The sequence below is a fragment of the Capra hircus genome, chromosome 11 (assembly GCF_001704415.2).
Source record: "Capra hircus breed San Clemente chromosome 11, ASM170441v1, whole genome shotgun sequence".
Classification (NCBI taxonomy): domain Eukaryota; kingdom Metazoa; phylum Chordata; class Mammalia; order Artiodactyla; family Bovidae; genus Capra; species Capra hircus.
Window position 1 is genome coordinate 98,154,171 of NC_030818.1, and position 70,650 is coordinate 98,224,820.

The 70,650-nt window shown below is 53.0% G+C and overlaps 1 protein-coding gene across 2 annotated transcripts; it reads right to left on the reverse strand.

Moving 5' to 3' along the window:
* FAM102A (family with sequence similarity 102 member A) lies at positions 2,571 to 37,825 on the reverse strand. 2 transcript variants are annotated; one of them, XM_018055840.1, is made up of 11 exons: positions 37,658 to 37,825; positions 14,624 to 14,744; positions 14,402 to 14,431; positions 11,867 to 11,983; positions 10,138 to 10,184; positions 9,829 to 9,980; positions 7,704 to 7,808; positions 7,420 to 7,615; positions 6,857 to 6,978; positions 6,652 to 6,721; positions 2,571 to 5,286 (listed from the first exon to the last, which is right to left on the reverse strand). In XM_018055840.1, the coding sequence occupies exons 1-11, from the start codon at positions 37,801 to 37,803 to the stop codon at positions 5,241 to 5,243; spliced, it is 1,152 nt and encodes a 383-aa protein (XP_017911329.1). In that variant the 5' UTR covers positions 37,804 to 37,825; the 3' UTR covers positions 2,571 to 5,240. The 2 variants fall into 2 exon arrangements, with proteins under 2 accessions (XP_017911329.1, XP_017911328.1); XM_018055839.1 differs by having other exon boundaries at positions 7,420 to 7,618.

Consider the following 70,650-nt stretch of genomic DNA (forward strand, 5'->3'; position numbering starts at 1 on the left):
ACTTGTTGACCTGGCCCACTTGACTGTGAGCCCCCTGAGGAAAGGGTCTGTATCCCCAGTGTCCAGAATGAAGCCTGACACAACTGGGAGCTTTGAATCAGTCAACCAGCTTTAAGATTTTGGTGACTTCTGCAGTGCTACAGACCCCACTCCAGTACTCTTGCCCAGAAAATATGGACAGAGGAGCCTGGTAGGCTACAGTCCATGGGGTCTCGAAGAGTCGGGCACGACTGAGCAACTTCACTTTCACTTTTCACTTTCATGCATTGGAGAAGGAAATGGCAACCCACTTCAGTGTTCTTGCCTGGAGATTCCCAGGGACGGGGGAGCCTGGTCGGCTGCCATCTGTGGGGTCGCACAGAGTCGGACACGACTGAAGCGACTTAGCAGCGGCAGCAGCAGCAGTGCTACGGAGAATAGCCTCTGGCGATGCCAGGCCCTCCCTGTGCTGTCTTCACCTGGAGGGGAGGGGGGCAGGGGCATGCAAAGACGGAGTCTGAACCAGGCATGGCTTGCTCCTGCTGGCAGCATCTGTTTCCTTGGGTTGTCTGAGCCCATCGCAAAGCTGAGAGGAACATTTTCCCCCATCATTTATTTTATATACTGATTTTTCACTTCGCATGGAAAAAAAAAAGTAAAAGTTGTGCTTAGTCGTGTCTGACTCTGCAACCTCATGGACTGGTTCCAGATAGTGAAAGGAGTAGGTCAAGGCTGTATATTGTCATCCTGCTTATTTAACTTATATGCAGAGTACATCATGAGAAAGGCTGGGCTGGATGAAGCACAAGCTGGAATCAAGATTCCTGGGAGAAACATCAATAACCTCAGATATGCAGATGACACCACCCTTACGGCAGAAAGCAAAGAACTAAGGAGCCTCTTGATGAAAGTGAAAGAGGAGAGTGAAAAAGTTGGCTTAAAGCTCAACATTCAGAAAACGAAGATTATGGCATCTAGTCCCATCACTTCATGGCAAATAGATGGGGAAACAGTGTCAGACTTAATATTTTTGGGCTCCAAAATCACTGCAGATGGTGACTTCAGCCATGAAATTAAAAGACGCTTACTCCTTGAAAGTTATGACCAACCTAGACAGCATATTAAAAAGCAGAGACATTACTTTGCCAACAAAGGTCCGTCTGGTCAAAGCTACAGTTTTTCCAGCAGTCATGTATGGATGTGAGAGTTGGACTATGAAGAAAGCTGAGCGCCAAAGAATTGATGCTTTTGAAGTGTGGTGTTGGAAAAAGAGTCTTGAGAGTCCCTTGGACTGCAAGGAGATCCAACCAGTCCATCCTAAAGGAATTCAGTCCTGAATATTCAGTGAAAGGACTGATGCTGAAGCTGAAACTCCAATACTTTGGCCACCTGATGCGAAGAACTGACTCATTAGAAAAGACCTTGATGCTGGGAATGATTGAAGGCAGAAGGGGACGACAGGATGAGACGGTTGGATGGCATCACCGATTCAATGGACATGAGTTTGAGTAACTCCGGGAGTTGGCAATGGACAGGGAGGTGTCTGGTGTGCTGCAGTCCGTGGGGTCGCAGAGTCGGACATGACTGAGCGACTGAACTAAACTGAACTGGACTGTAGCCCACCAGGCTCCTCTGTCAATGGAATTCTCCAGGCAAGAATACTGGAGTGGCTAGCCATTCGCTTCTCCAGAGGATTTTCCTGACCCAAGGATTGAACAGCTTCGTACCGTCTGAGCCACCAGGAAAGCCCACTGAGCATTACTGTGCTCCAAAGGAGCAAACTGTTTTGGACCTTACAGCCCAGTTCCTTCCCTGTCTCAGAATTGGGGCTCAGCCAGGAGCTAAGTCATCCCTCCCCACGTGTGCAAAGAACCAAGGGGCTGAGAATCAGCCTCCAGGGTTTTCTGGGGTGTGAGCAGGCATCAGCACTGAAAATGGGCAAGGATAATGCAGTGCTGGGGCCAGGATGAGGCCTGGTAGTCTGGTCCCTTCTGGCTTATTCCAGAGCCTTGAGGATTCCTGCCATTTCTGAGCTCATGAAAGGCCCAGGGTGACTTGCCTTTCCCAAGAGCTTGGTGGCCATGACAACTCTTCAGGAACTTGAGTCAAGGGCAGGGAGTGAGGTGGTCCAAGCCTGGAGACAGTGCTGGCCTGTGGCTTTGGGGAGGCTGGGAAAACTCTTAGCATCTTTCAGGGGAGGGGTCAGGCTCCCTAGGGAGGGCTGTATACCCACCTCCTAATTTGACCCACAACCCCATTTGCAGCTGAGAAAGCTGAGGCACACGCAGTCATCGATCCTCAGGCGTACTTGTTAGAGGCCACCCGACTCTGGGGAGGTTAGAACTTGGGCTCTGAGGTCAGAGCTGCCACCTTGTAAGTGTGAGGTTGGCGAGAAACTGTCCTTTCTGGGCCTATGTTTCCTCCCAATGAATGTGTCGTAGTAACAGTGATAATAATTGTAATGACTGCAGCCAGGACAACCAAGAACACTGGCCACCGACGTATCTCCCACCCCCCGAGTGTCATCTCTCTCCCTTCTGGTGCCATCTGTGACCTGGGATTCAACTCAGTAAAACAAGCAAGAACCAACATGCCATAACAAAATCTGCAACATTTAATCCCCACCCCCCCAACCGAGACACTGACACTAGGCTGATTTCCCCTTACAATGTTATTTTCTACAATAGAAGCTGGGACGGAGATACAAACACAGCCCACTGAATCAGGGGGTGGTGGTGGTAACATTCTGTTCAAAAGGAGGGGTGTTAAAAAAAAAAGGCCTCCCCTCCCCCCATCTCCCTGCTCACCTCCCGAAAGAGAGGAGACCACGGCATTCTGCATCTTGGCGGATCATGCCATGCGGTCGGTTTGTGGGGTGACCAGAAAAAAAAAAAAAAACCTAAAAATATTGTAGACCTTTCTTTAAATCTCCTAGTAAAAACGTTAAACTTTCAAGAAGATTCCAAACTGGCATTGCATAGACCACTTCCTTTCCAAAAATATCTCTAATATATTCTGTCTCTTTCTAAATATAGGATTTTTAGTTCAGAGCTGTGGGCACCTAATGGGAATTCACTGAGCTTGAGGGGACCAGAGGGTCAAAGAAAGGGCTCCCATGTGGGAATGAGGCTGGGGCTCCGGGGCTCCAGGCCTCCAGCTCCAGCCAGCATTGATTTGGTTGTGGCTGAATTCTGTTAGTCCAGTTACCCTGGCCCAGGGCCTGGCATGGGAAGGTATGGCAGGCTCTGTCTCCTTCTGGGGTGACTGTCAAATTCAGACCTCGCCTAGGGTGGGGCTGGGTTCCTGGTATGGGGAATTCTCCCCAACAGCACCAAAACCAGCTATCTTATGCCTGAAGCCCCCATACAGAAGGGAAGGATAGCGTTCCCCATCTTCTAGGGGTCACTTCAACTGTAGACAGTGCGACCAGCTCCCTTTTAAAGTGCCAGGTGTCTGTGGGGCAGGAAGGGACCTGCAGAGCTGACCAGAGCCTTCCCCAGCCAGAGCAAACGCTCCATCCTGCCTCAGCAGGCACCTTCTCACATTCATTTTCTAAAAGGGTTAGGGCATTAAAAACAACAACAGAAATCCTAGAAATGCTCTGGTCCCAATGCCAGGAGGTTCCAAGACCAAGTCCAATTCTTGCCAATGGGGCAGAAGGCAAGGACCCCTCCCAGCCTGGGGAGGGCACCCCCACCCCCCACCCCAGATCCCCAGCCCTGCTGGGACCCAGCCAGCGGGTACAGGGAGAACAGAAGCACCTCCCCTCGCCTGGGGGAGGAGAAAATACCAAACTGTGAACTCTTAAAAAAAGAAAATGAAAGGGAGGAAGGAAAGAAAAAAGAAAAAGAAAAAAACCAATCAGGAAAGAAAAGGAAAAAGGTATGGGGCTACATAAACACCAGCCTGCTGGGTTTATACAAAATGAGTGGAAGTTAGAGTGTCGGGGAGTCTGTCCAGGGACCGGTGGGCAGCCAGAACCCACCTTCAAGCAAGTAACAGGACAAGGCCAGGGGAAAGTGCTGAGAGCAGAGGGTATAGCAAGGGGTAGGGGCAGGGGCAGGGCCAGACTGCTCCCCACTGGGAAACCCCCTTAATGGACGCCCCCCCAACCCCCGCCACCCTCTCCTTTGCCCAGAGAGGGCATGTTTTCAGAGGTTGGCTGAGGCTTTTCTGGCCAGGAAGCCAGCTCCGGGCCAGTCCAGCTACAGCCCATCTGCCTCTCCAGCATCGGCCCCGGCCTGGGCCAGCTGAGCCTGAGGGGAGAGAAAGGGCGCTTGGCTTGGCAAACCCAGCCCAGCCAGGCTGCTGACCTCCAGGGCCTTGGGAGGCACCTTTCCTGGCTTCCTTAACGGACGCCAGCTGCCCAGGACCCAGCCCCGGGCAGAGGGGAACCGAAGCTCAGGCTCAGACCTTTCTCAGCAGGGGGCTCAGGCCTGAGCTGGAGCCAACCAGAGAAAGCAGGGAGGGGCAGGGGCGGTGCCACGTTCCAGCCGGGCTGCGAGGGCAGGGCTGCTGACTGCACAGCAGGCAGGGCCCAGGGATCCTTGGGAAGGGCTCAGTGGACGGGCAGGCGAGGGCCAGCGTGCTGTGCTGGAGACAAGCGTGTGCAAAGTGCAGGCTGCCGGGGCAGCAGGAGAACATTCGCTGCGGGGGAGGGGGGTCTCAATCCAGAGTGCGGGTGGGGTTTGAGGTCTTGGTTTCCCGGAGGAGGCCGCCAGCAGGTCCCCCGGGACGCAGAGGAGTGACAGCTGAAGCACTAAGCAGTCAGAGGGCCATGGTGGCAGGATTCCGGGGGGTGAACTGCCCCGCCAAGGACAAGGGGGCAATGGAGCGAGGCCCTGCCAGGGCTGAGCCAGCGCTCCTGGAGTGAACGGGGACACAGGACAAGAGGCCCCTCGGCCACCAGCCTCCCTGCATGTGCAGGAACTACTGAATGTCCTCACCGAGGGCCCAGGTGGGTCTCAGAGGGGCAGTGCCCGCCATGGGTCTCTGCCCACCTGTTTCACGGGCCCATGTGTCCTGCTCCCTAGTGGTTCAGAGGAGAATATTCACAGTGGTGCCCGGGGCCCTTGTGGGCCATGAGCGTCCCAGCATAGATGGGAGGTCAGTGGAATGATGCTTTGGGGCTGGAGTGCATGGAGGAGGCACAGATGAGAGGCAGCACGGATGGTGATCCGAAGGGGAAGGTCCCTTGTGGAATGACGCGGGTCTGGACGCCCGTGAAGGCAGGGCCCTTCTCCAGCCGGGGCACCTGCTCCTCAATGGCTTTCAATCACAACTGGCTCATAGACCCCAGAGGAGACCCTGTGGGGAGAAACAGGTCAGCTTGTCCTCCCTGATGGTCCTCTGGGCCAGCCCTGGGAGGTACTTCGCAAGCACTGTTAACTGGCCCCATTTTGCAGAGAGAAACTGAGTCTCAGAGAAGTTGAGTCACCTGCCCAGGGTAACACAGATTTTACGTACCTGAGCCTGTGGGATCACAGAGCTTGCACAGACCATGCCCAAGCCCCCCTGGGTACCAGCAGCTCACATGCTGGGGTGTGCTGTGCCCATCCTCACAGCAATTCAGGCAGAGAGGATCTGCAGCCAGCCCCACTTGACAGATAAAGAAACTGAAGTTCAGAGAGATTACAGGGCTTGCTGAAAGTGCAGCAGAAGGTCGGGAAGCTTGATCAGCTCTTCTCCCAGCCAAGGCCAGGCCCACCGGAAGGGCTATAGTCATTCGGGGCGCAGTATACAGCTCTGCAGTAACCTTGCCCAATCTCAGTTTCCTCATCCTCAGAGGGGGCTGGAGAGGGATGTCACAAAGCCCCAAGAAGTGCCCTCTGTTTTCTTTTTGCCCACCCCACTAAGGGCAGCCTAGGCCACACAAAGATGGCAGTTGCAATTTTGAGCCTCCGCCAGCAGAGGTCAGCAGAGCAACACCAGAGGGCAGGTCTGAGGCCCCAGTGTGGCCCAGCTAAGCCTCCTACTGCTCTGGCCCTAGATGTTAAATGGGCACTTTCCCATCTGGCCCACAAGAACCAGGAGTAAAGGCTTCAGCACAGCCCTGCAGGTGGTAAGCTCCTCCACTCATTCATTCAATGAGCCAGGCACACACAGACCAGCATGGTATAAATGAATGATTTAGAGGATACTCTATATACTGGCAGAGTTCAAGCCACAAGTTTGATCCTCACATCTGCTTGCCTCTGAACATCATGAAGCAAAAATCTATGTTGCCCACTGCCGTATCCCCAGCACCTAGCTCAGAACCATGGAACGTAGCTGGTGCACAGTAACTATTCATTTAATAGATACATGAGTCATCATCATCATTTTTTAGGAGCTCCCAGGCCCAGGAGGAAGGGAAAGAAAAGTGGAATCCAAAATAAAGATGTATGAAGCCCCTGCTGTGTGGCAAGCCCTGTGTCAGGCATTTTCCAAGGTTCCTCGGAACCCTCCCAAACCAAACCTGGGGCGTTTGTCCCAGGTTTCTGGGTGAGGTGGTGTGATCCACAGCATTTGACAGATGGAGAAACTGCGGCTCAGACAGACATGACTGGCCTGAAGTCACATAGACAAGAGCTGGCATTCAAAGCTAGGTCAATGGGCTGCAGAAGCCACACGTTCTCACCACAGGGGCCCAGAGCCACACTCGTCACCTGCCCAGAACCTTCCCCCACCTACCTGTTGGCCAGCTGGATACCACTCAGGGTGGTGGTGCCATCACGGCTCACGAACAGCCGGAGGTTGCTGTCTGTGGGGACACAGGGGAAGATAGAAGCTGAATGGGGCAGCGAAGCCAGAGAGCCCCCAGGCACTGTCCCCCTGTCAGTGCTGGCTGCTCACCCTGGGCACCAACCCCCGCACCCCGCCTGCGCTGGCGGCTCACCCTCGGTATTGCTCCCTTCCGTGAAGTCCTGGCTCTGCATGATCTTCTCTACGATGTCATCAGCATCAATGCGCGTGTCATCCACCCAGGTCGGGTGGCTCTCCACCGAGTCCTTCTTCCTCCTGGGGTGGGGCGAGAGTCAGAACAGTCACACGACGATAGGACCCAGCCCCGTCTACCGCACTCAGGACCCTCCAAGTGCACGTGGAAGATGGTCTAGAGTGTGTTCACTGAACCGTCACATCAACCCTACAGTACGGATGCTGCTGCAACCTGATTTTAGAGAGGAGGCCGCGGAGGCCCTGGGGAGTTAAGTGCCAGCCTCCAAGAGGCCACAGAGCATGGAAGCAGGCTGGCCCCAGGGTATGCTAGACCACCCAAAGCATCCGCCCACTGAGCACGCGCGCCAGGCCAGGTGCAGCCAGTGTGGAGCATCAGCTGGTTTGACAGCCACGCACCCCAGGACGACAGGGCCCAGTTGTCCCTGTTACAAGTGGAGGAGCAGAGGTTCCGGGAGCCACTGGAGGGCTCTGCTCTCTAGCAGCACTTGCGGTGAGACCTACCGGAATGAGCGGTCTGACAGATGCGGAGGCCGGGGCGGCCGCGGTGGTTTCTCGGGGGGCCGGTGCTCGCGCTCGCTGCCTTCAGGCCCCTCCACGGCCATGCTGAGGCCGCCTGAGGTGCTGCTGCTGGTGGACGTGTTCCGGCGGTGTGTCAGGTCTGAGAGGCTCGAGGAGCGCGATTGCTCTGTGCTGTAGCCTGCTGGGTGGTGGGGGTGCAGGTCATGATGGGGGCGGCTGGGGAGGCTGGGAGGCCAAGGGCATGGGGAGGGCGGGCAGGCGCTCACCCGAGATCTTGGACTGCTGGCTGGCATAGCTGGAGTTGCGGGAGTGGCCAGAGTGGAACACCTCCTCGGGGCTGGACAGGTTCTGGTCTGGCTCCTCCGGCACCCCTGGAAGCAGGGAGGGGCAGGGGTGACCAGTATGCTCGCTTCTCACTAGTCCTCTCACTGAATGTGGCGGGGTGGGGGGCACACTATGTATTTCCACTTGAGAGATGGAAAAACTCTTAAGAGATGATTCAGGGGGCAGCAACCTGTCCTGAGCTACAGGCCAGCACTCGAGCCTAGGGTCATTCCTTCACTCCACAAATATCTGGGGGGTGCTCTACTGGGTTGCTAGGAGACAGGGTATCACAGACACCCAGTGGTGGGAAGGAAGAACACAGGACAAAAAGGACCCACAATTAACCGTAACTGGCAAATGGCCCACAGCAGGGAGCGTATGGGGGGAGGTTGGGTCTGAAATCCAACCTGAAATCAGGGAAGGCTTCTCTGAGGAGGTGGCCTTAATGAGAGACCATCAGGATGTTTGGCAGGGAGCAGGCTAGGTAAGGCATCAGAGAAAAGGCCTTCTAGACCCAGGGACCAGCATCAGCAAAGGCCCTGAGGCTTCAGTGAGCTGGGGTCTGTGTAGCTGGAGTGGAATAAATAAGGGTGGGGAACACACTTTTAGGCACTGGCAGCAGGGAACCAAGCAGGGTCTGCCTAGGGCTCAGAGAGCACCCACCCACCCACCAGTCCTTCTGGTCCATGTAGGAAGCAATGACTCTCCATCCTCTTCAGATGTGAGCACACCCACCCAGGTCATAGTCTGGACCCTAGGCCTGCCTGTGTCCCCACCCAAAGCCACAAGGCTTTTCAAGTCCTGACAGGTTCTTTGCCTCTGAGGGGCTGCAGGAAGAGAGAGGCTTGTGGGGCTCAAATTCCCACCCCAAGCAGAAGAAGCATCTCTTTTCTTACACAAAAGGCACCACATGTGCTGGGGTGCCCTGGTTCCCAGATCGCTCCTCTGGGGATCCCTACCCTGAAGCTGGAGAGCAGGAGAGCTGGGGAGCCCCCATTCCTGCATGCAGCCCCCAGGCTGAGGCAGGGGAGAAGCCCAGCTTTCTGCTCTGGGTCCCACCTGGCTGGTGTGCAGGAGAAACAGGAAGGCAGGAAAGCTGGCCCTCAGGGTCAGAGGGTCCCTCTCGGCTCCCAGCCCCAGGGGCAGAATCACCCAGAAAACAGGGTCTGAGGCCCCGTGCCCTCACTGCTCTCGTGGCACAGGTTAGGGCCACCATGTGCCACCCTGCTTACTGATCAGCTTGGGGGTTGTCCACCTCCCAGCTCTGAGCTCACCCCCAGGGACGGGGTGCAGGGGCCAAGGCTCATGCTTCGTTGGGGGAGGGCCTACTTCATCCCTTACCGCACTGGGCTCCTTTCCCTCTTAATTGCCACACCTACTCCTCCGGGGATTCAGGATCATTTGCATTTTTCGTAACATTGGTAATAATGATAATTTAATGGAAACATGCTGGGAAATAGAGAGGACGACCCAGGTGCCAGGAAAGGCACACACATTTTCTCAGTTCATCCCCAGAGCAACCAGGATGTGGTTACTACTGCTGATTCCACTTTGCAGAGGACGATGCTAAGGCCTGAGAGGTAAAACAGCCAGTCAGGGTCACACAGCAAGGAGCAGAACAAGAGCTCCTAGCAGGTCCCTCTGCCAGGAACACGGCACAATACACCCAGATTCAGCTCAAATGACATCCCTTCGGGGAGCTCTCCCTGGTTGTCCCCAGGCAGACACCTTCTATATCTCTCTCCCAGCTCACGTCACAGTTCTAGGCGGACAAGCGTTTGATGTATTTTTTGTTCACTGACCCCTGTCTCTCCCGCTCGACCCGGAGAGCCAGGAGGCCAGCCACCAGATCCGTCTTGGTCCAGGGTGCTGCTGTGATTCTGGGGACAGGCAGAGCCTGGATCATGGGAGGGGCGCAGATGCCTACCCGACGGAAGCAAGGGTGGGTGACCACCCCCCCACTGGCTTTCTCTTCTCAGCCAAGTGTCCCCCCTTGGGACCTAGGGACTGGGGGAGGTGAAAGCCTTCGTCTCAGGAGGAGTGCAGAGGGCAGGTGGGGAACAGTACCTGAGCCGAGGATGGTGGGCCGGGCCTTGGGGGGCCGGGACCCCGTCAGGGAGTTGCTGCTGCCACCGCGGCTGGTTCCGCCACCCTTGCACGTCAGCTGCAGGGAGGAGTCCTGGCCTGGAATGGAGATGGACTTGGCAGTGGACGGCGGCCTTGGGAAAACAGAGAGGGGTGTGACTGGGGTGCCCCAGCTTGGGGTCAGAAGAAGACGGCACCCCATGAGCCTGGACGAGGGAAGAGTCCCTGGCCCTCCCCCTACAATGTTCAGGACAGAGCCCCCACCCCCAGGTGGCCTGCACCAGCACTCACGTCTTGAAGCAGGGGTCTCCCGAGAGCAGGAACATTCCAATGGTGACCTGTGCAAAAGCCGGGGAGATCAGCCACACCCCGTTCAACCCTCCCAGATCCCCCACAGGTGCCTGGACCCCCTGTTCTGGCTTCAGATGAGCTTGGACTCTGATCCCATCTCTGTCCCTTGCTGGCCCTGGTGACACCACCAGACTTCACTGAAGCCCAGTTTTCTCGTGCAGAGGACAAAACTGATCCTAACAGCTGCCTCGTGGGATGGCAGAGGATGCCTGGGGCACCTGGCATGGAATGAGTGAGGAGTGAGTCGGCTACTGTCATTTCAGAACGGTGACTAGACTGTGGGACCCTCAACGGTGAGGCCACAGACATTCTCTATCCTCACAGCCCCCAGAGCGGGCAAGGCAGGTGGGAGGGGGGCTCTTAAAGCCTACCTGGTGGGGAGGGGCCCACCCAGCCTGACACAGCATAGGAGTTCACAGAGTCCAACACAGATGGCAGGGGTGTGTGAAAGTTTGTTGAATAAAGCAAAGCAAGAAGTCATTAGAAACGTTTAACATCCACTTGGGCAAAGAGTTCGGCAATGGTTCAAACAAGGCAAGATTTGGGCCCCTGAATTGGGGCTAGAATGAAGTGACAGGTGATCGGCTGAGAAAGAATCCCCGGGACACCTCCGACAAAAACGGTGCCCGCTGGGCTGAGGCTGAGATTTTTAATGGGTTATTTCATTTGGCTGTGATAGCAACCTGCCATGCACGTGGTGGCCTCAGGCTATAGACACAGGAACTGAGACTCAGACTCAGGGGAAATAAATGACTATCCAAGGTCCGGCAGACAGGACATGGGGGAGCTGGCCTTGGACCCGAGGCCCCCTTAATCTGGTCTGAGGATGCACTGAGGCCCTGGCTCTCACAAGGGCTAGCCTGGACCTTTCCAGTGGCCTTTGGCTTCTTCTGCAAAAGGTCCAGGAGGCCCTAGCGCCCTTGCCTACCACCTCCTACTCAGCTCTGCCAGACACAGCACTCTCCCACTGGGTCAGCTCACTGGGCTGTGGTTAACACAAGACTGTTTTCTCAGCCAGGTGGAAGGGTGTGGAGATGAGGAAGAAAGGTGAGCTGGCAGCGGATGCCCCAATCTCTCTGTCCATAGGGGTTCAGGAGGCAGCTGCCCAGGGGGAGGGTGCTGCCCCGGTCCCGGAAACCTTCACGTGGCTGGGCCCTTGGGATGGCTGCCCGGGTCTGCTGGGTGCAGGGACGGCAGGTCTGTCCACACCCCGGTGCCCTGGAGCTCAGGTGGCCTTGCGTCATGTGCGGCTATGGTTAGGAGCTGGGCTGCAGGGTCAGGTGCCAGCTTTGCTGTGCCTTTGGGTGGATGACCACCCAAAGGTGGAGCCCCTCCTGTGCAAAACTGGGGCCAGGAAGAGACACCATTCCCTGCCAGACTGTGGTTGGGCACCACGAGATAAGGGCTGCTGGTCTCACCACAAGAGACTGTTGGGGTCCACTCCCTGAGCCCCGATTATGGAGGGCAAAACTGAGGCCAGTGGCTAAGTCAGGCCTCCAAGGGGAGTTTCCTGACCCCAGGGCCCACGTCTTCCCAGCGTCTCTCGCTGTCCGTCTGGGGTGAGAACCTGTGTTCTTTGCAACTCCCCACGGGACTCTGACAGGGAGGCGGCCAGCCCTTGCCCCTGCCCCTGGTGGGAGGGGCAGATGAGGCCCGGAGCCCCTGGTACCTTGAGGATGGAGTTGTCCTGTCGAGTGTTCTTCGTGTCGTAGCCCTCCAGCAGGCAGCAGCGCACCGTGGAGCCCGAGCCCGCAAACTCTGCCAGGTTCAAGTCGGCGAAGCCCAGCTGAGCGGGGGACAGCGGAGAGGGCGGGAGGCTGAGGGGAGTGTGGGCGCAGCGCTGGTGGCCCAAGGGTGAGCTGGGCCGGGGGCAGGGGGGCCGGAGCCTGGGCCCGCCCCGCAGCCCCGACGGACTGTTGCATAACCGGCACCCAAGGACACGGGCCCCGGCTGGTGGCTCCGCGTGGCAAAGCCAGGAGCTCACATCCCCGGGCTGCACAAAGCACCCTTTGTGCCGCATCCTGGCGTGCACCAGGGCAGCGCCCGAGATGAAAGGACATTGTTGTCTGCGACACAGACGCACTGTTCCCGGGGAAACAAGGCCGTGCTGTGGGAGCCGTCGAGCCAGCGGGCAGGAGGGGAGGCCAGGCCCGTGGGAACTTGGCGCTGGGGTGGGTGGATGGATGGGTGGGGGGCATTCTGCTGGGCGGGCGGGAGACCCTGGTGGGGGTGGGAGCCAGGGGCTGGTGGGAACCCCGAGCTGTCACGGGATGCAGAGGGGAGCCCAGGGTGGGGAGGGAAGTGAGAAAGTGGAAGAACAGGGTGGATGAGCTGAGAAGGCCTCCTGGGCGGAAGCCACATCTGCCAGATCTGGAGGTTGGGGTGTGGGGGGTGGGTGCTGGGCTTAGGGACCTGGAGGACAAATCAAGCTAAGCAGGGACATTCATTTGAGCACCTGCTGCACACAAGTCTCCACTGTAGAGTGCAGAGCACATGCTTCAGACCCAGAAACTAAGGCTCAGAGCAGGCAAGTGACCTGCTCAGGGGCTCACACACCTTATCCAGCAGAGCCAGGACTGAAACGAGGCCTGATCAGTGTCAGATCTCACCACCTTTCTGGGCCTCAGTTTCTTCCTCTGATTTAACGGGACCTGAGCCTGTGGTGGGACTTCCCAGGTGGTCCAGTGGTAAAGAACCTGCCTTTCAATGCAGGAGACCTAAGAGACACAAGTTCAGTCCCTGGGTGGGGAGAATCCCCTGGAGGAGGGCATGGCAATCCACTCCAGTATTCTTGCCTGGAGAAACCCATGGCCAGAGGACCCTGGTGGGCTACAGTCCGTGGGGCTGCAAAGAGTCGGACACGACTGAAATGACTTAGCATGCACACACGAGCCTGTGACGGAAGGGAAAGGCCTGGGAGGCCTGACAGGTGACACAGCAGGTTTGTGGGGGTGAGGGGGGAAGGTGGGTGCTCCCGCTGTTAGCTGGCCTTTTCTTCCCTGGCTGTCCTTCACCCATGTGCGTCACCAGGAGGAGAAATCTCCACTCTAAGAGCACCTTCCGCAGCCCGGTTCTAGCCACCCTGCCCTCTGCTACTGGGCAGGGTGTTGGCACCTGGAACAGGGCGCAGGGCACAGCCGTGTCCACTGAACTTCCTGAGCTCTGGTCGGTGGGAAGGGACTCACTCCGCTTATTGCCTGCCTCAGGCTCTCCACACAGGGTGAGGCGAGACAAAGGCATGTCCCCTCTGGACTGACTGAGCCCACCTCCCTGCTACTGGGTACCTCCCTGGGCCCCAGAGGGTGGGCGAGAGGCCCCACAAGAAGAGGGGCTCATGGCAGAGCAGGCTGACTCAAAGCCAGAGGTAACCCTTTCAGACCCGTCTTCCCCCACTTTCCCCAGTGGAAAAGGCTTTAAACGGGAAGGCCTGACGTATCTGTGGGCGAGGGGAACCCTGCCCACCACACAGATGTGCAGCCGCGGGGGTGAATGAGCCCCCCTCACCCAGCCAGACGAGGGACCCTCCACTGTTAGAAAGCAAAAGGAAACCTGTGATGACACAAAAACATGCCCGCGCTGTACTAGGTAGCTAAAAAAAAGGTTTCAGAATCTGTAGGACGAGTCCCTCTTGTGAATTTAAAAATCCTATCACCTGCGTGTGCTTAGGTACACCCATGGGGGCTCCTCGTATGATCCTCTAAACCACATGCACGTGTTTTATTCACTGCTCTGTATGAGACAGTTCCTGCATTTTTCTTCTGTTGCTTGTTTTTTACAGTATTTATTGATTGATTTGGCTTTACTGGGCCTTAGCTGAGGCATGCGGGATCTAGTTCCCTGACCAGGGATCGAACCTGGGCCCCTTGCACTGGGAGTGTGGAATCTTAGCCACTGGACCACCAGGGAAGTCCCCCGCTTCAGGCATTTTTGTTTCCTTAAGAGGTCTGGAAGGCTGTGAGGAGGAGGCCGAGGGAAGCACGTGGTGGGAAGCCCTCTACCATCTGCGCTGCAATGAGCGTCCGCTGCCTTTACGTTAAACGCAGAGGCTGTCAATAAAGATATCTCCAAAAACTAATACATCTCATAGAGGGCAGGGCGTCTTCTGTTTGGGGCAAGAGAGGTGGCTGGAGGTGGTTCTTAGAGCTTCTCTCATGCCTGTCCCATCCTGTCCCACCCCACTGCCCCTTCACCTGGCCCTGCTTACCTTAGAATAAGCCTTCCCACCTTTCAGCTCCTGCAAGGGAAACAGACACGGAGATTAGGATGGCTAGGGAATCCCAGCGACCTCACGGGTCTTCCCAATCTTCTCTGCCCCCCTCCCCACCTGACCCCCAGGGGAGGAGGACAGGAAATGAGGTAGCCTGACTCAGGGGATGGGCCCAGAGGCACCAGCCCGGTGGTCCTGGCAGCCCCCGACCGGCCTCACCTTGCGCACAGACACACGGAAGATGCAGGGGTCGAGCAGGCCGGTGGCCGGGTTGGCGCTCATCTTACACACGAAGGTGAACCTCTTCCGCCACCGCACGCAGTTCTCCTGCACCTCCTCCCTGCGGGCACAAGGGGTGGGGGCCCACGTTCAGGGAGGCGAGGGCCCTGCCCCCTGTGGGGATGGGCGGGGAGCTCTCACTTTTCACTTTGTATCACAAAGTGACTGCATTTTCGTAACAAGAATCTGCTTGTGGAAGTGTGATGAAAACAACAACAAAAACAAGATAAAAAGGGAAAAAACCACAAGGCAAGCGAGGGTGAGAGCAGGCTGGGCCGTTGGTGGGGGGGAGGGGGAAGCTGTGTGTTTCCAGCACTGCCTGCCCCCCAGCCCTCACCTTGTTCTGGGGCCTCAGACAGCTCCTTTGGCTGCCACGTCCCCCCTCCTGCTGGACTACCGCTGGCTATCTAGAGTGAGCCTCACAAAGGTGTTCCTGGGATGGACTGCCAGCCCTTTTCACAGATGAAGAAACTGAGGCTAGATAAACTGCCCATATCACCCAGCCAGGAAACAGGTGTGCCCTCAGTCCAGTGCTGCCTGGCTCCAGAGCCCCCTTCTTCACCAGTAGTAACAGCGATGATAAGAGTAATAACAGCAACAACAGCTAACACTCACAGCACACTTCCTATGGGCCAGGCACCATCCAAAGCCACTGGAGCCTGCTCCAAGCGCTGGCGAGCCACGGTCACGCTAACCCTCCCAGCAACTGTCTGCAGCAGCTACCGTCAGTAGTCCAAGCCCACATTCAAAGAAAACGGGACCTCTGGGGCTAAGACTTCAGCCCAAGGCCCACCACGAGCAGAGCAGAACAGGGACTCGAACCTAAGCCGCCTGGCTCTGTGCCACAGGTGTGTCCTCCCCACTGGGTCGGGGGTAGGGGGTGACAAGCTGGCCTTCCAGCTCCTGGAGCTCCTCCTGGGCCTGGGGAGCATGACCAAGCACCCCCCGAGTTCAGCACCCCCTGCCACTGGGGAGGTGCCTTGTGCCAGGGGGGTGAGTGGGGGTTGGCAGGAGCGGTTCCCCCAGCCTCTCCAGCTGCGGTGGCCCTGGAGGTTCAAGTCGGGGGGCGCAAGTAGTTGTGACTTCTCACATGAAGGAGATGAGGTACCACCTCCCACCCCCACAGGGCAGGATGTGCTCAGGAAGGGAGGGGCCCACATGAGAGACATTATCTCCAGCCTCATCCCATCTAACAGGAACGGCCGAGCGGACAGCTAAGGAAGTGACCGCTCCACCCCCTGGAGACTGGAGGGGCTCGGGTTAGTGGCCAGATTGGGGCCTGAGGGCAGAGGGTCAGCACAGGTTGAGCATCTCCTGAACACCTGCTTCCCTCGGCAACTCCGGAAGGGGACAGACTCTGTGCCGCCCCTTCTATACAGTTGAGGACACTGAGGCTCCTGGAGACCACCCAAGGTCACACCCCCCAGAGATGGGCAAAGCAGGATCCGAGATTAGGGCTGGCCAATCACAGGGTCAGAATGCCCAGCCATCATCTTGGTTTACTGGTCAGCGGCTCGGGAGAAGCTGGCATGTGGAAGCCACGAAGGTCGTGGGGCCAGGTGCAACATGCTTGGCCCCTAAGGCATCTATCTGGGTCTCTGAGTCCCAAGTATGTGCCGGGTGCTGGACACTGCAGTGGACCGGATTCACAGACTTGACATTTGACAGTCACCCCAGTGATGACTCAGTGTCACCAGGACAGGGTGGGGGAAGGGATGAGTCAGCTAGGAAGGCTACTAGCTGCAGAGATGGCATCCAGGCGCAGATCCGAATGCAGGGAAGGGGAGTAGCCAGTCGGGGAGACAGTTCCCAGCAGAGGGAACTGCTTGAGTGGGAAACAAACATACTCTTGGGTTCTCGGCCGATGAAGGCCCCCGAGCCAAGCCTCTATGAGAAGCTCCCTTCTGGCCCCACGAGGCTTTGAGGATGGGACCAAGGCTTCCCCACGCCCTGCCAGGGCTGTGATGGAAGCAACACGAGTCGCCCAGGCAGACCCGGGCTGGCTCACAACCTCACACTGTGCAGCTCAGGCTGGGGCCCAACCTCTGCATCAGCATCGGTGAAACAGGCACAGGAGCCACTCATTGCGGGCACCTGAGAGCATTCAGGGAGGTGCGCCCGGCAAGGGCCAGGCCTAGGGAGGCCCCCTGAGACATGTCTTCTCTGATGAAGATGCTGGAGTCTAGGGGCGCTCAATCACCAAGATGCTCTGACCTTGTTAGGAAGGTGAGCTCCAGCAACCCCAGCAGACTGGGGACAGACAGAAAAGGTCAGGGCTCGAGAGAAGGAGGAGAGGAAGGGAGAGTTCCCAACCCGCTGGTGGACAACGGGCAGGAAGCAGGTGCCCCAGGAGAAGTGGGGGCCCCAGGCCAGAGCATCCTCTGACCCAGCCGTGGCGGCCCTCCTCCTTCATTCATCAAATAATTGAGCACCAGCTGTGTGCCAGTCCCTGTTCTGCTGCAGCAGTGACAGCTTACATTCTGCGGAAGGAAGAACTAAAACTACCTCCACTGGCAGGTGGCTTGTCTGCTATGCAGAAATTCCGAAGGAAGCCACCACCTACTAGAATACGCGAGTTCAGCCAGGTGGCAGAATACAAGGTCAATATACAAAAATCAAGGACCTCCTGTATACTAGTGGACGTCCACAATGAAACGAAAGACTTTCACTTACAATAGTATCAAAAAGAATAAGTTTAACCAAAGAAGTATAAAACATATGCTCTGCAAAACTACAAACTATCAATACCTTACTGAAAGAAATTCAAGAATATCTAACTAAGTGGAAAGACATCCCATAGTCGTGGACAGAAAGATTTCATCTTGTTAAGATGATAGTACTCCCAAATTGGTCTAAAAATTCAATACAATCCCTACCAAAATCTCAGCTGACTTTGCCACCGAAAATTGAAAAGTTGATCCTAAACCTTAGAAATGCAAGGGATCAGAATAATCAAAACAATCTAGAACAGAAGTAAAGGATTCACATGTCTTGACTGCAAAAATTCCACAGAGCTACAATAATTAAGGAAGCGGGGTTCTGGCATAAGGGTAGATACAGATTCAAGGAATAGAATTGCGAGTCCAGAAATAAATCTTCACATTTATGGTCAATTAATTTTAACAAAGGTACAAATGGGGGAGAGAATAGCCTTTTTAACAAAAGTCGCTGGGACAACTGATATTCACATTCAAAAGAATGAAGTAGGACCCATTTTTCACCCCATGTACAATAATTAACTCAAAATGAATCAAAGGCCTAGGCTGAAGAGCAAAAAACTATAAAACTCTTAGAAGAAAACATAGGGGTAATGCTTCATGATCTGTGAGGCAAGCTTCTTAGCTACGACACCAAAAGTACAAGCAGTAAGATAAAACTATATATATAGTGAACTTCATAAAAATTTTAAAACTCTGTGATTCAAAGAACACCATCAAAAAAGTGGAAAGACACCCACAGAACAAGAGAAAATATTTGCAAATCATATATATAAGGGACTTGTAGCTAGAGTATATAAAGAGCTCTTACCACTCAAAAATAAAGACAGATAACCCAATTTAAAAATAGGCAGAGAGACATTTCTCCAAAGAAGATATACAAATGGCCAATAAACACACGAGAAGATGCTCACCATCAGTAACTATCAGAGAAGCACAAATCAAAACTGTAACAAGCGACCACTTCACACCAAGTAGAACGGCTATAATCAAGGTGGATAATAACCACCCTTGATGAGGATATGGAGAAACTGGAACACTCGTGCACTGCCGGCAGGAATGTAAAACGGTGCAGCTGCTTTGGAAAACAGTCTGGCAGTTCCTCAAGTGGTTAAACTACAGTTACCATATGACTCAGCAATTCTACTCCTAGGTATAAAGCCAAGAAAAATGAAACACATGTCCATATGAAAATTTGTACATAGATGTACACAGCAGCATTATTTGTAACAGCCAAAAAAGTGAGAGCAAACCTGATGTCCACCAGCTGGTGAGTGGACACATCAAGTGTGATACATCCGAACAGCGGATCGCTATTCAGCCGTCCAAAGAGCGCCTAGACATGCTGCACTGTGAACTAACCCTGAAAGCATTCTGCTTATGAGAGAAGCCAGTCACAAAAGGCATACACTGCGTGATTCAGTTTCTAAGAGATGCCCAGAAGAGGCAGACCCGTAAGAGACAGAAAGACTGACGCCTGCCGGGAGATGGGGGAGCTGGGGAGAAATGGGAATAACTGCTAATGGGTACGGAGTTTCTTTTTAGGGTGATGAAAACGTTCTAAACTAGACTGTGGTGACAGTCACAACTCTGTGAACATACAGAAAACTTTAAATGGGTGAACTGAGTGGTTTGTGAATTGCAGCTCAAAGAACAAGTTACCGAAACCAAAAAAAAAGCATGGTAGTTCAAATAGAGAGGAAAATGGAGCGCAGGGAACAGGGAAGGTGGGTGGGGAGTACCGGATGGAGATGAGAAGCGGGGAGCTGCTCCTCTGGGCAGGTGGCGAGGGAAAGCCCTGTGGCAGTGATGTCTGATCAAGGTCTGCAGTGAAGTGAGGGTGTGGGCTGAGCAAAGACTGGGGGGAAGAGCCATCTTGATGCCTGAACAGCAAGTGCAAAGGCCATGAGGTAGAAACAAACTTGGAAAAGCAGCGTGGGGGTTCAGGGACTGAATGGGACTGGGGAGGGGAGCAGAGGGGATGAGGCAGTGGAGGGAGCCGGGTTAGGTCATGCTGGACCGTGCTGAGAACCCTTGCACCTTCCCCCTGACAGTCCCTCGGTCTTGCCACGATGGATTCCGGGCTGAGGGCAGCCCGGAGGAGGTGGGTGGAGGGGCACAAAAACTAGACCACTTCCCATAGGGCAGAAGTCCCAAGCCTGAAAGCAGGGAAAGCTAGGGGGCAGCCGGGGTGCCAGAGCAGACCCTCAACCTCCGCCCACCCCTCCACTGGCCTGAGCCAGCCCAGGAATGGCAGCAGCTGCTGCAGTCTGAAGAGGAAGCTCACAGTGCCGGGCGTGTTGAAACACCCAGAGGAATCAGGATTAGTGTCTGGGAACGAAAGCCGGTATCGAATTGTGCGTTTTCTCCCTTCCCCTTTGTAAGCCTGCCATGGGAACGCTGGGCCAGGAAGCCTCCCTGACCGTGGTTCTTGCAGGCCTGGCCAGAGAAAGCCTCGGGGACCCCTCCCAGGCTCGGGTGACAGGCGGCTTCCTCTCCCACTGTGGGAAGGTGGGAGGGGCAGGGCTCACGGGACCAGTCCCGCGCCCCCCTCGTGTTTCCACAGGGCTCTAAACACACTATTAAGTCCCGCCACTCCCAAGGGAAGAAGCGCAGAGCCTCGCCCTGGCGCACCCCAGGAGGTCATGGCAAGGATAAAACAAGCACCCAGCAGTGGCCATTCCCTGAGGGCCTACTGTGTGCTACCCAGAACTCTTCAGCACTGGCTGTTATGGTGGCCCACTTCACAGATGAGGAAAATGAGGCTCAGAAAGGCTGAGAAACCCAGTCACAGAGCAGTGAGGAGCAGAGCTCGGTCCTGACTCGGGGCCCATCTGTGTCCAGAGCCAGGGACGGCACAGCCAGGACCCAGCCCTGCAGACGCTTCCAGGGCCCTCTGGAGAGAGGGAGCCAGGACCCCAGCCAGGTGGTCGGGTCCCAGGCACAGGCAGGGATAACGGGGGGAGATGAATATAGACTCAGGGTGGGGACAGGGGCATTCATTTAGAAAAAAAAAAGGCAGGAATTAAGATGCCAAGCAGAGGACCAGGAGCCCTAGGTGGGAGCTGAGTTTAGCCAGGTTTAAGGAAATCTCAGGGCTTGATTCACTGAAGAAGCAGCTCTCATGAAGCACTTACTAGGTGTCAGGTACTCCTGAAGGACCTAAGAACATAAACAGTGAACAAAACGAAAGAATTCTGCCTTCAAGGGGCTTATGGTCTGGCAGTAGGAAGGAGGCAGACGAAATGAGGCAGAAACACAGATGGTGGCAACTGCTGTGGAGGACGGAGCCTGAGGGCAAGACGGCCAGAAAGGTGCTGACGGGAAGGGGACGCCTGAGCGCAACGCTGAGGGAGCTGAGAGTGACGACGACGCAGACACCTGCGGGAAGAACAAGCTAGGAGTGAGGAACAGTCAGGGCAAAGGCCCTGAGGCGGGAATCTGCCTGGCGTGTTTAGGGAGGCCAAGAAGGCACCATGGGGAATGGCCCCCAGGAATAGCAACGGCCCCCCCGCTTCGGGGCTGCCAAGGGCCCTGAAGGTGACCAGGATGCTGAAAGCTGAGCACCGCCCGACACCAGCCATGAGTCGATGGACTGTGGCCAAAAGGGTGGGGGCAGGGATGGGGTCTGTGCGGGCAATGTGGATCTCTGCCCACATTCCTGACTCCCCAGGTGCGGTGAGCAGGACTGGGGGAACAGGGAGAGCAGAAAAAATTACAAGTGAGCCTCTATGACGAAAAATCATCCAGAAGATGCTCATTAAGAACACACAGGGCTGGGAGGCTTCCCTGGTGGTCCAGCGGCTAAGACCCAACACTCTCAGTGCAAGGGCCTGGGTTCGATCCCTGGTCAGAGAACTAGGTTCCATGCGCCGCAACTACGAGTTCGAGGGCCGCGACTGAGACCCAGGGGAGTCAGACAAAGTTTAAAAAGGAAACAATAGCACACACACAGGGCTGTGCGTCCACTCGCCCACTCCGCTTCCCCTGCTAACGTGGCTTAGCGCCAAACCCAAAGAGGACACCACTGAGAGCCCTAGGCTGCGGGTTCCCAAACTGAGCGGCCCGCTCCACCTGCAAAGGGGCAGGAAGGTACGGAGGATGAGGGAAAGAGGGAGCTCGGGCGGGTCTGGCTAGTGTGGGGTGAGGGACTGCAGGGCCACTGTCTTCATGCCTCTCCGAGAACTGTTTCTGTAATTGAACTTGAAATTGAAAAATGAGAAAAGCGTCTGAGGTTAGAAAAACAGTGAAGTGTCAGTCGTTCAGTTGTGTCCACCTCTGTGACCCCATGGACTACAGCCTGCCAGGTTCCTCTGTCCATGGGATTTCCCAGGCAAGAATACTGGAGTGGGTGGCCATTCCCTTCTCCAGGGGATCTTCCCAACCCAGGGATCGAACGTGAGTCTCCCACATTGCAGGCAGATACCTTACCGTGTCTGAGCCACCAGGGAAGCCCTGTGAGGTTAGGAGGGCTGGTCAAAAGCCTAAAGGATTTGAATGCCCACCTACCTGATTCAAGGCCTGGGCCAACACTCGTCCTCCTGGCAGGACTGGGCAGCCCCTTGTAAGAGACAAAGATGGCCCCGAACCTCCCTTGCCTGGGGTTTTAGGGTTTGAGTTCACGCTGCCAGGGACAGGTAATTACAGACACTGGGTTTACAGGGGAGTTTTGTTTTTAGCTTTAAGATATACAATTAGACGTCCAAACCTCAGAGAGGCAGGGCGAGGCCTCTCCACCCACCACAGCCTGCTGGTGGCCCTCGCAGTGACAGAATTCAGCTATTTCTGGGCTGTCCTGAAATAGAGCAGGGCACCCTACCAGGCTGGTGTCTCCCTCAGAGCTCCCCTGGCCCCAGATCCTGACCAGGGCCTCTCTTATGCACCCACAAAGCTTCCCTGTGGGCACCGGCTCGGTGCCAGGCCTGCGTGTGCAGGGGGTACACAACCAGAGCAGACATCCTCAGGAGCCCCCGGCTCAGTGAGGAGACACACTTACACAAAAGTCAAGTGAAAGTCACTCAGTCGTGTCTGACTCTTTGTGACTCCATGGATTACAGAGTCCATGGAACTTTCCAGGCCGGAATACTAGAGTGGGTAGCCTTTCCCTTCTCCAGGGGATCTTCCCAACCCACCCAGGTCTCCTGCACTGCAGATTCTTCACCAGTTGAGCAACAAGGAAAGCCCAATTACACAAAAAGTGACTTGACAACTGTTGCCAGCATCCTAGGAAGGGAAGGGGCTGCAAGCGAGCTAAAGAGACCGGGGCCTGACTGGGTCGGGGGCAGTGACCCCACATCTGGGACTTCAATGCTGTGCTGGCTGGACAAAGACGCAAGGAGACAGGCCAGGTGGTGGGAAGAGCCCAGGACCACCTGGAAGGAAAGAGGCCGGGGTTGGGGGGGTGGCAGGAACAGGCAGGTGAGGGTGAGGTGCATGAGTGACCCGGAGGCCTGTCACCAGGAGCCAGGACTGCATCTATGAAAGGGTGATCCCGCCCACCACGTGGGGCTGTCTGGCGACCCACTGGGCCGTATCCAGCTCCTTTCTCCTCTGCTCAGCCCAAGGGGGAATACAAAGAGTTCTGCCAATCTGGGGTGCGGGGGTGTGGTGACTACGTCATCCTAGCATCTGTCCCATCATGTATCAGGGACCGAGAGAAAGGCAGCCAACCACCTTTGCGGCCCCACACAGATGGGGGCACAGGGCATCTCTCGGCCAGCACTGCCTCCCCGGAACTCACGACAAGAGCTGTACAGAGCAGGACTCTTGTTGAGGATGTCTTCCTGCCTCCAGGTTCATCTTTAATCAGCAGTAAAACCCAGCCCCCTCATTGAGCCTGTTCTACAGGACACATGTTTGGTATACACAGGCATCGTCTTCTACCACAGTCCTAGGAGGTATGTGCCAGCACTGGTCCCATTTTACAGATGAAGAAACTGAGGTCCAGGGAGGGGCAGAACAAGCCCAACCAAGGCGGGACAGAATAGGGTCAGAGGCTGACCCATGGCCATCCCTTCACTTCTTCCCCGTGTTGTGGCCCCTCAAAAGCAGGAAGGAAAGTGGACACCTGGGTGGAGCAAATGCTTCTTCCCAGGCTCCCAGCAACTGAAAGGCCGGAAGCGAGCCACCATCCTTAGCCTTTCATATGGAGAAATCTGGGGCTCCCAGCAAGAGCCCCCTCTCCTCAGAGTCGGGGTTCCGTGGTTCCCCAAGGGCGGCTCATTGGCACATCCCTAGCTCCTGGCCCAGACCAGCCTCACTGCCCAGAAAAATGTTAAGAGCTCAGAGCTTTAGCACCGCCCCCAGACTCCATCAAGCAGCTGACAAGGGGTCAGTACCATGGGGGCTACCTCCTGGCCTCAGGCTGGCTACAGCCCACAGGCTGTCGCATCTACAGGGTCCTTGCAGATAGGGACCAAGCGGGGCCATCTGGGCTGAAGGCACAGCACAGACCGCAGTAGTCTCAGAGCAGGAAAGTTGAGAGGGTCTCAGTCGGGGGGCCGGGGGCCATAGAAGGGCTCCAGCCTGACCCAACCTCAGTCCCTCACCTTCCCAGGCTGGCTGCAAGCATTCGTCTGTCTTGTGCCCAGCAGAGAGCCAAGCAGCTCAACCATGGTCACGGTCTAGGAGTGGGGGTGCCGGGGCCTGGGAGGACAGAGCTTCTTAGACTCGAATCAACACTGAAAAACCTTTGGTTTGTCACAAACCAAGATTCCTTGGCCCTGCCAGAACTAGACTCTGTCACGGCAGGTCTCCACTTCAGCACTCCAGGCATTTGAAACCATTCTGGGCTTTTCTTTGGGGGGGTGTCCTGTGCATCACAGGACATTTAGTGGCATCCTACCATGAGCACAAGTCCAGCTGTGACAACCAAATATGTCCCCAGATACTGTCAACTGTCTGGGGGCAAAGACATCCCTGGTTGAGAACCGCTGCTGCAGACCCTGGACTGGGCTTTGTGAAAAGCTCCCAGGTTAATTCCGAGGCAGGAGTTGGGCACCCGGCTAAGAGTGAGCACAGAGTGGGACCCCAGGGACTCCCGGCCCCTCCCTTTCTGCCCCTAGGACAAGAGATAAGCAGAGCAAGGCTCCGTCAGGTGAATCCCTGCCCCCCACCTCCACCCCAGGCGGTCACCGCATCCCGCCTGCACCTCCCAGCCACTCAGGCTCTGCGATCTCCCATCCTTGGGTGGTTTCGAGTGGTCGTGCTGATGCAATCAGGGTTCCCGGCTGATGAAGCCCAGCCCGGGGCCAGGAGAGGCGAGAGTCTCATAAGGAAACGATTTAAATCGACAACATCTGCCTTGTGCTTCCCTGAAGAGCATAGAGTCCAGCCGCCTGGGGAGGGGCCCACCCCAGGGAGCAAACGAGGCGGCCGTCCAGGGGCTGCAGGGCGGTGGAGCCTCCATTCCAGTGACGTGGCCCACGCGGCGGCCAGGCAGCATCTGGCTCCTGCCAGGAATTCAGGGCCTCGTGCGGGGGAAGCAGCTGGTTGTGGTTCTGACACGGCCAGCCCCTCCTCCTGGGATGCAACGAGGCAGCAAGAAGTTCCTAGAAGTCGGGCCACTCTGGCGCGGTGAGAAAGCATTAGGGTCAGGAGGAAGATTCTGCAGGCAGACACCCCTGGCCTCAAATCCTGCCGCTCACCAGCCCGGAAACCTTGAGCTGGATCAAAAAAACCCAAAGTGGAGACTTCCCTGGTGGTCCTGTGGTCAAGAATCCGCCTTGCAAAGCAGGGGATGTGGGTTCGATCCCTGATCTGGGAACTAAGATCTCACATGCTGTGGAGCAACTAAACCCAAACACCGCAACAAAAGATCCCACATGACCCAGTGTGCACGCGTGTGTGCGTGCTCAGTCGTGTCTGATTCTTTGCCACCCCTGGACTGGAGTTCGCCAGGCTCCTCAGTTCATGGGATTTTCCAGGCAAGAATACTGGAGTTGGGTTGCCATTTCCTACTCCAGGAGGATCTTCCTGACCCAGGGATCAAATCCACGTCTCCTGTGTCTTTTGCATTGGCAGCAGGATTCTATACCACCCATATGACCTGATGCAACCAAATAATTAAAACAATTTATAAAACAAAGTGGGCAGGTGCTGGCTTCTCCATTTTACAGACACAGGCACGCTGCCTCCCAGCTTTGCCCTCCAGACTTGCCCATACCCGGAGGCAGGCTCTGCAGGCAGCTCGGCAGCTCCCAGGTGAACGTGTGGGGATTCGATTCTCAGCAGACGCAACAGGCCACTCCCTCTTGCTCTTAGAGCCCAAGAGGACAGCAGGCTGTTGGAAGGGATCCAAAGTAAACTTGCTGGCTTTGACCCAGGAATGGTCCAAACCCAGGCACCTGGGTGAAGGTGCCCCCCAACTAAGTGTGGCCCAGCCCAGCTCATTTCCGGGGTACTCTGCCCTGTGCCAGGGGCTGCTCAAGCATGAACCCTCTGCAGGCACAACCACCACCCACTTCACAGATGAGCAAACGTACACTCAGGAGTCCACAGATCACTCAAGAGGTGAGGGATGAACTGCACCCTTAAGCCCTATCTCAGGAGCCCACCCCTATCCCCTGCCATGCAGGATGGCTGGGAAAATGCTCCCAGACAGAAGAGCTGCTCTCAGGAGCATCGTCAATGTTCTTGTGCTTTGCGGGCTGACCCTTCACAAGTCTCAATACTAGAGAAGAGGCAGTCTTGAGACCAGTCTTACCCTAAAAGAGGCGTGGTCACATGAGGTCAGAGTGCATGGCCAGTGGGGCATGACCCTGGGCCAAACCTATCAAGCAAGACCTGCTGGTGTTGGGGACCAAAGCTCGTCAACCTAGGGTGGAAGGGAGAGTGGGGAAGTGTTCCTGGAGGAGTTCATGTCAGCTTCCTGCCTACTTATCGGGCGCAGAACTGACAGCTGTCCCTGCCTGACCTCCTGGAGTCCACACCCCAAGCCCGGGAGGTAGGAACCATTGTCCCCACATCACAGGCAGGGAAACTGAGATTCAAGGTACAGAAGCCACCTACCCCAGGTATGGTTGGGAGATCTGGTCTGAACCCACAGCTGTCTGATCTCGGAATCTCAAACCAGGCCCAGGCCCTAGAAATTCAAAGCAAGAATCCACAGCTGGGCTAGAGTAGCAACTTTCCCTCCCCTCAGAACCCTCAACTATAAAAAAAAAAAACAGAGCTAAAGGGTCAGCTTATTTAACTTATATGCAGAGTACGTCATGAGAAACGCTGGGCTGGAAGAAGCACAAGCTGGAATCAAGATTGCCGGGAGAAATATCAATAACCTCACATATGCAGATGACACCACCCTTATGGCAGAAAGTGAAGAGGAACTAAAAAGCCGCTTGATGAAAGTGAAAGAGGAGAGTGAAAAAGTTGGCTTAAAGCTCAACATTCAGAAAACTAAGATCATGGCATCCAGTCCCATCACTTCATGGGAAATAGATGGGGAAACAGCGGAAACAGTGTCAGACTTTATTTTGGGAGGCTCCAAAATCACTGCAGATGGTGATTGCAGCCATGAAATTAAAAGATGCTTACTCCTTGGAAGGAAAGTTATGACCAACCTAGATAGCATATTAAAAGGTAGAGACATGACTTTGCCAACAAAGGTCTGTCTAGTCAAGGCTATGGTTTTTCCAGTGGTCATGTATGGATGTGAGAGTTGGACTGTGAAGAAAGCTGAGCGTCGAAGAATTGATGCTTTTGAACTGTGGTGTTGGAGAAGACTCTTGAGAGTCCCTTGGACTGCAAGGAAATCCAACCAGTCCATCCTAAAGGAGATCAGTCCTGGGTGTACATTGGAAGGACTGATGCTAAAGCTGAAACTCCAATACTTTGGCCACCTCATGCGAAGAGTTGACTCATTGGAAAAGACCCTGATGCTGGGAGGGATTGGGGGCAGGAGGAGAAGGGGACGACAGAGGATGAGATGGCTGGATGGCATTACCAACTCGGAGATGAGTTTGACTGAACTCCGGGAGTTGGTGATGGACAGGGAGGCCTGGTGTGCTGTGATTCATGGGGTCGAAAAGAGTTGGACACGACTGAGGGACTGAACTGACTGAAAGGGTCAGCTATGTGTGGGCAGGGGGGTGGGGGTTCCCTTCCTGAGCCCCTGAGATCCCCAGCAGGACCATTCACAAGACAAGCGTGAAGGAGGCAGACAGACTGGGGCCCAAGGCCAGGATCTGCCCCCCGACTGGACACGTGACCCTCTCTGGACCTCAGTCACTGCCCTGTCTCATGGGTTTGCTAAGAGGCTGAATGAGAGAGCAGGGCCTGGCGCATACCAGAGTTCACACACACACAAAGGGGGACATGTCTGTTACCGTCAGAAGCAACTGAGACAGACGGTCCAGCAGGAAGACCAGGCGTGCAGGGCCCCTAATGGAGGCCCTGCTTCCCCACCCCAGGATATGTATGGACCAGGACATTTCCCCAGACCTTGAACCTGGCTCAGACATCCCGGGAGGTGGGCTGGCAGGTAGCCCAGGCATGCTCAGGCCGCTCCTGGCTGACTCACACCTGGGTGGAGGCTGAGTCACCCACGGAAGGGAAGAAACAGGAGGCAGGAATCCCCAACTCTGGAGTCCAGTTCCGTGAAGAGCTAGACTCGAGTGAGTCACAGGGATGTCCCTGTCCTCTGAGCCTCTACCCAGCCCCAGAGCCTTTCCTGAAAGCACCCTCCTCACAACTACTACAGACACATTACTTCCCCTTCTGGGTCTACGTATGGTGAAAATGAAGGACTTCCCTGGTAGTCCCAGTGGTCAAGACCCTACATTTCCGACGCAGGGGACACAGGTTCAATCCCTGCTCGGGGAGCTAAGATCCCACATGCTGCACACTGTGACCAAAAAAAAAAGAAGAAAACGGAAGGAAGCTTCTACATCCCAGAGTGCAGGCGTCTTGGAGGAAGGGCCTCTGTTTCACTCACTGATGCTTCTCACGTCCTAAGGACGGCACCTGGCACAGGGAGGCACTCAGTAGGTCTCTGATGACTACATCAGTGACGTCCACAGTCTGGCTCCCAGTAAGCAGCCCTAGACCCTTCCTGTGCTGAGATTTCCACCTCCAGGAAAGCAGCCTCCAGCTGTGGTCAGGATATGCGCTGTAGCTTTCGGTGGTCATCAAGGGGTGAGAGGTCATCACCACCTCTGGATCTGCCCCCAGGTGGCCCCACTGCTCCTGGTCCCTGGGTCAGGCCTCCTCTTGCGTTCAGGGGCAATACCCAGTCAAAGGGCCACCCCCAGAGAAGACAGGGGTCAGGGCCAGAGCGGGCAGGAGTGGCTGATGCGGCCCCTCCCGCCCCGGGCTCAGCTCTTCCTGGAGAGCTGATGTATCCAATGGTCCTCCCCTGACTCAGGGGCACCAGGTCAGGGGCCATGGCTGTCTCTGCCACTGCTGGGCCCAGTGCCCAGCGCAGGAGCCTGGCTCTAATCGCAAATGTTTGCTGAAGGGGGTGAAGCACAGAAGAGAGAAAGAGAAACAATTAAGGGGAGAGAGGGAGCAAGGTGAATCCTTCCTTCCTGCTCCCACCCCTGGATCCCCTCCAATAACGGCCCTGGACTGACATCCACCACTACCAGCCTTTCCAGGGCCCTGACTCAGTGCCGGGGTTTCTGCTGGGTACCTAATGGGGACAGGGGAGGGTGGGTGACCCACTTAATCCAAGCGCCAGGAAGGAGCTCATCACCCCATTTCACAGAAAAGGAAAGCAAGGCTCAGAGAGATCCGGTGGTCTGGCAGCCTTGGGAGCCCACTCTCCATCTGAACTGCCAAGGCCCACACCCAGCCGACCCTGCCAGGGTTTGCAAGAGGCGGAAGAAAAATCCCCAGCCAGAGAAGGCTGTTGGCAGCTGCCAGGAGGAGTTATGGCTCATAATTGATGCTTATCGGGCTCGGGCAGGGATGGTTCAGGCCGCTCAGCCAGAAAGACCCTGGAAAGACCAGAGGATCCCCCCCTTCCCCCTGCCCCGCAAGGCTCACAGGTGCCTGGCCTGATCAAAAGGGTGGGCGTGTCCAGGCAGTTTCTCAACACAGACACATGCACACACTGGGGCACGGCTGGCAGGCTCTCACAGCAATCCTGCGTAACCAGCCACCTAAGAAGCAGGACCTCACAGGTCCCAGAAGTCCCCTCCAGACATGATCCCCCCCAACACAACCCACGCCAGCATTATCCTGACTCCTATCAGGATGGGTGGTTTTAATCAGAATGCTTTTGAACTTTATATAACCGGCCCGGCACGGCACGCTCTTGGGTCTGGCTTCCTTCCCTCAGTGTTGTTTGCCACACTATGCTTGTTGTGAGTGGCAACGGCTGCTGCATGGCCGGCTGGGAGTTTGGTGTTTAATTATTCCATGATGACAGAGGTGGGAAACTGCTCCTATCAGCTGATGGCCGCCTCCCCTCCTGCAACCTGGAGTCCCAAGGGGTCAAGCCCATGGCTGCCCCTGGGGGTTCTAAAATACAGCTCTGATTCATGTCTTTCCATGGCCCCTTGCCCATGGTTCCCCAAACTCCCAAGCCCAGCATCCTGCCTGGGGCGGGGCACAGCGGGGGGCAGGGCAGTAACCCCAGGAGGCAGCACAGGGCACCCCCCACACCCAGAAGGTGCTCAGGAACTCGTCCTAGGGGACTGGGGGTGGGGGCACTCTCGCAGAGGAAGTGGTGGGAGGTAAGGGCACCTTTGCGTGTGAGAAGGATCCAGACTTCTGCCTTCCCCAGCGGCCTTCCAGGCGCCAGGCGTGCACCGCCATCCCTCTTGGCAGGTTTAGTCTGGTTTCAGCTGCCCCGTGCCTGGCCCTGCGCTGGGCAGGTAAGCCCTGATCTAGGAAGCCCTCCTCCCTGCTTCCTGAACACCCGCTGCCCTGCTGGATGGAGGAGGAAGCCCAGACCGAGCAGACAAGGCTGTCAGCTGTGGTTACGGAGCCAGGGAGTAGTTGCCAAGGTCCAAGGGCAGATGCCGGGGCAGGGACCAGCCTCCACCTCCTCCCCGCCCAGCTGGGAGCAGCCCCCGTCTCCACACCCAACACAACCCACCGGTGCCCCCAGCTGCCTCTCAATCGCAGCCTCTGAGCCCCAAGGCGGTGCCCAGCTGCCCCGCAGGCAGTGAGGGCTGCTCCTGACACATGCTGATACCCCTGACACCAGGGTGGGGAGGGCCTGGGCTCAGGCGGCTGGCGGTGACTGGCACTTGGTCCATCACCATCAGCGCCCACGCTGGTTCAGGGCCAAGGGAGAAATGTCCCAGGCCCACGCCAGTGCCTGCCCTTGGCACGAGGCCCCAGGACTAGGATGCAACAGAGGCCACGCCAAGTCTGGGGCTGGAGCTAAGAGGCATGGCCCTCCGGGGTGCACAAGGCCAAAAGCGGGGCCAGGGAAGGCCTTGCAGGGGAGGGGGCTCTTGGGCTGAGCAGGAGTTCGGCCACGTAAAGCGGGGAAACGGAGTCTGAGGACAGGGCAGCTGCAGAAGCAAACAGCTAGAGGAGTCAGGCGGGGTGAAGCCAGGCCCCCTGGGGGCCTCCCACCCTCCCAGGGACCTTGGCACCACCCCCCGCTGCCCTGGCCCTGGCAGAGTCTGCCCTCTACCTCAGGCGGGGAGCAATCTTCTGTCTCCCAGCGAGGGTCCCACAGCTGACTGTGCGGAAGGACCCCTCCCTCTTTCTGCACTTCCTGTGTAGAAGCCCCCACACCCCCCTAGCCCAGCCCAACCCAAGGGAGCACTCCAGCTCTCCCCGGCTTGGAGCCAAGCCCCCCAAGACAGAGCAGGTTCAAGCCAGCAAAGGCAAGAAAGTGCATAGATCCCACAATGGGGACCCTGAGTTCCAGCATGAGGCCCAGCTTCTTAGACACTCGGGAGCTCACCTGCTCCCAGCCCTCCGGAAAGAACTTCTCCCCACACCACCCCTAGAATCCTGAGACAGAGACAGCACCCCAGTCAGTCCTGGCCCCTAGGGCAGTTCCCCCGCCAGGGGGACAACTGAAGGTGGCTCCATCCAGCCCGCTGCCTTGACTCAGCTGGGGACGAGCTGGGCCTCTGATGGGCATTACCTCACTGCGTCCTCCCAAGAACACTGTGGGCAGGCCCCAGCATCTCCTGAGGCCGGGGGCTGAGGCCTGTGCCCAAGGTCGAACGGGCGACAAGAAGCAGAGGACGACGAGTATGTCCTCCCCAGGCCTGTGTCGGGGGGACAAGCCTCCAGCCCGACCAAACAGGCAGTGTGTCCGCCAGCAGGGCTCCTTCCTCCCGACTGTGGGCTGGCCACTCCCCACTGACATCTGGGCAGATGAGGGGGCAGATGGGTCCAGGCCTGCATCCGAGAGCTGTCTGTTCCAAGCCTGGGCACCAAAAGCAGCTCAGAGCAGAGGCTGAGGGTTTGCAACGACCGCCCCAAGCAGACACCAAGGCCAGGCCACGGGCTGGGTGACTTTAGGCCTCACCAAGGCCACCAACGGCACAGTGTGCGACCTCATGGAGAGCCGGAAGGCTGGGGGCGGGGGGGACAGCCCTGGGGTCACAGAGCACACTGAGGCCCTGGGGGCAGGTCTGGTGTCCCCAGAACCCCCAGCACTTGCCAGGCCAGGTGGATAATGAAGAGTGAAAGCCCTTGTCCGCGGCCCACGTCACTTCCAGGTCTCATTCTAAGTGAATCTGACGTCTCTCCCCTGCTCAGACCTTCCGGGGCTGTGGGATGAGATGAGGATAAATCTATATTGGTTGCCATGGGTGATTTACTGCTCATTTCAGCAGCAGGCTAGCAGGGTCACCAGCCTGCACACACCGAGTCCCCAAGCTCCCAGGATCCATGGGCAGATATGCCAGCAGCCCAGGCAGGGCTTCCAGAACGCAAGTCAGAACTTCCAAGTACTGAGCAAGCAGAGTTTAAAGCCTCTCCAGGCCCTCAGATGCACGGTGTGGATGCTGCTGCGAATCCCGAGCCAGAGAGGTTCCCAGAACTGAGCTCAACGTGAGGAAAGGGCCTCGGGGAACAGCCCTGGCTCCGTGGGGCCCGATCACCTCAGGTCAGGCCTCTGCCACTGCCAGGCTGGCAGGCAGGCATGTGGCCGGGGTTGCCAGGGTGGCACCTGCCAATGGTGCGGCCAGCTGGCAGCAGGGGCCAGGCGCCGGGAGCAGACACCAAGGCCAGGCAACAGTCTGGCCGGCTTCAGGCCTCACCAAGCACACCAGCCACAGTCTGACCCCAAGGGAGCCCACAACTGGCCTGATGCCACGACCTGGCTGCCAGCAAGACATCTCGCCACCAGTGCCTGCCTCCTCAGGCCCCAGCTTGCCCAAGGAAGGCCTCCCACAGGGGCCCTGGGGACCAGGCAGATCACCAGCAGGGACCCAGGGGCGTGAGGAGGGGTCAGGAGGAGCCCAGAGCAGGCAGCCCATGGAAGAGGCAGCCTGGGCCAGATGCTGCCATGTGACACTGTCACCAGATGCACTGATTCAAAAGACTTTTTTTTCCTTTTTATGCTGTCAAAATCTGTTAGACCCCTGTATAGGGCAACAAAACTCCAGAATAAGCTCCACGAGGACAAAGACCATGTCCAGCCTGGGGTGGGTGCCCAGTCGACATCTGTCAAGGAGACAGATGACTGAACAGAAAGGCTTCCCAAGTTGGTCCTGGGAGGACCCTTCCTAGGTGTGCCTGGCTGTAAAGTCTCTGTGAGGCCCCCAGACGCACTGCCCCTGACTCCCCTGCCGTGAGGAGACCCTGGGAGCCGGGCTCTCTGCTCCTGGTCACCTCTGGAAGCCCAGGTCCAAGAGGGTGCTCAGTAAATGCAGAGTAGGGACCCGGGCCTGCCGGCCTCCTCCTCTGCCCTCCCCACTCGGTCTGTGAAAGGAAGTGGTGGCCCCACCTACCTCGGGGTCCCATTGCACCCCCACATCCCTGTCCCCTTGGGCCCAAGAGACAGAACCGTGAGTCCATCTCCAGACCAAGATGTGTGGGAGAGCCGGCTGTGTGGGCCAGCAGGTTTGAGAGGCGTCTGCGGCCTTTTCCAAGGAGGGAGGGCAAGGCCCCGCCAAGCCTGAGGTGTTTGTGTAAAAGACCTGGTTTCCCCAGGCCCACAGCCTCCAGCTGCAGAGCTGACCTTTCCGAAGCTCTTCTTCAGACCCCTCCAAATCCCAAGCAACCCTCAGAGGGCTCCCATCCCGGCCTGCTCACGGCCAGGCCCATGGAAGGAAGGCGGTGTCCGTCTTGTGAGCAGGCGTGCCCCCTTTCAAAAGGTTGCCCCAGTGAAAATCCCACTGAAGAAATCATTGAAAACTGAAAGCAGTCACAAAAGAAAGCACAGGGTGAGAGCCCGCCCAAGTCACATGTCTGTTTCTAGACAGCCTGGCACGAGGTCCAGAGCAGGAAGAGCCCCTGGTCTCTCCCTGGCCCAGCCTGCCCCTTCATGCAAGAGGGGCTCTGAGGCACCCGGGGCAGAGGTCAGGGCCAACCAGAGCTGTGCCGTGAGCTCCTCCTACAAGTTGACTCTGAGCGGGTGACTTCTCTGCCCCCAGCCTCAGTCTCCCCATCCACTGGCCCAGGAGGCTCGCTTTGCCTGTCCCCTCCGCAGAGGCCTTGCTGTCCGGTAGATCCGCGCCTCACTCTCGTTCCCTCCCACCACCAGCCACGTGCACGGGGCAGGCTGCAGGCCCAGTGCCAGCCGGGCGCAGAGACCTCTCAGGATGTTTGGGATTCCTCTGGCCTGAAAGACAGATTGGCTCAAGGCTGGAAGCCTGTGCCTGGCCTGCCCTGGGGAGACCACGACCTGGCCCACGGCCTCCCAGCTCACAAGACTTGGCTGAGACGCGTCCCTCCTGGGACCCCTGGGAAAGCCTCCCAGATGCCATTCGGATGCATCTGCTTAGAAGGCCTCTGGGCAGAGACTTTGGCAAATGCCCATTGTGCCCCAGTGCCAGCCCGCGCCTGGCACTGAGTTCACAGCAACGACGTCGGCCCCAGCCCCACCTGCGGCCCCAAGGCCCCTTTCCCTCAGATCTCACCAGATTGAGCCCAGTGCCTCGAAGTGATCCCAATCTGGATTTTCCTGTTGCACCCAGCCCACGGGAAAGAACCTCCTTCCAAGGTCTGGGGACATCACACGGGCCTGCAGCTGCTTCTGGCCCTCAGCCACCAAGTCTAAATCACAGCTCTGCCAGTCCCCAGCTAGGTGATGCGGGTCTACCACTTTAGGTCTCCTGACCCCAATTTCCTCATCAGCTCAGCGGTGGGGTTTAAGGACTCAGCAGATCACACATTCTAGGTGTTTAGCGGGTCCCTGACATCTCACAGTGCGCAATCAAAGGCAGCTTAAACCCTAATGATAAAACGGTTATTTTTGCAATTGCATTTCTAGCCAGGTGACCCCTCCGGATGGCCGAGAGGATTAACAGACACTCCGTGTGCAGAAACACTCGGCGTGGCACCCGGCACGCAGCATGGAACCTGGTAATCGTGAGGATCACGGTTTGTAAGGAGGCCTCAGAGAGGTGAGGCTGGCGAAACAGTGCGACAAGCCACCTGTTCTACCTGCTCAAACTGGGTCAGGCTGGAGCTGTGTACCCAGCTGTTGCCATGGCACTCAATACACAGGGAAACATGCTAAGCTAGGGGGGTGGTTGCTGCAGGAGTGGGGCCTCGGGCCTGCTTCGCTCAGACACCTCCCATGCTGCCACTACCCCCGCTGTCTGGACCACATCGGGGATTCCCGAGGTTGGGGCAGTACGCCGATCACCTAAGCAGGTCTCATACCCCTGATCCCACCCCAACTTCAAAACAACGGGGCTTTGGCCCTCTGGGTGGGGTGGGGGGGCCCTGTGGGGGGGCCCTGTGAGGAGGGGCTCCCAGGCTGCAGACCAACTGGAAGGGGAGTGGATGGGGTAAGAACCTAGGAACCCTCATCTCCTGGAAAAACACCAAAGCACCTCTAAGCAGCCTTGGGTCCCAACATGTCTGTTTCCTCCAGCCACGCTTGCCCAGCAGCGAACAGGTACCCAGAGCCCACTTCATGCCTAGCTGTGTGGGGTTCAGTGCCAGCTCTTCCCTCCTCATCCCACTCAGCTTTCATCTAGGGTGAGGGTTGGCAACGGCTGTCGAGGCTCAGCCGGGTTTAGGGAATCCATGGCCTGTGGCCAAGAGGGAAGAAGGGGAGAGAGGGGAGAAATCCAGATGCTGCGGGCTGAGATCTGGAACTTTTCAGACTTTCCTGCATGAGGGGGCAGGTTTAGGGCAATGGAAAGGCTGACAGGTAGGGTGGCAGGGGCCCCAGGGCCTGGGAAGCCCAGCTGAGACTTTAGCCTGGGGCTGAATACTGACTCCTCAGTAGAATCCAAGACCCTGCCCCCAGCCCTCAGCTCAGATGATAGTCCCCCCACTGCTGACTCTAGCTGGTACCCCCAAGATCTAGGAGGGGCCTGAGGCCTGAACCCCTCTACCATAGTAACCACAGCGGCTGCAACGATTTGCCTGGCCAGACCTGGTACATACATTATCCTTTCCCCATCACAACTGTAGTAGTGGGTATGACCTCCCATTTCACAGAAAAAGAAACTTAAGGCGCAAAGGTAGAACACGGTAGTGGCTAGAAGCACATCCTGAGTTTGAATCTGGCCCCTGCTGCCATAATGCAGGCAAATTACTCCTTCTCTGAGCCTCGGTTTCCACCTCTGTAAAATGGGAATAATCTTACAGGGCACCCCTCCCCGCCCACCAACCTCCACTCTGCTCCATGGCATAATCAAGGGGTTAAGTGAGAGATCCTAGTAAAACAGGGTGCAAAGGACCAATAACTTAACTTGCTGGTTCCTGGAATCAGAGAGGTTAGGTAACTTGCCCTAGGTCACCCAGCCAGTGAGGGGCCGACACCCCAGGCCCTAGCTCTGAGCATAGCCCTTTACCAGAAAGGTTGGGCTACTCTGTGTGTGGCCGGCGGGATCACAGGCTCCCACCCCCACAGCAAAGGGCAGCCCTTGTCTGAATTCCTCAGATAAGCAGCTCCCAGCCCAAGCGAGCGAGCCCAAGTACACAGAGAAGGCACGCTCCACCCTGTTCCACACCGGAGATTCCTAAATCTGGGTTAGGCTATAGGCCTCCTCTCTCTCCTCCCAGCGGAACATTGGACCACCAGATTCATCCAATAGGTCTCCAAACAGGCCGAGTTTAGTCGACAACTGCCTCCTGTGGGGTCCCTGGCAGACAACTTACTTCCTCTTTTTGGGGCCTCAGTTTCTCCACCTCAAACAGGCAACCCCATCTCACAACTATGGGGCAGCCCCAGCTAACTGGGCTCACAAGGAGGCCTGAGGAGCCAAGGGGCACTCCAGCGAGGGGGCAGCCCAGCCAATGAATCACAGGCCCTGGGTCAGGCCCTGGACCGCGTTCTCTCTCTCTCTGCTGAAACTTCTCCACAACTGGGACTGAGAGACCAGTAACTGGGCCCAGAAAGTGGCCGAGCTGAGACTCCAACTCCCATCTGTCACACTCCAGGATGATGTGACCCAGGGAGGGGGGCGGTGCTGGGCAGTGGGCGCAGCTTGGGAACTCGGGCCGCTCTCAGCAATGAGCTGGGCGGCTGGGACTGCAGGATGGGGAAGAACACAAAACTAAACTTGACCGAGCCTCTTTCTTTCAGCGAGGGCAGCAGCCTCCGTGACAAGGGTATTTGCAATGCAAAGCAGTCCAGCTCCAGCCAGAAGAGGACGGTCACTCGGAGGGGGCTGGGCGGGTCAAAATCCAGCCCCCACCCTCCAGCCAGACCCGGAGTGCCCAGGGGCTGGACCTTCCCGGGCGTCAGGGAGTGCCAGGGAACCTGTGGCTGGCAAGGGCTCTAAATCATATGACAGCCTGAGCGGCCAGCTGGGTGCAAGATGCCCTGAAATACTCTCCCCTTCTCAGCCCTTCAAGGCCAAACTCTGCTGGGCTCTGCCTGCAAGCCTGCAGAATGGGCCTACTGTGGGTTGTGTGTGTTCAAGGCCTCGAGAAGGGGCTGAAAGAACAGACACCCGCCCCAGGTATCCATCTGGTCACCAGCAGGTGGGTGCCCCGCACCCTGCCAGCTTCCCTCAGGCCCAGACCTCCCAGATCACTCAGTCCTGCCTTGTGCAAACCTGCCCCAGACACGCATAATCTCCAGGACTCCTCTGGGCCCCAAGGGGCACCTCCACACCTGCCAAGTGGCTAGAATTCGCTCCTCAAACCCCGCTTTGCCCCCCATCTTTGCGCCCACCCCGCACCCAGGCAAGACTGCTCGAGCTCCTACCTTGACGACAAGCTGACAAAGTCCCCGCCATCCAGCAGCCGGACCTTGCAGAAGAGAACCCCATTCACGAAGGGGACTGCAGTCAGCTCCTCCAGGGTGAAAGTGGTTTGGAATTTGAATTTCTTCTTCTTCATCAAGAAAGCCATGAGCGAGTTCCCTGAGTCTGAAGCCCCGAAGGCCAAAAAAATAAAAAAAAAAAGCGGGGGGAGCCAGAAATCCCCAGGATTCTTTTTCCTATCACCACACCCCCTCCTCAAAACACCAGAGCCGGATCCCGCCCAGATGGTGGCTGAGGCAGCAGAGCGGATGGGGAGCTGAGTCCGGAAGCCCCAGGTCCGAACGACCAGTCCAGTTCGCAGGCCGGCAGCCTTCACCCTAAGGGAGCTGGGGCTTGGACGGGTTCCGAGTGGCCGGGGGCTTCACCGGCCATGTAAACATTGGGGCATGGTCCAGGAGTCAAGGGCAGGGGTGGCGGGCGGCGCGCGAGCGGCCGTGCTGGCGGACAGCATCCCGAGAGCCGCGGTCCCCGGAGAGCTCACGCCGCGCGACCAGGCGCGGCGGGCGGACCGGTGAGACTGAAGGCGACGGACGGCCCGGTTGAGGGCCGAGGGCGGCCCCGCCCCCGCCCCGCTGGCGGCCGGGGGTGGCGCCCACGCCGCGCCCACGCCCCCGCACCTGGGTGCCAGGCAGCGGCGCAGGTGAGTCCGGGGAGGCCGAGGGCACCCCCAGGGGGCGGTCGAGAGCGCTGCCGGGGGCGGGGGGGGGCCCCCTCTCTCCGGGAGGTGCTTCGGGGACCTCCGGGCCGGGAACGTCCGGCCACGGCCCCCTCCCGGCGGGCAGCCGGCCGGGCTCCAGGCAGCAGGGGCGCCGCCTCCTCTTTGGTCCTGGGTCCCGCGCCGCGGTCCCTGGCGGAGCTGAGGCGCCCTTCCGGCCGGCCGGTGGCGCCCGCCTCACCCGCCGCCTCTGGCCCGCACCCCGCGAACAGCAGCGCTGCCGCCCGCGCTCCCGACGCCGCCTCCAGAGCCCGACGCTGCGCGGGGCCGCTGGGAGAATGCCGAGACCCCCGCGCGGCCGCCCGCGGAGCCTCCGCCGAGCGCGGGAGGGGCGGGGCGCCGGCGGCTCAGCCCGCCCACGATTGGGCCGCCCGGTGGAGCGGCTGCGGGGCGTGATTGGCGGATGGCGGCGTAGGGCGGGACTCGCGGGAGGCCGAGGCACATCGTGGCGCTCGGATTGGTCCGTCGGCCATCTGGGCCCGCCTCCTCGATCAGGGCGGAGCGGAGGGACTAGGAGAGGGGCCCTGAGAAGGCGGTGGGAGGTCGCGGGGCGGGAAGCCGGGACAGGCATGCAAGCTAGGAGGAGGGCGTGAGCAAATAAAAAAGGAGAAACAATGAAGAGAAATAAAATGAGCCCCAGGACTGAAGTGGCCCTCCAGTGTCCTCCCAGACTTGAATTCGTTGACCACTAGATTAGGCCCGGAAGGTAGAGTCTCATTTTTCAGAAAACACACCCAGAGAGGTGGCCGGAACTAGACCATGAGCAGCTCTTTGGCTTCACATCCCTGGTTCTCAGCACCGAGGAGGGAAGTGCCTGCAAAGCCTTCGCCAAGGGGGTGAATTGAAGCAGTTCATCACGCAACCGGTGATAGAACCAGCGTCTCCCGTCCCAAGCTACTATCTAAGCATTTTGTTGTTGCTTAGCATCTTACCCAGTATGGCTGATCTCCCAGACTGCATTAACTGCCCTGGACGCAGAGACCACTTCGGGAGCTTTTTAGGTTCCAGGCCTTCCACACTGCAGTTCATTGATTCAGTCCCCAAATGTTCAGGGGCAATCTGCTGTGTGCCAGGCTGGCATTTAGGAGTGAGCCTGGTGGACCCGCCATCTCCAACCTTCCCAAGCTCAAGATCAGATGGAGAAGCAGACAGGGACCCAGGCAGAGACAAATCTGGTGAATAAGGACAGTGATCGGGGACATAGAGGGAACTGGGGAAGCTCAATGCTGGCAGGAATGGAGAGGAAGGGGACTCAGAGAGAAGGCCTCACAAAGTTATCCTAGCCACTGGCAGGATGCATTCCCTGAGTCAGGCAGGGCCCAGGCAGATGGAGCTTCAAGAGGCCTGGCAGCCAGAGAGAGCAGTGCCTGCAGAAAGCCGTGGGTACCTGCATGCTGCTCCACTGTGGCTCTTTGAGGGAGGCAGGGGACAAGAGGTGGGGCGGGAAGGCCTGTAGAGGCTGGATCTAGCAGAGTCTTGTAGACCAGAGTAAGGAGGGGAGCCACACACACGTTTTAAGTGACCCAGACAGATTTGCTTTTTGTTGCAAGAAGTTTGCTCTGATTATAGAGAGTGTGGAAAAGAGATGATGGGAAACAGGGATGAGGGGCTTGTTGTGGCGATCCAGGCAAGAGGTGATGACAATGAACCACAGCACTGAGGGAAAACCGGGGTCTGAGAGGCATTCAAGAGACAGAGTCAAGTGGACTTGGGGATGAGTTAGATTGGGAAATGTATCTCAGGACTCAGGTTTCTGATTTCTTCCTGATTCCCAGGCATAGCATGGTGAGCAGCCTCTACTTTTTTCCAGTTTGTCCTGTAATTTCAAAAACACTGCTAGCCAGATAGGAGAAAAATGATAACAGCAGCTCCCAGTACTATTATGTGCTCCCATTTACAGCCAGGGAGGTTGAGATCTGGAGAGTTTAAATTACTTGACTTGGGTCTTGACCCCAGAGCACAGGCTCTAGAGTGCTAAACTGTGCTGCCTGTGATGAGGTGGGAATTTCTTCACTAATCCTGGCTGGGCCCCTTTCACAGGGGAAGGACCTGTAGCTACCTGATCCCAGGAGGAGATTTCAGAGAGAGCTAGTGAAGGATGTCCCTGGCTGACTTCTCAGCTGTGACCGCGAGTAACCCCAGACTTCAACAGGAAGCGGGGTGGGTCTGGCTGCCAGACTTAGCTCCGGTAGGGTATTTATCTCTCTGCCGCATCGAGGCTGGGAACCCAGGAAGTTTCCTTTCCCTCATTTCCCAGATGGGTCCTGGGACAGAGCTAGGCGCCAGGGCAGGATGCCGCATTTGGGGTGAGACAAACCTGAGTTAGTGTCCTGGCCCTGATGCATGTTAGTACTATGGCTTTGGTTTCAGACATCAGAGCTCAGGGGCTCTGAATAGAGAGGGGATTCAGTATGGGCTGGCTAGGACCGCTTGCCCTGGTGCCAGCAGAGCAGGGGCTGAAATCTGGCAGGCACAACATTGACCACCAGTGTCACATATACTTTGGGTGTAGTTTTCTGTGCACAGGAAGGAACCCTGAAGGAGACACTTCAAACTTTCCCAACTCTGAGCCACAGTTTCTTTGCCTATAAACTGGGAATAAGAATACCAACCTTTCCAGAATGTTGTGAGGACTTCAAGAGGCTGCGCCTGCAAAAGGCTCAGGCCTGGCAGGATGTGGGGCTCTGAGTGAGCAGTCAGCAGGGAGCTCCAGGCCGGCACTTCCTCGCTTGTCCAGCCCCCCAAATTCCCAGGTAGAACCTGTACTTCCTCCTTGAGGCCCTGACCGGATATGTAAGGAAACCAGTACCTAACAAGATAATTCAGACACGTAAGTGGTCTGGAGGACTTCCCTGGTGGTACAGTGGATAAGAACCCACAACTACTGAGACCACGTGCCTACAGCCTGTGCTCTGCAACAGGAGAAACCACCGCAATGAAAAGTAGCCCCCACTGGCCGCAACTAGAGAGAGCCCACACGGCAACGAAGATCCAGAGCAGCCAAAAGTAATAAACAAATAAATAAACATTAAAACAAACAGAAGTGGTTTGGAGAAGGGCTCTCAGGGCACTGTGAGAGAGGATACACGGATTGGGAGTTGTCCTGATTTAGATGCAGTGGTCAAGGAAAGCCTCCGTGAGGCGTTATCTCAGCCCAGACCCCAAGCACAGGACGTTCTGGAAGCAGAGGCGGAGCTGGCATGCCTCCAGGACTCCGTGCCTGGAGGCCTTCCCTGGTGGCTCAGACGGTAGAGAATCTGCCTGGAATGTGGAAGACCCAGGTTCGATTCTTGGGTTAGGAAGATGCCCTGGAGAAGAAAATGGCTACCCGCTCCAGGATTCTTGCCTGGAGAATCCCATGGACAGAGGAGCCTGGAGGGGAGCGCATAGAGGGAGGAGAGAAAGGTATGGAGTCAGGCAGGAATCAGCTCACTTGAGAGCTATGGGCCTGGAAGGAGTTTAGACTCCATTCTAAGCCCAAAACGATACCACTGGAGGATATAAGCAGGTGGGTGACAAGATCCAAATGCCTTTTTGAAAGTTCTTGCCAGTTTTTTCCATTTTTTGGAGAACAGATTGAACGTCAGCAGGCAAGAATAGAGGCAGGCAGGCAGGCAGGCAGGTGAGGAGGCTGTTACAGCCATTCCAATGGAAAACTGGTGGCTCAGACCAGGGTGAAGCCAGAACGACGGGAAGAGAGAGGGAACTCCTGTGAAGCAGAGATAAAAGTTACTTACTAGAACTTTTTAATATTCCCAGGATTTTGAATTTGACTGAATGCCACCAGGTTCTTTAAGGCAGGAGTTACGTGAGCATATGGGCTTCCCTGGTGGCTGAGCAGTAAAGAATCCGCCTGCCGGTTCAGGAGACACAAGAGATGCAGGTTTGATCCCTGGGTCGGAAGGATCCCCGGGAGTAGGAAATGACAACCCACCCCAGTACTCTTGCCTGGAAATTTCCATGGACACAACAGCCTAGCGGGCTACAGTCCAGCGGCGGGGGGGAGGGGGTGTGTGGGGTGTGTGTGTGGGGGGGTCACAAACAGTCAGACATGACTGAACATGCATCTTTTTTTTATGTGTGCATAGAAAAGAACGGGGCTTCCCCAGTGGCTCAGCAAGTAAAGAATCTGCTGGCAACACCCGTAACACAGGAGATGCGGGTTTGATCTCTGGGTCAGGAAGATCCCCTGGAGTAGGAAATAGCATCCCACTCCAGTACTGTTGCCTGCAAAATCCCACAGACAGAGGAGCCTGGTGGGCTACAGCATGGGGTTGCAAAAGAATCAGACATGACTGATAGACTAAACAACAGCAAGTGAGCAGAAGCACTGGGATAGGAGTGAAGAAGGAATACAGGGGAATGGGAGGAATTGCCCGGGGCATCGGCCTGTAGAACAGAAACACAGCTGGAGTAAGAGGTGTACCCTTAGAGAACCTCTACCTTTATCTGATGCTGGACAAACTCTTGTGATGATATTTTTCTTCTCTCTCATTACAGCATGAGCCTCACAGGGTCAGACACCTCACTCATGGTGTCCCCACATCCAGTTCATGGCCTATCACGTGATAGACTCTCAGTAAATGGTTGCCTAAGGATGGTTTGCCATTTCCTTCTCCAAGGGATCTTCCCAACCCAGGGATCGAACCTGGGTCTCCTGCACTGCAGGCAGATTCTTTACCAACTGAGCTACAAGGGAAGCCCCAAGGAATTGATGCGTAGACAGATGCATGTATATATGATGTACGTGTGTATATTTGAATGCATGTGCATGTTCAGTTGCTTAGCTGTGTCTGACTCTTTTTCGACCCTATGGACTGCAGCCCACCAAGCTCCTCTGTCCATGGGATTTTCCAGGCAAGAGTACTGGAGTGAGTACAATCAAAAATGATTTCCTATTCCAGGGAATCTTCCTGACCCAGGGATCAAACCCATGTCTCTTGAGTCTCCTACACTGGCAGGTGGATTCTTTATCACCCAGCCACCTAGGAAGCCCCATATATGAATGGATAGCTACATGGATAGATGAGTAGATGGATGACTGAAGATTTAAGCTTGTCACCTCATACTTTAAACTCCTCAGTGTCGTCAATAACTATCAAAATTCAATGTGCACAAGTCCATTTTCAGGAAGCTGCCCAGGTATTTCCTTGGTGGTCCAGTGGCTAAGACTCCAAGCTCCTATTACAGGGTGCCTGGGTTCTATCCCTGGTCAGGAAATAAGATACCACATGCTGCAACTAAAGATCCCAAGTGCCATGACTAAGACCCAACACAGTAAAATAAATAAATAAAAATAAATATTAAAAAAATAAAGTTACCCAAAGCAATACTCACACATGCATTCAATTAGATGTGCAAGATGGGCTTGCACCCTTATATATTACACAAAAATATTGGAAGCAACCTGATATCTGGCAGTAGGAAGAGGGAGGCCTTGAGGGAAGGTAATGTATTTTGTGCTTTGCTCCATCCTTAGCTTCTGGGACAATGCCTGGTACCCAGTAGGGTTAAATACATACATATTTGTGCAATGAAGGGAAGCCTCATCAATGAAATGCTCTCAGCTGTTGAGAAGGAGATGTGTGTGCCAGAGGGGGAGATACCCACTCTATTGTGGCAAAGCAAACACAGAGGATGTGTTTGTAAAGCTACGTAAAGGATCAGTTTACTTTTGTCAGGAAAAATGGACATATTTATGGGGCTTTCCAGGTGGTACAGTGGTAAAGAATCCACCTGCCAATGCAGGAGATGCAAGAGAATGGGTTCGATCCCTGGGTCAGGAAGATCCTGGGGTAGGAAATGACAACCAACTTAAATACTCTTGCCTGGAAAATTCCACAGACAGAGGAGCCTGGTGGGCTCTAGTCCATGGGGTCGAAAAGAGTTGGACATGACTAAGCACGCACCTTGTTTCTTATGTGCGCTAGAAAAGAATGGGGCTTCCCCAATGAGTCAGCAGGTAAAGGATCTGCCTACAACACAGGTGACCCAGGAGACAAGGGTTCAATCTCTGGGTCGGGAAGATGCCCTGGAGGAGGGCATGGCAACCCACTCCAGTATCCTTGCCTGGAGGATCCCACAGACAGAGGAGCCTGGTGGGCTATAGTCCACGGTGTCGCATAGAGTCGGACGCAACTGAGCGACTGACCACAGCACGGAAAAGAATCTCGAAGGATACACTGAATTGTTATCAGAAGCTTCCACCTAAGGCGAGTGTTTGGAAAATGTTTATTTTAATGAATATTCTGGGATATTGTGTTTTTTTTGTAATAGGATAGATTTATTTTATAATTTAATACTGTATAATTAAAAGGATATTAGTTTTTATAAGGATATTAACAGAAAGCCTTCCATGCTTCTCCATCATGGTCTGGATAAAGTCAAAGTTTCTTAGAAAAAAATAAAGTTTCTTAGCCAGGCATTCAGGTCCCTCTGGAATCAACTGCTCAGCCTTTCCCTGCCTGCCCCTCTCAGGCCCCTTGTAGCTCTGCCCAAAGCTCCTGACCTTGTCCTCTTCCCCAACTGGTGACAGCTACTATTAGTAAGTGTCAGGTTTCAGCTCAAGCCTCCTCCCCCACCCCATTCCCCCACATCAGGCACAGTACTCTCTCTCTGCTCTGTGCCCCCAAGTTACCAACCTGTATACAGAGAAAATGAGGGCTCTGTCTTCTGTTTTCCATCACAACAACTGGTGCCTACTTGGCACTCATTGAAAGGGAGGTAGGAGGGCAGAAGGAAAAAAGTAAGGAGCAAAAAAAAAAAGATGAGAAGATGAAAGGAAGAAAGAAAGGGGAAACTGAGGTCGGGGTGGAAAATGTCACTTGCCCAAATCACCCCGAGGGCATCTGCCCAGCTGGCTTGCTCTCTCGGTCACCTGACAGCCAGCGTGGAGTGCCACGCCAAGCCATTTTCCCAGTGCTGCTTGCCAAGGGCAGTCAGTGCTGATTCACCGGTGACTGGGCTCCAATTATTTGCAGAACTGGAATGGCAGCTGAGCCACCCCAGCAGCTGACCAGGGGTGTATCGATTCATGTTACGCTCCTTGCTAATATCTGAGCCAGTCACAGAAAGAGATAAAGGCCCCAGAGAAGTCACCCATGGTGATCTGTCCTACTTAAACCTCCCACGTCCAAGTCCACAAGTCCCCCCTGTTGATCAGCCAACTCTGTCCTTCCCAAACCAAGCCTGACCATCAGTCACGGAGGGTAGTCATGGTTCAGAACATGAGATCTGGAGTCAGGCGGCCCTGGGTTCCACCCCAAGGATTACTGAGTCAAAGGGTATTTGCATATTTGCTGTTGAGAGATGCTGTCAAACTGCCAAAAAGGCTGGGCCCATTTATACTCTCATCAGTAGTATAAGACAGTGCCCATTCCATACTTTCTCCATCTTTACCAATCTGTTTGGAAAACAAAACAAAAAACCCTCTACTACTGTGCTTGCCTTTCTTTCACTAGCATCTTTTCCTTTTTTTTTTTTTCACTTTGAATTTCTGTAAATTGCCTGACTATGTCCTCTGTTCATTTTAAAAAATTTGAGTCATCTTTTCATTATTTATTTGTAGTAACTTATTACATATTATGGATATCAACCTCTATTATATATGTTAAAGTATTACTTCCACTTCTTCAGTGGTCGTTGAACTTTGTGGTGTCTGTCTCACAGCAGCTCTTACCAAATCCCAGTTAAGAGATAAGAATCAACCTACTTCAGTGGAGAGAGCACTGAATTAGGAGCCAGGAGCCTGGGTTTTGAGTTCCACGTCTGTCACTGATTCACTGTATGACTTTGAACAAGTCCCTGACCCCTCTTTCACTGTCTGCTAAATAAGAGCCTTGATTTAAGTGGTCTCTGTAGATCCATCCACCTCCACAGTCTGTGCTGTGTGTACTCAGTGGCTCAGTAATGTCTAACCCCATGGACTGTACCCTGCCAGGATCCTCTGTCCGTGAAACTTTCCAGGCAAGCATACCAGAACAGATTGCCATTTCCTACCCCAGGGGATCTTCCCCACCCAGAGATCTAACCCATATCTCTTGCATCTCCTGCATTACAGATGGATTCTTTACTTTACTACTGTGCCACCTAGGAAGCCCCTCCATGGTCTAGACAAGCACTATTAATAGAACTTTCTGCAATGATGAAAATGTTCTGTCTCTATATTCAGTATGCTAACCACTAGGTGCATGTGGCCACTGAGCACTTAAAAATGTGGCTAATGTGACTGAGAAATTGAATTTTAAACTCTATTTAAGTTAAACATTTAAATAGCCACAGGTGGCTAGTGACTACCATATTACACGGTACAATTCTGGATGGTTTAGGTCCCCCACTTCTGAGTAAGCTGTGTGTGTGTGTGTGTGTGTTAGTCACTTAGTGGTGTCCAACTCTTTGTGACTTCATGGACTGTAGCCCACCAGGCTCCTCTGTCCATTGAATTCTCCAGGCAAGAATTTTGGAGCGGGCTGCCATTCCCTCCTCCAGGGGATCTTCCCAACCCAGGGACTGAACCTGGGTCTCCTGCATTGCAGGCAGATTCTTTACCATCTGAGCCATGGGGGAAGCCCCTGAGTAAGCTGTAATACTGTGGTGCTGGAGAAGACTCTTGAGAGCCCCTTGGACTGCAAGGAGATCCAACCAGTCCATCCTAAAGGAAATCAGTCTTGAATATTCATTGGAAGGACTAATGCTGAAGCTGAAACTTCAATACTTTGGCACCTGATGCGAAGAACTGACTCCTTGGAAAAGACTCTGATGCTGGGAAAGATTGAAAGCAGGAGGAGAAGGGGACGACAGAGGATGATATGGCTAGATGGCATCACCGACTCGATGGACATGAGTTTTAGCAAGCTTTGGGAGTTGGTGATGAACAGAGAGGCCTGGCATGCTACAGTCCATGGGGTCACAAAGAGTTGGACATGACTGAGTGACTGAACTGAACTGAAGCTGTAATATAGCAGCTTAATTAAGGCAGCAGTGACGAGTCCTTGTGTGACTTGGGGCAGGTCACAACATCTCTAAGTCTCGGTTTTCCCATCTGTCCAGTGGGGCCAGAGCAGTCCCTGACTCCTGGGGTTTTGGGGCAGATTTGATTAGTGAGTATGTGAAGGCCAAGGCCCAATGACTGACCTGACACTGTGGAAAGTCAGGCCACATTCCCAGGTTGAAACATGAGAGCCTTCCCAGCAGCTGGGCCTCATTTCCACTGTGTTCAGAGACCCATGAGTGGTCTTCCCCAGAGCTGCCCATCTTCCCCCACAGCTTCAAGATCAGGCTTATATTCTTAAACCAGGACTTTGGCTCCCATCAGCCCTCAGCCCAGGATTCTAGATCGCTGATGGGACAGTCCAAACGTCAGCCTGTGTTCCCAGCTCTGGGCACTGGCCCTGCCCTTGCAGTAATGTCATTAATACAACCTGCAGGTGAAGCCAGCAGCCTTGCCACCTTCGCCCTCTGTCTGCCCCCGGCCCCAGTCTTCCAAGGTCTGCCAAGCACTTCATTGATTCATTTTTCATTCACAGACATTTATCACGCCATCTGCTCTGTGACTGTGGCCCAGGTGATGAGAGCTGTGGTACACCTGGGGTCAGAAGGAGTCGAGGGAGCAGTGAGAACCTAGAGGGGCCCAACCTGGTGCATGTGATCAGGGCAGACATTTGTAAGGAAGTGGCATGTAAGCCTGAGTCCAAGCAATGGATAGAAGTCAGCCAGAGCAGAGGAGAGTTGGTGGAGAGGGAATTGTAAACTGAGATAGGCATCCAGGATCTATGAGAGGCCAGGGGAGGGCTAGAAAGGTATGCAGGAGGGCCTTGCAGGCCATGTTGATGATGTTGTATTGTGCTTTATGCTAAAGGTAATGGGGAGCCTAGAAGATTTTAGAGAAAGGATGATGTGATTATTTCAGGCCAGTTCCCCACATGGACAGTAAGAGTCAGGAATTTGGGGAGTTTCTTGGTGGTCCAGTGTTAGGACTCCATGCTTTCACTGCCAAAGGCCTGAATTCAGTCCCTGGTTGGGGAACTAAGATCCTACAAGGGGCACAGCTGGAAAAAAAAAAAAAAGAAAGAAAGAAAGAAAGGAATTTAGCCTCTTTAACTTTTCCTTCTCTGCCTGCCACATGTATCTCAAGATGAACACACAGTTCCTGGGGCCTTCCTTTTGTTTTAAGTGACCTGGGTTCAAATCCCAGCCCTATTGCTTCCAGTAAGTTATTAACCTCTTTCAGTGTCCTCACCCATAAAACAAAGATAACGACACATTTGTGCAGTTACACAAACCATGAGGGGAAAGTGTATGGCACAGAGCCACCCTGGAAATGGAGTCCAGTTGAATTCCTTCTGAGCAAAGTCAAATCGAAGCCACAGATGGGGCCTCTGGGGGTTTCCTGAAGGGCAGGCAGAAGTCCCATTTCTGGGATGTGTTGCCGAGGCCTTTCTCAGGAAGCCTGACCATGTGGAGGTGACCTCAAAGGGGAACTCTGGAGCTAGATTTTGTCTTCTGAGCCTTTTCAGACCCCCACCCAGCAGGCCAGGCATCAGCAGGTGGCTCCTGAGCTTACATAGCCGGTCAAGAGTCCAACACCTCTCACCCGGTGATCGGGGCTGTGTTTACTGAGAAGAGGTGTTCCCAGGTCACTTCCCTGTCCTCCTAGGTGCCTCTTAGGTATGTGCACAGCCCTTTAGCCCTTGCTGAGCTCTGCTTCTTTTCTGATTTCTTAGTCACAGTGCTTGGTGCTACTGTCAGCAACAACTATTTTTTACTTTCACGTAATTTTATTTATTATTTGTTTTTGGCTGGGCTGGGTCTTCATTGCCGTGTGGGGTTTTCTCTAGTTGTGGCAAGTAGAATCTACTCTCTGGTTGCAGTGCTCGGTGCTCTGGGCTGCTCCTTGTGGTGGCTTCTCTTTGGGGGGAGCACGGGCTCTAGGGCACGCAGCCTTCACTAGTTGCAGTTCTCAGGCTTACTGGCTTCATGGCATGCAGGATCTTCCCTGACCAAGGATCAAACCCATGTCTCCTACATTGGCAGGTAGATTCTTTACCACTGAGCCACCAGAGAAGCCCAACAACTATTTTTAAAAATGAAAATATAGTTGATTTACAATGTTGTGTTAATTTCTGCTATACAGCAAATTGATTCAGTTATATATATATATATTCTTTTCTATATAATAATATCTAGAGATCTCTTCAAGAAAATTAGAGATACCAAGGAAACATTTCATGCAAAGATGGGCCCAATAAAGGACAGAAATGATATGGACCTAACAGAAGCAGAAGATATTAAGAAGAAGTGGCAAGACTATACGGAAGAACTCTATGAAAAAGATCTTCATGACCCAGATAACTACAATGGTGTGATCACTCACCTAGAGCCAGACATCCTGGAAAGTGAAGTCAAGTGGACCTTAGGGAGCATCACTACAAACAAAGCTAGTGGAGGTGATGGAATTCCAGTGGAGCTATTTCAAATCCTAAAAGATGACGCTGTCAAAGTGCTGCACTCAATATGCCAGCAAATTTGGAAAACTCAGCAGTGGCCACAGGACTGGAAAAGGTCAGTTTTCATTCCAATCCCAAAGAAAGGCAATGCCAAAGAATGTTCAAACTACCACACAATTGCACTCATCTCACATGCTAGCAAAGTAATGCTCAAAATTCTTCAAGCCAGGCTTCAACAGCAAGTGAACTGTGAACTTCCAGATGTTCAAGTTGGATTTAGAAAAGGCAGAGGAACCAGAGATCAAATTGCCAACATCTGCTGGATCATAGAAAAAGCAGGAAAATACCAGAAAAGCATCTACTTCTGTTTCATTGATTACACTGAAGCCTTTGACTGTGCAGATCAGAACAAACTGGAAAATTCTTCAAGAGATGGGAATACCAGACCACCTTACCTACCTCCTGAGAAATCTGTACGCAGGTCAAGAAGCAGCAGTTAGAAGCGGACATGGAACAACAGACTGGTTCCAAATTGGGAAAGGAGTACATCAAGCCTGTATATTGTCACCCTGCTTATTTAACTTCTATGCAGAGTACATCATGTGAAATGCCAGGCTGGATGAAGCACAAGCTGGAATTTAGATTGCCAGGGGAAATATCAATAAACTCAGATACTCAGGTGACACCACCCTTATGGCAAGAAAGTGAAGAAGAACTAAAGAGCCTCTTGGTGAAAGTGAAAGAGGAGAGTGAAAAAGTTGGCTTAAAGCTCAACATTCAAAAAACTATGATTATGGCATCCAATCCCATCACTTCATGACAAATAGATGGGGGAAACAATGGAAAGAGTGACAGAGTTTATTCCTTTGGGCTCCAAAATCACTGCAGATGGTGACTGTGGCCATGAAATTAAAAGACATTTGCTCCTTGGAAGAAAACCTATGACAAACCTAGACAACATATTAAAAAGCAGAGACATCACTTTGCCAACAAAGGTCCATCTAGTCAAAGCTATGGTATGGATGTGAGAGTTGGACTATAAAGAAAGCTGAGTGCCAAAGAATTGATGCTTTTGAACTGTGTTGTTGGAGAAAACTCTTGAGAGTCCCTTGGACTGCAAGGCAATTCAACCAGTCAACCCTCAAGGAAATCAGTCCTGAATATTCATTGGAAGGACTGATGTTGAAGATGAAACTCCAAAACGTTGGCCACCAGATGCAAAGAATTGACTCCTTGGAAAAGACCCTGATGCTGGGAAAGACTGAAGGCAGGGGGAGAAGGAGATGACAGAGGATGAGATGGTTGGATGGCATTACCGACTTGATGAACATGAGTTTGAGCAAGCTCCGGGAGTTGCTGATGGACAGGGAAGCCTGGCATGCTTGGGGGTCCATGGGGTCGCAAAGAATCAGACATGACTGAGCGATTGAACTGAACTGATTCTTTTCTATATATTCTTCTCCATTATGGTTTATCATAGGAAACTGAATATAGTTCCCTGTGCTATACAGTGGGACTTTGTTAGTTATCCATTCAATACATAATGATAGCTATTATTTTTTTTATTGGAGTATAATTTCTTTACAAGGTCCTGTTAGTTTCTGCTGTACAGCAAAGTAAATCAGCTATATGTATATATATATACCCTCCCTCTGGGACCTCCCTTCCACCCCACCTCTGTCCCACCCCTCTAGGTCATGACAGAGCACCAAACTGAGCTCCCTGTGCCACACAGTAGGTCCCAACTAGCTATCTGTTCCTTTTAAATGTGAAAATCATCAGTCCTATCATTTAATGATGAGGCACTGGGGGATCAGAGAGGGACAGGGGCTGCAGTAGGGACCATGGTGTGAGTTCCAGACTCCTTCAGTCAATAGCTCTGTGACCTGGAGCCAGTTGCTTGAAAACTCTGAACCTCAGTTTTTACAGCTGTAAAATGGGTTCAGCGACCATACTTACCTCAGGAAATTCTTTTAAGGATTCTACAAGATAGTAATGTACACAAATTACCTGGCAGAAGGGACACACTAGTCAAATATTAGCTACTGGACTGGCCAAAAAGTTCTTGAATTTCATAAGATGTTATGAAATATCCCCAAATATTAACATCACACCATTTTGTAACCTGTCCCTTCTACTCAACTTACTGTGAAAGTCTTTCCAGGGATAGTGAGGAATTCAGTGCTTAGAATTTTCTAATGCATCCCAAACTTCTAACTGACAACTGGGAATGCTGAATTTTTTTCTCCTGGTTGGATGTAGGGCCCCACCCTCCCAGACCTTGGTCCCCACTTCCCACTTGTAGAACAACAGGGGAGTGGGGTAGACCCTGTTCTCTGATTCTGCGTTTGAGAACTACAGCCCCCAGGCCCCACCCCTCACCTTTCCCTTCCTTCCTTCCTTCAATAAATATCTCCCAGGGTCCAAATTCCAACTCTGTCACTAGTTGGCTATGTAACCTTAGACAAGTTATGTAACCTCTGTATGCGTCTGTTTCCTGACCTCTAAAATGGAAGTAAATTACCTATTTATTTACCAGGGATGTTATTAGTAATGAATGAGTAGATTTTTGTAAAGTGCTTAGAATAGTGCCTATTCAACCCGATCAAAAACCGAGTGTCCTGTGCCATTCACTGACGTAAGCACAAGTGCGAACAATCAGAAGAGAGTCATGATCTCAGTGCGGTTTTGTTGGCAGGGAGGATTGAAATCAACGTGGTGATGTATCCCCAGTGACACAGCCCCAAGGCAGGGCAGTGTTGACCCATCTCTGGCAAGGGGGTTGGCTTTCAAGGAGGCCCTGATACTCTGATGCTGTCATTTCTCTTTGTCTAGATAACAGCTTCTAGGTATTGACCTCACCCTGGGGGAACATGCCTGGGGCTAAGCCCCGTGCTCCTAAGCCAGTTTAGGAGCACCTAATTTAGGTGTTGAAACATACCTAAATTAATGTGTTGAAACCCTACCCCCCAGCATGATGGTATTTGACAGTGGGGCTTTTGGAAGTAATTGGGTCATGAGGGTGGAGTCCCCATAAAAAGGATTAGTGCCCCTATACAAGAGACCCTAGAGAGCTCCCCTACCCCATGCACACTATGTGAGGACACAACGAGAAGACAGGCCTCTCAACAGACACAGAATCTGCCAGTACCTTGATCTTGGACTTTCCTGCTTTCAGAACTGTGAGAAATACATTTCTGTTGCTTGTAAAACACCCAGTCTGTGATATTTTGTTAGAACAAGAACAAACTGTCATTATTCCCATTTCAGGAAAGAGTTTCCGTCCATTCTCCCTCCTGGGCCAAGCACAGAACAAGAGGCCAGTGAATCAGTGTTGAAGGAAAGAAAGGGCCTTCCCGGGTGGTCCAATGGCTAAGACTCTGCACTCCCAACTCAGGGGGCCTGGGTTCCGTCCCTGGTCAGGGAACTAGATCCCACATGCTGCAGCTAAGAATTTCAGCACTGCAACTAAGGATCACACGTGCTGCAACTAAGACTTGGTGCAGTCAGAGAAGTAAATAAATAAAAAGAGATATGAAAAAAAATGCCGCTACTGACAGTAATCCTTTTAGGGGCAAGCATCACAACAGGGCTCAGGGGCCCTTTTGCAGGGAACTCCATCATATGTGCTTGTGGTCACCATACAGGGCTCAGCAGGAACACCCTCTAGATGGTGCCTCTGACACTGGCCTGTCCTCCTCCGCATCATCACAGCTGAAACTTCCCCAAACCTTAGTACGTGCCCCAAGCACTGATCTAAGATCTTCAGCATATGAACTCTCTCAGTCTTCACAATCCCATGAGATATGTCCCATTTCACAGGTGAAGAAACTGAGGCACAGATAGGTAACGTTATGCCCAGGGTCACATGGATAATCAATGATGGGGCTGACTTCAAATCCAGGCAGTCTGGACCCTGGGCCTCAGCTCTTCACCACTGTGCTATGCAAACTTTCTCCTTCTCTTTTAATCACTGTTCTGCTGATTTCAAATGTAGCACATGCTCTGCCACAGGCTGACACTAGAAATCAATGGCGGAAGAAAAACTAGAAAATTCACAAGTACGTGGAAATTAAACAACACACTCTTAAGCACTCAATGAGTCAAAGAAGAAACCTCAAGGGAAACGAGAAAATATCTTGAGAACAAATGAAAACAAAAACAACATACCAAAATTTATGGGATGGCATGCAAGGAAAGCAGTACTAAGAGAGAAAGTTACAGTAGCCAATTCTTACATTAAAACAGAAAGATCTAGGACTTCCCTGGTGGCCCAGGGGGTTAGGAATCCACCTACTAGTGCAGAGAGCATGGGTTCCGTCCCTGGTCCAGAAAGTTTCCACACACTGCAGGCTTCCACAACTACTGAAGCCTGTGTACCCTAGAGACTGTTTTCTGCAACAAGAGAAGCTACCGCAATGAGTAGCCTTTGCACCACAAGCAGAGAAAGTCCGTGTGCAGCAACGAAGATCCAACACAGCCAAAAGTAAATACATAAATGAATAAATTAAAAAGAAAGAAACAAAGAAAGAAAGATCTCAGGGAGTTCCAGTGGTTAGGACTTGGTGTTTTTACTGCAGGGGCCCAGGTTTGATCCCTGATCGGGGAACTAGGATCCCGCAGACCACGTGGACAAAACCATGAAAAAGATCTCAAAACAAAAGTAGCACACTCATCTTTGAAAAATTCAAGCATTGCATAATTTTATGCTTTAGAAAGCGAAAGTTTAAAGAATGACAGTCCCCCTTCTCAGAGGTGACCTCTGTTCAGACACTCCCTGACTCTGTTCAGGGAGCTTCGTTGCAGTTTGTCATTTGGGCATCTTAAAAAAAAGGGGGGGAATAATTCAATACACATTGTTTTGTCATTTACAAGTTGTTTTGTTTTGTTTTACCTAAAAGCGACTCTTAGAGGCTGCCTCTTGCTGAAATATTCTCTTCAGGGGCTACAGCTGTCCCTAGTGAGGACATCCACAGCGGATTTAGCCAGTTCCATCCAGGCTTCTCTGTCCATGGGATTCTCCAGGCAAGAACACTAGCTGCTGCTGCTGCTGCTAAGTCGCTTCAGTCGTGTCCAGCTCTGTGCGACCCCATAGACGGTAGCCCACCAGGCTCCCCTGTCCCTGGGATTCTCCAGGCAAGAACACTGGAGTGAGTTGCCATTTCCTTCTCCAGTGCATGAAAGTGAAGAGTGAACGTGAAGTTGCTCAGTCGTGTCCAACTCTTAGCGACCGCATGGACTGCAGCCTACCACTAGAGTGGGTGTCATTTCCTTCTCCAGGGGATCTTCTGGACCCAGGGGTTGAACCCACATCTCCTGCATTGCAGGTGGATTCTTTACTGTCTGAGTCACCAGGGAAGCCCATATGAGGACATGCCTGCAGTGCTTGCAGTTTTTAACTACTTCAAGCCACTGCAGTGAGCACCCTTGTAAATGCTCCTTGTGTGCTGGTAGAAGATCTCAGGGGGATAATTTCCAGAAGTGGACTCTCTGGGCCAAAGGTCAAGAGCATTTTATTTTATATTTATTTATTTAGCTGTGTTGGGTCTTAGTTGTGGCATCCATGATCTTTTTGTTGTTGCTCTTGTTGTGGCCTGTGGGATCTAGTTCCCTAACCAGAGCTCAAACCCAGCCCCCTGCACTGGGAGCTCAGAGTCTTAGCCATTCCACCATGAGGGAAGTCCCTCAAGAGCATTTTAAACATTCTCTTCAGGAAGGCAAAACCAGCTCTGCCTGGAGGCCAGGAGATGGTGAGTTCTCTGCCCTCACCTCTTTGCTGCCACCTCTGCCCAGCTGGTCAGTATGAGCCCAAACCATTGTCTTGCCCTGCTGAGCAGTGCCTGACCCTCAAGGGTGACCCAGCCTGTCATGATGGCATTCCCTCTGTTGCTGCCAGGGTCCAGAAATTGACCGTTCTCTTTGAGAATATCATCAGATGCTCAGGCTGAAGCACTTCTCAAAAACCCCATTGCTTGCTCTTGAACTGATACAGCAAAGCTAGCAGTGCCTACAGCAAGCCCTTGGAAAAAGGCCAAGGGCTGCTCCATAGACTGCCAGGGCCCCGCTTTTGAGGTGACTGGTGCCCAGGCTGGCCTCTGAATAGCATCTCTCTGCTTGGATAGCTGGATTGGCTGAATTCCCTTCCAGAAGCCAGCGAGTGGCTTTTTCCCTGAATCATCATGACTCCTGCAAAAGGGGCACTAAAGTGATTAGCGTCCGTCCGGGCCATTTGGTAGCAAACAGTGATCGAACACATCCACGGATTGGTCCTACTGTCACCTCAGACAGCTACAGGCATTTCCGCGTGACTGTGACTGCCAGTGGGGAAGTGGTGCAGGGTCACAGAGGAGCAGGCCAGCCACCTGGAGTCCAGGGCGGGGTCTTTCTCACCTTCGTCCGGGGTGACCTGCAGCACTCACCTGATCAAGGGTGTGCTGCACGCAGCTCCCTCTCGCCTGGCCTCTTCCTGCCATAGGCTCTGTCCTCCCTGCCTCGCCTGCCTGCTCCTTGTAACTCTGTAGTCCTCAGCATCAGTGCTGCAGGGCAGCCCTCCCTGACTCCTCTGGGCCGCGTTGGTCCCTTTTCAGATTCTCTTAGGGCACCAAACTTTGGGGCTTCCCCGGTGGCTCATTGGTAAAGAGTCTGCCTGTCAATGCAGGAGATGCAGGTTCAATCCCTGAGTTGGGACGATCTCCTGGAGGGGGAAATGGCAACCCACTCCAGTATCCTGGCTTGGGAAATCCCATGGACAGAGGAGCCTGGTGGGCTACAGTCCATGGGAGTCAAAAAGTGTTGGACATGACTTAATGACTAAACAACAACAACAACAACAACCACGCTTATAGCTCTTAAAACAACAGTGACAGCTCCTGATGTGGGTCGCTGTTAATATCTGGGTCATTTTACCCAGGCCCACAAGTAGGATGTGTGTCTTGGTCTGCATCTCAGTGTCAGGCACCTGCCAGTGACTGAGGAGGAGGCAGTGGCTACCAGCAGGGCACCAAAGCCAGGTTCTCCAGGTTGGAATCCTACTCCTGTGAACCACCTCAAGTTACTGAACCTCTTTGTGCCTTAGTTTTCCCATCTGTAAAATGGGGGTAACAGTACCAACCTCTTCGAGTTGTTAGGAGGGTTGCATGAAGGGCTGTATGTGAGGTGCTTAGAAACGGTGCCTCCGCTGTAGAAGGTGCTGGATCAGTGTGAATGTTAGCATTCAACACTAGTGCTGGTGACTTCCCTGGTGGTCTAGGTCAGGGAACTAGATCCCACACGTCACAGCTGAAGAGCCCGAATGCTGCAGTGAAGATCAAAGATCCCGAGTGCTGAAACCGGAGGACTTCCCAAGTGGCAGTGCTGGTAAAGGGTATGCCTGCCAATGCAGGAGGCACAGGAGACATAGGTTCAACCCCTGGTTGGGGAAGAGCCCCTGGAGAAGGAAGAGGCAATCCTCTCCAGTATTCTCGCCTGGCAAACTCTATGGACAGAGGAGCCTGGAGGGCTACAGTCCACGAAGTCGCAAAGAGTCAGACACGACTGAACGACTCAGCTCACACGCATGCCACAACTAAGACCAAGCGCAGCCGTATTTTAAAAAAAGAGCTGAAAACAGCAACAGAAAACCCCGCCAGTGGTTAGACAAGGGCCTCTGAGCGTCTGTGTGTCTTCCTATTCAGGGTTCTCCTGCATGCGAACTGCTGCGCCTGTCAGAAATGTGATTTCCCGTGGCTTGTTGTGGCGGTTGTGGTACTGCTGCTCTGGTCAAAAGCTGTCACCATCTCTCCTCTGCCTGCTCCGTGCCTGTCTCTTCATCCCTGTTCCTAGCGACACAGCTGACCTTTCCCCGCACAGCCCCGTTCAGATTCCTCAGAGGACTTTGCCATTGCTGCCCTGGGGCAGGCGACTTGGCAGCTGTCACCAGGGTCGTGCTATGGCACAGACCTGGGTGGGGATCCATTCCATGGGAGGGGGCTTGGCCCCGGCTGTCTTTCTAATACTTGGGCCCCTCAGGACAGCTGTTGCACAGGGAGGCACCATGCTGGCCGGAGGCTAAACCACCCCGTCAGATTTTTCTCTGCTTGTGGAGCCCTAGACGGCAGCCTTTGGGGAGCGACCCAGCCCATGACTGCCCCTTCCCTCAGATCCCCTTAGCAGGCATTTTGGTGTTCTGGGCTCCTCCCCATTGGCCGGATCAATAGGTACCACGTGACCAAGGTAGACCAATCAGATTCTATCTTGGGAAATTGGCTCTCAACTAGTCTTGGCTGGCAGCTGAAAACTACCCACCAGGGGTAACCACGTGCTCAGGGAGGCAGAGACTGAAGCGGGGAGCCCCTGGCGCTGAGAATTCAGGAAGGTCCTGCTGGTTTTGCAGGGCCCTGTTTTGGTTCCGTGCGAGCTTGGCTGCACTGCCTCTTCTTTTAATCCCTCACCCTAGCATAAGTGGGGGCTCTTTACTCGTCCAAAATTTGCACGCATTTCCCCGCTGGCCCTCCCTCAGCAGAGGAAATGCTCAGGCCCCTTCCTGGGGTGATTTACTGGTCTAGTCCAGCTGACCCTCGGGCTTTCCGGGAAGCATCTGCAGGGCGGCTCTCGTCACTGCCCCGAGGGCCGCTGCGCACGGGAACCAGTTCTCAGGAAGCCTTTGAGACTGGGTCAGCTCCCGCCCCTAGCTGGACCGGACTAGCAGGGGGTGGAGCCTCCGATGGGTGGGCGGGGCTAGACTCTGCTTGGTTTTTCCTTTTGCAAAATTCAAGTTGCTTTATTTGTTGTAAAATAAAAAGGCAAACGTGTGGTTGTTAAAAAGCGTTACAGCAGAAAAGTTTAGAGAAAAAAGTACTTCACCTCCGATCCCATTACCCAGGAAATATACACACACGCGAACACCTTTTTCCCCTCCAGAAAGAACATCAGACCATGCGTATGTTTGGAACTAGCCTTAAAAAAAAAAAAAAAAAAAAAGCAGTGTATCAAGAACACAGCTTTAGGACTTCCCTGGTGGTGCTGTGGATAGGAATCTGCCTGCCAATGCAGGGGTCACGGGTTTGATCCCTGGGTTGATCCTGTGGCCACAGGCAACTAAAGCTGGTGGGCCACAACTGCGGAGCCCATGTGCCTAAAGCCTGTGTTCTGCAACAGAAGAAGCCACTGCCGCGAGAAGCCTGGGCACCTGCAGCAAAGAGTAGGCCCCACTCATCGCAACCAGAGAAAGCCAGCTGGGAGCAGCCAAGACCCAGTGCAACCAAAAATAAACTATATTCAAAAAAGAAGAACGTGCCTTTTTTCCCCCTCCACTTGACATACAGAACTGTATAAATTTATGTACAGCATAATGATATGACTTACATACATCATGAAAGAATTATCACAATAAATTTAGTGAACATCCAGCATCTCATATGGTTACAAAATTAAAATTTTTTTTTCTCTTAGGATTTCCTTTCTTAACAACTTTTATATATAACATACAGCAGAATTAATTATGTTTATCATGTATGTTATATTCCTAGTGATTATTTAAAACTGTACTGAGACTTCCCTGGCAGCCCAGTGGTTAAGACTTCAGACTTCCACTGCAGGGGGCATGGATTTGATCTCTGGTTGGGTAACTGACATCCCACAAGCCCCACAGCGTGGTCAAAGCAAAACAATGTGCATCCCTTTTACTCACTGATGTCACATGAAGGAAATGGACAAATACGCAGAAAAGCACATACATCACAGCGTTAGGGAGAACAGCAAAAAATCAAAGCCAACCTAGATGTCCATCAACAGGGTCTGGAAGAAGCAAAAGGATGGATCTGGTGTTGTAGTCCCAGACAGTGACTAATCACACGGTGATTCAAAATGACAATCAAGGCCAGGTGACCTTTCTGTTTCATTAAACCTTATTGTAATAAAGTTTAATAATAAAAGAGGGGAATGACAACATAGGCATGCAAAGATGGCCTCACATAAGCACATGAAAAGATGCTCTACTCCACAGTCAGCAAGGAAACACAAATTAAAGCCATGATTAGATACTACTACACACTATACTACTATACTACTACACACCTATTCAGTTCAGTTCAGTCACTCAGTCGTGTCCGACTCTTTGAGACTCCATGAATCGCAGCACGCCAGGCCTCCATGTCCATCACCATCTCCCTGAGTTCACTCAAACTTACGTCCATCGAGTCGGTGATGCCATCCAGCCGGTGATGCCATCCAGCCATCTCATCCTCTGTCGTCCCCTTGTCCTCCTGCCCCCCATCCCTCCCAGCAGCAGAGTCTTTTCCAATGAGTCAACTCTTCCCATGAGGTGGCCAAAGTACTGGAGTTTCAGCTTTAGCATCATTCCTTCCAAAGAACACCAGGACTGATCTCCTTCAAAATGGACTGGTTGGATCTCCTTGCAGTCCAGGGGACTCTCAAGAGTCTTCTCCAACACCACACTTCAAAAGCATCAATTCTTCGGTGCTCAGCTTTCTTCACAGTCCAACTCTCACATCCATACATGACCACTGGAAAAATCATAGCATTGACTAGACAGACCTTTGTTGGCAAAGTAATGTCTCTGGTTTTGAATATGCTATCTAGGTTGGCCATAACTTTCCTTCCAAGGAGTAAGCGTCTTTTAATTTCATGCCTGCAGTCGCCATCTGCAGTGATTTTGGAGCCCCCCAAAATAAAGTCTGACACTGTTTCCACTGTTTCCCCATCTATTTCCCATGGAGTGATGGGACCAGATGCCATGATCTTCATTTTCTGAATGTTGAGCTTTAAACCAACTTTTTCACTCTCCACTTTCACTTTCATCAAGAGGCTTTTTAGTTCCTCTTCACTTTCTGCCATAAGGGTGGTGTCATCTGCATATCTGAGGTTATTGATATTTCTCCCGGCACACCTATTACAATAGCTAAAATTAAAGATTGGCTATATCAACGCGCTTCCCTGGTGGCTCAGTGCTAAAGAATCTGCCTGCCAATGCAGGAAACATGGGTTTGATCCCTCATCTGAGAGGATCCCACATGCCACGGAGCAACCAAGTTTGTGCGCCACAACTATGAGCTTGTGCTCTAGAGTCCGGGAGCCACAACTACTGAAGCCAGCTCACCCTAGGGCCTGTGTTCCACAACAGGAGAAGCCACCACAATGAGAAGCTTGCACATCACAACCAGAGAGTAGCCCCTGGTTAGCCCAATTAGAGAAAGCCCATGGATAGCAACAAAGACCCAGCACAGTCAAAAATAAATATATAAATACAATTATAAAAGTAATGTCTAAAGAAGCCATAGTTTTTAAAAAAAAGACTGACCCTATCAAAGATTGGCAGAGATGTAGAGTCACTGGAAATCATATAAATTGCACATTTTTAACACTTTCGAAACACAGCGACAGACAGCTCCCCTGGAAACCTGCCCTGGTTAAAGTCCGGGTGGCAGGGTATAGGAAATAGGCCTGCTTCCAATTCAGGCAGAAATCTCCAGAGCCAGGGCTTGCAAGGTTTGAGGAAGTCTTTCAAGTATGACCCCATGACTTTTGGGCAGCAGCCAGAAATAAGGGCAAATTGGCCACAGAAATCCCTTGGAGTGGCCTTGGAAAATCATTAAGATGATCTGGGGAAGGGGAGACCATTTGTTGGGGGGGAGGCAGTTAGTGGAGAAAGGGAGAGCTGGGGTCAGGCCTGCGGGTGAGCCCAGCAATGTTCATCTCTGACCTGTGACCTTGGGCCAGCCACTTAAACCTTCCAACCACAAACTTCTCAGATGTGGAGCAGAGCGAATATTACTAGCCCCCAAGTATGTGAAAGTGCATTACAAACTCAAATACACGCCACAAAGAACACCCACTCCCTCCCAGGTTATTCCCTGGGGGCAACTGCCTGGTGAGGACAGCTAACAAGGGCAGGACCAGGAGCCTGGGAAGGGAGGGGTAGCTGGCAGAATAGTGTCCCCCAAAGATGTTCATATTCCTTTTTTTGTAGTTATTTTTTAAACAGATAATCTGATGTGGATAACATCATTAAAAAATATTTATTTATTTATTGGCTGTGCTGGGTCTTCCTTGCTGCACAGGCTTTGCTCTAGTGGTGGCGAGCGGGGGCTTCTGTCTAGTTGTGGTGCACGGCCTTCTCACTGCAGGGGCTTCGCCCGTTGTGGAGTGTGGGCCCTAGGGCCTGTGGGCTTCAGCAGTTGCGGCACATGGGCTCAGTAATTGTGGCTTCCAGGCTCTCGAGCACAGGCTCAGTAGTGGTGGTGCTCAGGCTTAGTCGCTCTGTGGCTTGTGGGATCTTCACGGATCAGGGATCGAACCCGTGTTTCCTGTATTGGCAGGTAGATTCTTTACCACTGAGCCACCAGAGAAGGCCTTTATCTTTTTTTCTTTTTTTTTAATTTGGCTGTACCATGTGGCTTACGGGCTCTTCCTTTCCAAACCAGAAGTCAAGCTGGGGCCACAGCAATGAAAGCGCTGAGTCTTAACCACTGGACCACCGAGGAATTCCCAAGATGTCCCCATTCTAATCCTGGGATTAGTATGAGTACATTAGGCTACCTGGCAAAGTGGAGTTCAGGTTGCAGACGGAATTGAAGTTGCTAATCAGCTAACCTTAAAATAGGGAGATTATTCTGGATTATCTGAGTGTGACTACATCCAATGTAATTACAAGTATCCTTCAATGTGAAAGAGAGAGACTGAAGGAAAACAGAGAGATGGCTTCGTGAGAAGGACTCAGCCCTACAGGGCTGACTTGGAAGATGGATGGAAGGGGCTATGAACCAAGAAATGCAGGGAACATCTAGAAGCTGGAATTCTCTCCTAGAGTCTCCAGAAGGGATTCAGTGAGGCTGCCACCTTCATTTTAGCCCATTTCGGACTTCTAGGATCTACAACTGTAAGGTAATACTTGTGAGTTGTCTTAAGCTTTCTGTTGTTGTTTAGTCGCCAAGTCATGTCTGACTCTTTGGGACCCCAAGGGCCGTAGCCTGCCAGCTTCCTCTGTCCATGAGATTCTCCAGGCAAGAATACTGGAGCTGGTCGCCCTTCCTTCTCCAGGGGATTTTCCCAACCCAGGGATCGAACCTGAGTTTCCTGCATTGGCAGGCGGATTTTTTACTGCTGAGCCACTAGGGAGGCCCATTTTAAGCTACCAAGTGGTCATTTATTACAACAGTCATAGAAAATTAATATAGGAGGACAGCTGGGCCCCATGAGCTGCAAGAATAACCGTGGAAGAGACTGGAGTGCCCCCATTCCCCGATTTCCTGGTTGGGGGACAGCACCTGTGAACGTGGGGTAGCAGGCTCTCTGACAGCCCCTGGGCGACACTGAACAGTGCCCTTCACTTTGCTGTGGACTCATGCCAGAGAGAGACAACCTCGAGCAGAGGATCGAGTGCCAGACTGTGCCTTCTGGAGACAGTGGGGAACCCTTGGGGGTTACAAGCAGGGTGGGGAGATGATGAGAATAGGCAAGACCAAGGGCCTGGAGTCAGAGAACTGGGTTCCCAGGCTTGTCTCCCTTGGTGACCTTGGGGGCTAGTTACTGAAGCTCCCTGGCTTTGGACTCTAATTTATCAAAACAAGAGGGCTATTTCTGGGGTCCTTGCCAGTCAAGGGTCACAGCTGGCACAGGATAGTCAGGGCCTTTTGGGACCAAAGGGAATTCTCTGGCCTTATACCCCAGAGGGTGAGGAAATTTAAAATTAATAATAATAACAACATTTATTAACCCTAACTACAGATAAAGAAATGTACAAGATCAATGGCTCCTTCGGGTTCTTAGTTCAATGGTCAACCCTGGTTGATAAGGCCAGTGTGATGCTGTTAAGCCCTCCAGTTTATCTCAGTCCTCTCTCCCCTTCCCTCTCTGTACTCAGATTCTTTCAGTATCAGAAGTGACTGTGACATGGCCCTCCCACCTCAGGGCCTTTATACAAGCCATTCCACCCACCAGGAATGCAGTTACTCTGCTTTTCACCCTCTTAACATCTGCATTCTATGGCCTCAGCTCAATGCCTGTCCAGTTGCCCACCTTCCAGCTAAATCAGATTCCTGTGGACTTGCTCTCGATTTCAGATGACACTTCCCCCACATGTCAGTACACAGAAGTAGATAATTCTACAGTTACCTGCCATCTCTGCCTCCCACTAGACAGACCATGGGAGCCAAGAGGCCAGGATGCTTCTTTAGGAAGCTTGCAGAAGCAATAGATAGATAGATACAGAGAGATGTTTACTGGAGAAATACACAACAGCACCCAAAGGTTAATATGGTTATCATCCAACATTTTTTCAAATCAGTTATGGGCTCTGAGAAGTTCAGAGGTTCATCTAGAGTCACAGGTGAATCTTGAGAGCGCCTGTCTTTGCAGGAGGTAGGGGCTGGGGCTGGGGCCTGTCCGAGCTAGAGGGTCACTGTGAGCAGGGGTTGAGGCTGGAGGAACTTGAGCCTCCCCTCGAGGCAGGTCTGCTGGGGAAGCGCCTTCAAGGGTTGCACTAAAAGAGGATGTGCTGAGCACAGCTGCTCTGGCAGAAGAGGAAGGAACCAGGCGGGGTCGAGCTGGGGCCCCAGACCCTGCTCCCTGCAGCTGTAGCAGAGTCTTCCCCACGGTCCCGGCCCCCACCCCACCACAGTCACTTCTGTAACACTTTCACGCACTCACGCTGCCTCCTATTGCTGTTTAAGTGTTTTTTCAAGCTTAGATAAGGCTTAAGGGCCTGGCCTGCTTACCCACTGCGGGCAGGGACACCAATCGCCACAAGCATTCTGGAGAAGTAATTGGACCACATCCACGAAAAGTTTTCAAGTGCATACCGTTTGACTCAGCAATTCTGCTTCTGGGAATTTATCCTAAAGACACTCTAGTGTCAGTTGGCAATGATATCCACACAAGGTGAAAGAGGAGAGTGAAAAATCTCACTTAAAACTCAGCTTTCAAAAAACTAAGATCATGGCATCCAGTTCCATCACTTCATGGCAAATATTAATGGAAAGGGGAAAACGTGGAAACAGTGACAGATTTTAATTTCTTGGGCTCCAAAATCACTGCAGATGGTGACTGCAGCCAGGAAATTAAGACACTTGCTCCTTGGAAGGAAAGCTATGACACACCTAGACAGCATATTAAAAGGCGGAGACATCACCTTACCAACAAAGGTCTGTATAGTCAAAGCTATGGTTTTTCCAGTAGTCATGGATGGATGTGAGAGTTGGACCATGAAGAAGGCTGACTGCTGAAGAATTGATGCTTTCAAATTGTTCTGCTGGAAAAGGTTCTTGAGAGCCCCTTGGACTGCAAGGAGATCAAGCCAGTCAATCCTAAAGGAAATCAACCCTGAATATTCATTGGAAGGAATGATGCTGAAGCTGCAATACTTTGGCCACCTGATGCAAAGAGCTGACTCATTGGAAAAGACCTTGATGCTGGGAAAGATTGAAGGCAAACGGAGAAAGGGGTGGCAGAGGATAAGCTGGTTGGGTAGCATTACTGACTCAATGGACATGAATTTGAGCAAACTCTGGGAGATAGTGGTGGGCAGGGAAGCCTGGCATGTTGCCGTCCATGGGGTCACAGAGTCAGACACAACCTAGCAACTGAACAACAGCAACAGTCCACACAAGCAGGTAGTGTTGTTTGTCATGGCAAAGGATCAGAAGCCACCTAATGCCCATCAGTATGAAGCAGGTAAGTAAATTATGCTTCATTGATCCCATGGAAAACTATGCAGCCGTTAAAAAGAATGAGCTGATTTATATGAACTGACCTAGGAGGATATTCATAATATATGTATGTATCGTTAAGATTTTTCAAACCATTGCAGAACAATCCGTGTTTCTATCATCTATTGCTCAGTAACAAACCACTCCAAAATAGGCATTTGCAGGGCTCACTCATGTGGTTGCCTTCAACTGGGAGCTTAGCTGGGATGGAACTTCCAAGGTGGCCTCTCTTCCTCCAGGGCCTGTCTCCACATGGCTGCTAATCCTTCTGCAATCTAACCTGAGCTTCCTTGTAGTGCGGTGGCTGGACCCCAAGAGTGAGTATTTCAAAAGAACACACCTCAGTGTGCAAGCTCTTATTAAGCCCTTCCTTGTATCTGGCTTATTAAAGCCCCCTTGTCCAAGGCAAGTGACATGATCAGGTCCAAATTCAACATGAGAAGGGCCCACCCCAGGGTACAGATGGAGGGAGGCAAGATGCTTTGGGGGCCATTACAATAATGATCTAACACAGTATATGCAATTAAATAATATTTTATTAGGAAACTATGCATGTTCTTGGGACTTTCCTGGTGGTCCAATGGTTGGGACTCTGTCCTTCCACTGCAAGAGGTCATGGGTTCAATTCCTGGCAGGGGAATTAAGATCTTTTATTAGGCTCAGAAAAGAAAAAAAGAAAAAAGAAAAACTGTGCATGTTCTTAAAAAGAAATACCATCTTACATATGTGATATTTAACACACATAGGTATGTATATATGTTTATATGTTTGCATACCTGTTGATCTAAGTCTGGAAGACAATTTAAAAAACTATTAATAATGGTTAACTTTCAAGAGTAGAAATTGGTGGGTTGAAGTGGAATCTTTAGGTTTTACTTTATAATTTTCTTTAGGATCTGACTGTTTTAAAAGTGAGATGTGTTATTTTGCAGTAAAAATTTTTTGTAATGTACAATGGAAACCTTTGCATGTCGTTAGATGAAAATTTTCAGTACAACTTTTGATAGTGTCACGCCCACTTCCTTAATGCTGGACATTTGGGCCATTTCTAGTTTTTCTGCCATCGCAGGCAACATTCTAATGAACATCCTTTGAGCCAAATATTTTCACAAGTCCTAAATTATTATCTCAGGATAAGTTTTGAGAAAAGGAACTGCTGAGTTGAAGGTTAGGAACAGTGTTAAGGATGTAATACATTATGCCAGATTGTCCTGTCAACCAGCAGACAGATTCTCCCAGCCCATCAGTGAGCTAGGGGAGTGTGCGCTGTGATACAGTCTGGTATCCACCCTCATAAGAACCCAGGGCCCATTTCACAGATGGAAGAACTGAGACCCAGAAAGAGGAAGCAACCTGCCCAAAGTCAACACAGCAATATGCAGCCTGGGGGCAGGGTGGGTACCAGCTCAGCTGGGAGTCCTTTGCTCCCTCTCTAGTCTCTGATGCCTCATCCCAGGCCCTGTCTCCCCTCCTGCTCAGGGCAGTCTATCCCCTCCTGACAGTGAGTGATCTGGGCCCTGCTCACCTGCCTGACCCCTTCTCCTTCATGACATCCCACCCTCACCCTCTGACCTCCACCCGGATTACTTTCAGTTTCCAAAGGAATAAATTGCTGCCTGATCTCTGAACCTTTTTCCAGGCTAACCCCCTGCCTAAACACCCTCCCCTTTGCCACACACCTGCTTCACACTTCCTCCTGGAAGCCTTCCCTGATCACCTGAGAGGAAGTTCAGTAACAAGGTCACATGCACACTGCCGGATTTTCTATTCATTCATTCCTGCTTGCATTCACCCAACGTTAACTGGGTGCTAATCTGTGCCAGCCACCAGGCTAGACAGCGGAGATGTGGGGTGAACAGACCCTCCCTGCCCCGGGGTTGGAGGCTGGGAAGGAATTGAGAAGGAGACAGACCATGCCGGTCCAAAGGTAAACAGTGCTAGGCTGTACATGGGCCATGCACACGTGGCAGTCCCACATTCCTCCAACTCAAATAATAAAAGCATTCATTTAAACAGGGAAAACCTGGGACTTCCCTGGCAGTCCGGTGGTTAAGACTGCATGCTTCCAATGCATGCTTCCTGATCAGGGAACTAAGATCCCACATGCCACATGGCCTAAAAATAAAAAAATTAATTAATTAAATAAAATTTTGATTAAAAAAATAAAAGGAGAAAACCTTAAAAAGTCCCAGAGGTGATATAGATTATTTCAATTATCCTGTTCCCTCAATATCTATGAACTTGATAACCATACTAGCTTACATTTGTTCCAGCCTGCTCTGTGCCCCTGACATGTATTAACTCACCAAATCCTTGTCATCACCTGCAAGATAGGGACCATTATTGTCCCCATTATTCAGAAGAGGAAACTAAGGCTCAGAGACTTCCATCATTTGCCCATAATCACCTAGCTGGACACTCCAGGCTTTGGACACACAAAGTCAGAGTCCTGCGTCCTGTATTCTTAGCCACTATACCACACAGCTGCAAATTAAGCACAAACCAAACTGCAAGAACAGCAGCATTTAGAGCTGCTGCACAAACCGAGTGTGACAGACCGTGATGTTTTGCAGAAGTGAGGTTGGCCCACCACCGTGTTGAGTTCAGCCTATGTGTTCCCCAGGGTCCCTGGCCTGCCCGCTATATTTCTCTTTCCAAACCACAGGGAAGTCATCGACTTTTTGTCCTCCACTTGGCATAACAGCAACTTCTTTTGTTTTTAATTTAATTTGGAATCGATAATGCTTTCACATGGTTCCAAAATTTTTAAAAACTATGTGTACAGGGCTTTCCTAATGGCTCAGTGGTGAAGAATCTGCCTGCCAATGCAGGAGATATGGGTTCGATCCCTGATCCGGGACGATCCCACATGCCTCAGAACAACTAAGCCTGAGCACCGCAACTACTGAGCCTGTGCTCTAGAGCCCGGGAGCCACAACTACTGAAGCCCAGGAGCCCACGAGCCTGTGCTCTGAAGCAAGAGAAGCAACTGCAATGAGAAGCCCGAGAATCACAACTAGACAGCAGCCCCCGCTCTCTGAAACTAAAGAAAACCCTCGCAGTGATGAAGACAGAGCAGAGTCAAAAATAAATAAATAATTTTAAAAAATTATGTGTACATAGAAAGATAGATCTAGATACAGTATCCACCCTTCTCCAGGAGAAGGCAGTGTTCTGGGCTTCTTGGGTGTCTTTCAGAGATAGTTTCTGCAAACACAAATACATATTCTGGGTTTTTTTTTTTTTCCTCTCTCATTAACAGAAGGAAAGTCCTACACCACATCTGCAGCTCTGTTCCACGCTCTTTGGCTTAACAGAGGATCTTAGAGATCGTTGTATATCGGTAGAGACAGGGCTTCCTTATTCCTGTTCACAGCTGTGTCGTGTTCCTGCCTGTCCTCTGACCATGCACATGGGGCTGGTCCCGACCATCACAACTGCCCCGTTTTGGCGTAAGGCATGGTGGCAAACAGTCTTTAAGATGACCCCCAGTGATGCCCATCTACTGGTATGCCTGCCTCCATGTGTAATCCTTGCCTCCTGAGAGCAGGCTGGTCTAGAGGTTGGCTTTTAATGAATAGATATAGCGAAAGTCATGGGATGGCTCACAAGGCTTAGAAGCTGTGACATGCTTGTAGCAACAAGCTACTAAGACCAAACGCCCAGATCTTGGTTTCTAAATACCATTCTCCAATAAAACTAATCAGGGCTCCTTCAAGAAAAAGCAGAGTCCAAGGCCAAAACAGGGAAAGTATAAAAATAAGCCTGAAGCATCTTGTAGTGCAGGAAAGCTAAGAAAGCCTCAAAAACCAAAAGGACAGTGGAGTGTCAAAGGGACATAGGAGCCAACCCAAAAGAGGGCCCAACGGCCAAAGCTGGAACCATATGAGCAGCAAAATAAATAATGTCGTATTGGATTTTACAACTCAAAGTATAAAATAACTATGTGAGTCCATACTGATATAAGACAATGAATAAACAATAAATGGGAGGGGACTTCTGTGGTGGTACAGTGGGTAGGAATCCACTTGCCAACGCAGGGAACAGGGGGTTCGAGCCCTGATCCGGGAGGATTCCACACGCCGAAGAGCAGCTAAGCCCGTAAGCCCATGCACCACAACTGCTGAGTCTGCGTACTGCAGCTACTGAGTCTCAATACCCTACAGCCCAGGCACTGCAACAAGGGACGCCCTCGCGAGGAGAAGCCTTTGCACCGTAACGAGGAGTAGCTCCCACTTGCCGCAACTAGAGAAAGCCCTCACAGAGCAATGAAGACTCATCACAACCAAAAGTAAACAAACAGGAGAGACTTCCCTGGTGGTCCAGTGCTAAGACTCCGTGTTCCCAACATGGGGGGCACAGGTCTGATCTCTGGCCAGAGAACTAATATCCCATATGCCGCACGGCTTGAACAAAAAATAAAATAATAACATTTTATTTTGAGACTGGGAGAGAAGGAACAATTCATCTCTACAGAAGAATTCCGACTAATTTACTATACTCTTCCAGGAGATGAAGTTTAATTCCCCAGTCCTTGAGCATAGGCTCCCTTTGGTGACTCGCTTCCGAAGAATACAGAGGAGGAAATGGCAGCCTTACAGTGGAGAAATCTATCAGGCTCCGCCTTAACCACGACACTCAAGAGGTGAAAGTTTATTTCCTAGGTGATGTCATATGGGCATCACGCACCCGCTAATATGACGTAATGAGGAGGGCGCTGGATCCACTTCTGTAGTTTCCTACTCCCAAATCCAAAACCCCAACATAATCAAAGGGGAAGACACCAAACTCGAATTGAGAGATATTCTAGGAAATACTTGGCCAGATCTCCTCAAAACTCCAGGTCATGAAAAGCAAGGAAAGACACAATAGAAAGAGCAGGAGAAGTCAAGCAGATGCGCCAAAATGCAGCGTGGCATTCTGGATGGGCTCCTGGAACAGGACATCAGCGTGAACTGCAGCGAAACGTGAGTAAAGGCTGGAATTTCCTTCATAGCAACGCGCCAACGTTGTTTCCTCTTGACAAAACGCTACATGGTAAATTTAGGATGCTAACATTAGGGGAATCCGGGTCA

Excerpts from the sequence above, each read along its gene's own strand:
- FAM102A (XM_018055839.1), bottom strand. The coding sequence starts at position 37,803 with ATGGCTTTCTTGATGAAGAAGAAGAAATTCAAATTCCAAACCACTTTC. Across the intron at positions 14,745-37,657 it reads TTTGTCAGCTTGTCGTCAAG|GGAGGAGGTGCAGGAGAACT; the intron begins GTAGGAGCTCGA and ends TTGTGCCCGCAG. Across the intron at positions 11,984-14,401 it reads GTGGGAAGGCTTATTCTAAG|CTGGGCTTCGCCGACTTGAA; the intron begins GTAAGCAGGGCC and ends TCCCCCGCTCAG.